Source organism: Bombina bombina, chromosome 7 (genome assembly GCF_027579735.1).
Source record: "Bombina bombina isolate aBomBom1 chromosome 7, aBomBom1.pri, whole genome shotgun sequence".
Taxonomy (NCBI): Eukaryota; Metazoa; Chordata; class Amphibia; order Anura; family Bombinatoridae; genus Bombina; species Bombina bombina.
In genome coordinates this window covers 427,733,135-427,794,082 of record NC_069505.1, presented here as the reverse complement: position 1 = coordinate 427,794,082, position 60,948 = coordinate 427,733,135, and the positions used below count along the sequence as shown (strand labels likewise).

General features: G+C 46.4%; 1 protein-coding gene across 3 annotated transcripts; it reads right to left on the bottom strand.

Moving 5' to 3' along the window:
* Positions 1 to 1,062: 1,062 nt before the first annotated feature.
* DNAL4 (dynein axonemal light chain 4) lies at positions 1,063 to 33,194 on the bottom strand. Of its 3 annotated transcripts, XM_053721305.1 has the most exons (5): positions 33,058 to 33,187; positions 17,478 to 17,644; positions 14,427 to 14,622; positions 14,192 to 14,275; positions 1,063 to 2,095 (listed from the first exon to the last, which is right to left on the bottom strand). In XM_053721305.1, exons 3-5 carry the CDS (start codon positions 14,496 to 14,498, stop codon positions 1,931 to 1,933), a joined length of 321 nt encoding a protein of 106 aa, XP_053577280.1. In that variant the 5' UTR covers positions 14,499 to 14,622; positions 17,478 to 17,644; positions 33,058 to 33,187; the 3' UTR covers positions 1,063 to 1,930. The 3 variants fall into 3 exon arrangements, with proteins under 3 accessions (XP_053577280.1, XP_053577281.1, XP_053577282.1); XM_053721306.1 differs by lacking the exon at positions 17,478 to 17,644 and having other exon boundaries at positions 33,058 to 33,194; XM_053721307.1 differs by lacking the exon at positions 17,478 to 17,644 and having other exon boundaries at positions 33,042 to 33,181.
* Between the last annotated feature and the right edge of the window lie 27,754 nt (positions 33,195 to 60,948).

Sequence of the window (60,948 nt, the reverse complement as noted above, 5' to 3'; positions counted from 1 at the left end):
GGTCAGCTCAGAAGTGTTATGGCTACTTGGAAGGAAACTGCTGTGAGTCAATCAGGATGGTTACAGCTCACATGCATGACTTTACCTATGTTTTTAACTCTTTGTGGGGGGGGGTAAAGCAATTATCTGGTGTCAGTAACACAAACATGACATGCTGTAACAATTTAGAGAATATTATTTTTTCTATTCTATTATTAACAAATTTACAGCAAAAAAAAAAAAAAAAAAAAAACTTTATTAACGGATTCTCATCCCATAGCACAACCCAAGGAAACAAAATATCTGCAGTACCGTTAGGAATTAAAATGCTTAAAAATCTCTGTATTAGCTGAGATCTCCTGGATCTCTGGAGCTCGCACAACCACACGAGGAAAATGTAAAATAGAATCTTTTTGTGTTTGGAATTTATGAAGTTAAATAATCTGGGCATCGTACCCAGGTCAGACTGACACCATCCCAGCGAGATGGGCAAACAAAAACTCCAAGATAAAAACGCTGTATGCAAACAGTAAGCTTCTACTGTGGTCAGCCTGACCAGAGCAGAGACTTTGTCACCAAATGTCACCCTCAAGAATGACAAGTGAACTGGTAGTTTCCTTTGTTGTATCATAAAGTGGGTAATTCAGATTTACACTTTCATGAATTAGACAGAACTGGGGCATTTTTAATGAATTGTGCGTTATATCTTTGTTGTAACTACTACTGCCATACAGAGCACAAAACGTGTGCACACTCCTGAACATACCTCAGTATACTTCCATGGAAACAGACAGAGAGAGAGGGGGAAATTATAACAGGTTAATTTTGACTTTGATGTCCTTTTTAACATATAATAGTTTTTGAATGAATAAGAAAATCTATACAAGAGCTATATATTTAATTCCATGTAATTTAATAAGTTGTCTTCCGTATGTTTTCTAGAATATTGAGTAGAATGTCTCTGTATATATCCTACAGCATGTGCTTGTGAGTTACTAACTTGCTGAAATCCTCACATTACGGATACAGGTGTACAGCGCCGATGAAAATTTCCCGTGTGTACAAGACAGAATAGCAAACAGATTTAAAGATAGTAAAAAACAAGGAAGTTTATTCATGACACAGCAAACTGTTCTATAATCAGTGAACATAAAAAACAGCATCCGTAATGTTCCAACAGAGTATAAAATCCTTCCAAGAAACATGGCTTCGCACCTCCCCCAGTGAGCTAGAAAGGGCCGGTAGCTGGCTGGCTGCTCTACGGTAATCTAAAAACCTGATCTATTATTTATGGCTTGTGGACTCTATGTCTACGTCAAGGAGAAAGACTGACAGGCAGATGACGGCTGTGTATGGGGAGAAAGGAAAGTAAGGAGCAAATAGTCTCTGATATAGGAAGACGCTGTTGCACTAACCAGGCACACAGCAGAGTGAGCTGTTATAAATAATAAAGACAGAAGTCAGGAGAGCAGAAATGTAAAAAAAACCACAAGCACAATGGGCCTGGTATAAAATATTATGAGAGAGACTAGGGACGGGCTGGTGTGATTGATGGACAGAGGTCAGAGTCAGAATGTGGGTGAACACAGATGTCTGTGGAGCTGCGGTACCAGCGGCCTATAATCCCTGTGCGTACCCGTTAGGTAACAAATACCTCTGAGAGTCAGGGACAGGAGAGGGAACTAGGGGCAAGTCCTACCCCCCTGTTTGAGGCTCTGTAACACGTGGTTACCAAGATCTGACGTGACTTCCCTTCTTCTGAAACAAACCCATTTATTGCCATAGAAGCCTGAACCGGTTCCTCGGACCTGTGTTGCAGGTTAAGTGGCCCATCCCAAGCACCCCTAAATAGAAATACAAAGCCGAGCCTGAGACTCTTTCCTGAGCGGGGCCTTGCAGCAGCACATCCTGAGTAAAGGGACAGAGGGGAGTGGGGTCCTGTATTGGGGTCTCAGGAACATTTCCAGACACAGATGGCCAAGCTGCCCCCAAAGAACATGTACAGCAGGTTCTTGACTTCGTGCGTGACCTCAAACCCAAAGCCTTCCCCGATCACCACGTGCCACGAGGACCCAAACTTTTTGTCCATTGTCTCTTTGATCATCTTTGCTGCACTCTGCGGGTGAGAGAGGGACAGAAAATCACATTTGTCACAGTGACACACTCTGGTGGCTCCGTTCCTAGACACTGACCCCATCTGTTATTATCGGATAATTAGCACCTGCAGCTTCCAGTCTGCCCCTTTCCCTAGGGTTTGTAAGACTCAATTTATCTTATCTCTGCAATTATTAAATAAGAGGTTTATCCTAAGTATTTGTTAAAGGGATATGAAACCTATTTTTTTTTCCTTTCATGACTCAGAGCAGCAATTTTAAGCACCTTTCTAATATACTCCTATAATACTTTTTTTTCATTATCTTGCTATCTTTATTTGAAAAGCAGAAATGTAAGCTTAGGAGCCCACCCATTTTTGGTTCAGCACCTAGGTAGCGCTTGCTGATTGGTAGCTAAATGTAGTGCTATCCAGCGTTCTGAACCAAAAATAGGCCGGATCTTAAGCTCACATTCCTGCTTTTTTAAATAAAGATACCAAGAGAACGAATAAAAATTGAGAAAAGGAGTGAATTAGAAAGTTGCTTAAAATCTGCTGCTCTATCTGAACCATGAAAAAAAAAAAGAAAATTTAGTTGCATGTCCCTTTAATATCCGATCAACACTTCAAGGTCCCTCAGTACTGTCACCTGAAATGTTATGCTCCTGCGTATTTACATTATAATATATAAATTATGCACAGTATGACTTCTTGTTATAGGATATGGTTCTCAGAAGCATTCTTCTCTTAAAGGGAAGGGCATTTCTCTTGTGTTGCTATGCAGATATGTAGTAGGGTTAACCTTGAGAAGGCAGCAGGTGCATTTCTAGCTCAGGGAATTCGAAAAGTCACAATTTTCAGAGCAAAATTACATGAAAAAGGGGGCAAAATAAAATAGAATTATATTGCAAAGTGGTTTTATTACACAAACATTTTATATTTATAACCATTTTATGGCGTTTAGCGCCCCTTTAAAAGGTTACTAAAGTGCTAACAGTATTTGCATATTTATATTATCATATCTTGTGTCTTCCTCTACCCCATGCAACATAGACAGAACTTCCTGTGCCCCGGCACACTGGGTAAAGATGGCTTTTAAAAGAAATAATGAACTTAATAACAGGTCGTTTACAGGACGTATTAGGCTGATACCTTGTCCGGCTCTACCTATTCTCATATTATTCCTATACGCTGCACTACAGCCGCTTTATTCTTATAGTATCAGTTATTAGTTAATAGAAGTGAATTGGAAAGTTGTTTAAAATTGCAGGTTCTGTCTGACTCATGAAAGAGAAAGTTTGGGTTTCAAGACCCTTTAATCTTATACCCCTATTACCAAATATATAAAGCATTATGCAATATGTGTATTGTATTCAGTTTGTTTGGTAAAGCAATATAAAAAAAAATCTATTACATTAAAGGAACATTAAACTCACAATGTTCATCCCCTAAAAAAAAGCTTAAATTATACAGAATCAAAACACAGTGCAATCTCATTTATTGTGCTGCTTTTCCTGTCATTTCCCACTCTTACAAAGGCTGCAGTGCATTCTGTGACATTCAGAGACGGACATTCCTACATCCTGCACATTGATTGGTCGCAGGAACTTGTTATCTATGCCCCAATAGGCCACAGCAAAGGAAGGAAGATATACAACGCTCAAGTGTTTTTCAATGGTGTATCCTGGGCCAGCTGTCTACTGTATACAATGTAAAGAATATTTTGATGCATTAAGATTTGAATGTCTGTATAAGTCGTAAAAACCCATTCAAAAATAGAATAAAACAATATTTGAATGTAATACGCAATATATAATAAAATAGTACATACATAAAACGATTACACAAAAGGCAAATGATCCCAGCTAATCCACACAAAGAAAACCTTTACTCATGTGTCCTAATAGATCAAAGGGACAGTCTAATCAAAAATAAACTCTCATGATTCAGATAGGGCAGTAATTTTAAACAACTTTCCAATTTACTTTTATCATCAAATTTGCTTTGTTCGCTTGCTATTCTATGTTGAAAGCTAAACCTAGGTAGGTCATATGCTAATTACTAAACCCTTGAAGGCTGCCTTTTATCTCAGTGCATTTTGACAGTTTTTCACATACAATGCTAGTTCATGTGTGTCATATTGATAATAATGTGCTCACTCCTGTGGAGCTATTTATGAGTCAGCACTGATTAGCTAAAATGCAAGTCTGTCAAAAGCACTGAGATAAGGGGGCAGTTTGCAGAGGCTTGGATACAAGGTAAATCACAGAGGTAAAAAGTATATTAATATAACTAAGATAAGGAGCAGTCTGCGAAGGCTTAGATACAAGGTAATCACAGAGGTAAAAAGTATATTAATATAACTGAGATAAGGGGCAGTCTGCAGAGGCTTAGATACAGGGTAATCACAGAGGTAAAAAGTATATTAATATAACTAAGATAAGGAGCAGTCTGCGAAGGCTTAGATACAAGGTAATCACAGAGGTAAAAAGTATATTAATATAACTGAGATAAGGGGCAGTCGGCAGAGGCTTAGATACAAGGTAATCACAGAGTTAAAAGGTATATTAATATAACTGAGATAAGGGGCAGTCTGCAGAGGCTTAGATACAAGGTAATCAGAGGCAAAAAGTATATTAATATAACTGAGATAAGGAGCAGTCTGCAGAGGCTTAGATACAAGGTAAATCACAGAGGTAAAAAGTATATTAATATAACGGAGATAAGGGGGCCATTCTGCAGAGGCTTAGATACAGGGTAATCACAGAGGTAAAAAGTATATTAATATAACTGAGATAAGGAGCAGTCTGCAGAGGCTTAGATACAAGGTAATCACAGAGGTAAAAAGTATATTAATAGAACTGAGATAAGGAGCAGTCTGCAGAGGCTTAGATACAAGGTAATCACAGAGGTAAAAAGTATATTAATATAACTGAGATAAGGAACAGTCTGCAGAGGCTTAGATACAAGGTAATCACAGAGGTAAAAAGTATATTAATATAACTGAGATAAGGGGCAGTCTGCAAAGGCTTAGATACAAGGTAATCAGAGGTAAAAAGTATATTAATATAACTGAGATAAGGAGCAGTCTGCAGAGGCTTAGATACAAGGTAATCACAGAGGTAAAAAGTATATTAATATAACTGAGATAAGGAGCAGCCTGCAGAGGCTTAGATACAGGGTAATCACAGAGGTAAAAAGTATATTAATATAACTGAGATAAGGGGGCAGTCTGCAGAGGCTTATATACAGGGTAATCACAGAGGTAAAAAGTATATTAATATAACTAAGATAAGGGGCAGTCTGCAGAGGCTTATATACAGGGTAATCACAGAAGTAAAAAGTATATTAATATAACTAAGATAAGGAGCAGTCTGCAGAGGCTTAGATACAAGGTAATCACAGAGGTAAAAAGTATATTAATATAACTGAGATAAGGGGCCATTCTGCAGAGGCTTAGATACAGGGTAATCACAGAGGTAAAAAGTATATTAATATAACTGAGATAAGGAGCAGTCTGCAGAGGCTTAGATACAAGGTAATCACAGAGGTAAAAAGTATATTAATATAACTGAGATAAGGAGCAGTCTGCAGAGGCTTAGATACAGGGTAATCACAGAGGTAAAAAGTATATTAATATAACAGTGCTGGTTCTGTAAAACTGGGGAATGGGTAATAAAGGGATTATCTATTTTGTTAAACAATAACACTTCTGATGTAGACTGTCCCTTTAACATAGCAACAGAGTCTGATCGTTATCAGAACATATTAACACCTTGTTTGCTGCAACTGTTTTTCAGTAGCCAAGCTCCACCCAGCACTTTGCTTATTTGGTATTGTGTTAATAAAATCTCTATGGTTTGGCTTCAGCAGAAATGATAAACTACAAATCAGGACAGATATGTGGCAGGGTTAGGCTGGTGAAGCAGCCGTGTGCTCTTTCAGTTTTCAGGAAACGGGGACAAAATAAATAATGAAAGTCTATTATTATACATTTTATATTACACTCTCCCAGTTCAGACCCCGTCACATATAAGCGCTTACTTTCAGTGGGCTTCAGATTAGCGGTTACATAAAACATAATTTATGTAAGAACTTACCTGATAAATTCATTTCTTTCATATTAGCAAGAGTCCATGAGCTAGTGACGTATGGGATATACATTCCTACCAGGAGGGGCAAAGTTTCCCAAACCTCAAAATGCCTATAAATACACCCCTCACCACACCCACAATTCAGTTTAACGAATAGCCAAGAAGTGGGGTGATAAAAAAGTGCGAAAGCATATAAAATAAGGAATTGGAATAATTGTGCTTTATACAAAAAAATCATAACCACCACAAAAAAGGGCGGGCCTCATGGACTCTTGCTAATATGAAAGAAATGAATTTATCAGGTAAGTTCTTACATAAATTATGTTTTCTTTCATGTAATTAGCAAGAGTCCATGAGCTAGTGACGTATGGGATAATGATTACCCAAGATGTGGATCTTTCCACACAAGAGTCACTAGAGAGGGAGGGATAAAATAAAGACAGCCAATTCCTGCTGAAAATAATCCACACCCAAAATAAAGTTTAATGAAAAACATAAGCAGAAGATTCAAACTGAAACCGCTGCCTGAAGTACTTTTCTACCAAAAACTGCTTCAGAAGAAGAAAATACATCAAAATGGTAGAATTTAGTAAAAGTATGCAAAGAGGACCAAGTTGCTGCTTTGCAAATCTGATCAACCGAAGCTTCATTCCTAAACGCCCAGGAAGTAGAAACTGACCTAGTAGAATGAGCTGTAATCCTCTGAGGCGGAGTTTTACCCGACTCAACATAGGCAAGATGAATTAAAGATTTCAACCAAAGCTTGTACAAAACAATGAATATCAGGAAGAATAGCAATCTTTCTGTGAAAAAGAACAGAAAGAGCAGAGATTTGTCCTTTCAAGGAACTTGCGGACAAACCCTTATCTAAACCATCCTGAAGAAACTGTAATATTCTCGGTATTCTAAAAGAATGCCAAGAAAAATGATGAGAAAGACACCAAGAAATATAAGTCTTCCAGACTCTATAATATATATCTCTCTAGATACAGATTTACGAGCCTGTAACATAGTATTAATCACAGAGTCAGAGAAACCTCTTTGACCAAGAATCAAGCGTTCAATCTCCATACCTTTAAATTTAAGGATTTCAGATCCTGATGGAAAAAAGGACCTTGAGACAGAAGGTCTGGTCTTAACGGAAGAGTCCACGGTTGGCAAGAGGCCATCCGGACAAGATCCGCATACCAAAACCTGTGAGGCCATGCCGGAGCTACCAGCAGAACAAACGAGCATTCCTTCAGAATCTTGGAGATTACTCTTGGAAGAAGAACTAGAGGCGGAAAAATATAGGCAGGATGATACTTCCAAGGAAGTGATAATGCATCCACTGCCTCCGCCTGAGGATCCCGGGATCTGGACAGATACCTGGGAAGTTTCTTGTTTAGATGAGACGCCATCAGATCTATTTCTGGAAGTTCCCACATTTGAACAATCTGAAGAAATACCTCTGGGTGAAGAGACCATTCGCCCGGATGCAACGTTTGGCGACTGAGATAATCCGCTTCCCAATTGTCTATACCTGGGATATGAACCGCAGAGATTAGACAGGAGCTGGATTCTGCCCAAACCAAAATTCGAGATACTTCTTTCATAGCCAGAGGACTGTGAGTCCCTCCTTGATGATTGATGTATGCCACAGTTGTGACATTGTCTGTCTGAAAACAAATTAACGATTCTCTCTTCAGAAGAGGCCAAAACTGAAGAGCTCTGAAAATTGCACGGAGTTCCAAAATATTGATCGGTAATCTCACCTCCTGAGATTCCCAAACTCCTTGTGCCGTCAGAGATCCCCACACAGCTCCCCAACCTGTGAGACTTGCATCTGTTGAAATTACAGTCCAGGTCGGAAGCACAAAAGAAGCCCCCTGAATTAAACGATGGTGATCTGTCCACCACGTTAGAGAGTGTCGAACAATCGGTTTTAAAGATATTAATTGAGATATCTTTGTGTAATCCTTGCACCATTGATTCAGCATACAGAGCTGAAGAGGTCGCATGTGAAAACGAGCAAAGGGGATCGCGTCCGATGCAGCAGTCATAAGACCTAGAATTTCCATGCATAAGGCTACCGAAGGGAATGATTGTGACTGAAGGTTTCGACACGCTGCAATCAATTTTAGACGTCTCTTGTCTGTTAAAGACAGAGTCATGGACACTGAATCTATCTGGAAACCCAGAAAGGTTACCCTTGTCTGAGGAATCAAAGAACTTTTTGGTAAATTGATCCTCCAACCATGATCTTGAAGAAACAACACAAGTCGATTCGTATGAGATTCTGCTAAATGTAAAGACTGAGCAAGTACCAAGATATCGTCCAAATAAGGAAATACCACAATACCCTGTTCTCTGATTACAGACAGAAGGGTACCGAGAACCTTTGAAAAAATTCTTGGAGCTGTAGCTAGGCCAAACGGTAGAGCCACAAACTGGTAATGCTTGTCCAGAAAAGAGAATCTCAGGAACTGATAATGATCTGGATGAATTGGAATATGCAGATATGCATCCTGTAAATCTATTGTGGACATATAATTCCCTTGCTGAACAAAAGGCAAGATAGTCCTTACAGTTACCATCTTGAACGTTGGTATCCTTACATAACGATTCAATATTTTTAGATCCAGAACTGGTCTGAAGGAATTCTCCTTCTTTGGTACAATGAAGAGATTTGAATAAAACCCCATCCCCTGTTCCGGAACTGGAACTGGCATAATTACTCCAGCCAACTCTAGATCTGAAACACAATTCAGAAATGCTTGAGCTTTCACTGGATTTACTGGGACACGGGAAAGAAAAAATCTCTTTGCAGGAGGTCTCATCTTGAAACCAATTCTGTACCCTTCTGAAACAATGTTCTGAATCCAAAGATTGTGAACAGAATTGATCCAAATTTCTTTGAAAAAACGTAACCTGCCCCCTACCAGCTGAGCTGGAATGAGGGCCGCACCTTCATGTGGACTTAGAAGCAGGCTTTGCCTTTCTAGCAGGCTTGGATTTATTCCAGACTGGAGATGGTTTCCAAACTGAAACTGCTCCTGAGGATGAAGGATCAGGCTTTTGTTCTTTGTTGAAACGAAAGGAACGAAAACGATTATTAGCCCTGTTTTTACCTTTAGATTTTTTATCCTGTGGTAAAAAAGTTCCTTTCCCACCAGTAACAGTTGAGATAATAGAATCCAACTGAGAACCAAATAATTTGTTACCCTGGAAAGAAATAGAAAGTAGAGTTGATTTAGAAGCCATATCAGCATTCCAAGTCTTAAGCCATAAAGCTCTTCTAGCTAAAATAGCTAGAGACATAAACCTGACATCAACTCTGATAAAAAATGGCATCACAGATAAAATTATTAGCATGCTGAAGAAGAATAATAATATCATGAGAATCATGATTTGTTACTTGTTGCGCTAAAGTTTCCAACCAAAAAGTTGAAGCTGCAGCAACATCAGCCAATGATATAGCAGGTCTAAGAAGATTACCTGAACACAGATAAGCTTTTCTTAGAAAGGATTCAATTTTCCTATCTAAAGGATCTTTAAACGAAGTACCATCTGACGTAGGAATGGTAGTACGTTTAGCAAGGGTAGAAATAGCCCCATCAACTTTAGGGATTTTGTCCCAAAATTCTAACCTGTCAGACGGTACAGGATATAATTGCCTAAAACGTTTAGAAGGAGTAAATGAATTACCCAATTTATCCCATTCTTTGGAAATTACTGCAGAAATAGCATTAGGAACAGGAAAAACTTCTGGAATAACCACAGGAGATTTAAATACCTTATCTAAACGTTTAGAATTAGTATCAAGAGGACCAGAACCTCTATTTCTAAAGCAATTAATACTTCTTTAAGTAAAGAACGAATAAATTCCATTTTAAATAAATATGAAGATTTATCAGCATCAATCTCTGAAACAGAATCCTCTGAACCAGAAGAGTCATCAGAATCAGAATGATGATGTTCATTTAAAAATTCATCTGTAGGGAGAGAAGTTTTAAAAGATTTTTTATGTTTACTAGAAGGAGAAATAACAGACATAGCCTTCTTGATGGATTCAGAAACAAAATCTCTTATGTTATCAGGAACATTCTGCACCTTAGATGTTGAAGGAACTGCAACAGACAATGGTACTTTACTAAAGGAAATATTATCTGCATTAACAAGTTTGTCATGACAATTAATACAAACAACAGCCGGAGGAATAGCTACCAAAAGTTTACAGCAGATACACTTAGCTTTGGTAGATCCAGCACTAGACAGCGATTTTCCTGTAGTATCTTCTGACTCAGATGCAACGTGAGACATCTTGCAATATGTAAGAGAAAAAACAACATATAAAGCAAAATTGATCAAATTCCTTAAATGACAGTTTCAGGAATGGGAAAAAATGCCAAAGAACAAGCTTCTAGCAACCAGAAGCAATGAAAAATAAGACTTAAATAATGTGGAGACAAAAGTGACGCCCATATTTTTTAGCGCCAAATAAGACGCCCACATTATTTGGCGCCTAAATGCTTTTGGCGCCAAAAATGACGCCACATCCGGAACGCCGACATTTTTGGCGCAAAATAACGTCAAAAAATGACGCAACTTCCGGCGACACGTATGACGCCGGAAACGGAAAAGAATTTTTGCGCCAAAAAAGTCAGCGCCAAGAATGACGCAATAAAATAAAGCATTTTCAGCCCCCGCGAGCCTAACAGCCCACAGGGAAAAAAAGAGTCAAATTTTTGAAGGTAAGAAAAAAATGAATAATTCAAATGCATAATCCCAAATATGAAACTGACTGTCTGAAATAAGGAATGTTGAACATCCTGAGTCAAGGCAAATAAATGTTTGAATACATATATTTAGAACTTTATAAATAAAGTGCCCAACCATAGCTTAGAGTGTCACAGAAAATAAGACTTACTTACCCCAGGACACTCATCTACATGTTTGTAGAAAGCCAAACCAGTACTGAAACGAGAATCAGCAGAGGTAATGGTAAATATAAGAGTATATCGTCGATCTGAAAAGGGAGGTAAGAGATGAATCTCTACGACCGATAACAGAGAACCTATGAAATAGACCCCGTAGAAGGAGATCACTGCATTCAATAGGCAATACTCTCCTCACATCCCTCTGACATTCACTGCACGCTGAGAGGAAAACCGGGCTCCAACCTGCTGCGGAGCGCATATCAACGTAGAATCTAGCACAAACTTACTTCACCACCTCCATAGGAGGCAAAGTTTGTAAAACTGATTTGTGGGTGTGGTGAGGGGTGTATTTATAGGCATTTTAAGGTTTGGGAAACTTTGCCCCTCCTGGTAGGAATGTATATCCCATACGTCACTAGCTCATGGACTCTTGCTAATTACATGAAAGAAATAGTTATTTCTTGTTGCTCTGCAGACTCTCCTGTAGTGAGTGGCGCTCACGTGCCTAGTACTACACCAGGAAGTACAGAAAGTTCTCAAGCGACTGCGCCTGAAACCTGAAGGCAGATGACTGGCACTATAGGCAGATGGCTGGCACTATGATGACTGGCACTATAGGCAGATGGCTGGCACTATGATGGCTGGCACTATAGGCAGATGGCTGGCACTATAGGCAGATGACTGGCACTATAGGCAGATGGCTGTCACTATAGGCAGATGGCTGTCACTATAGGCAGATGGCTGTCACTATAGGCAGATGGCTGTCACTATAGGCAGATGGCTGGCACTATGATGACTGGCACTATGGGCAGATGGCTGGCACTATGATGACTGGCACTATGGGCAGATGACTGGCACTATAGGCAGATGGCTGGCACTATAGGCACATTACTGGCACTATAGGCAGATGGCTGGCACTATGATGGCTGGCACTATAGGCAGATGACTGGCACTATAGGCAGATGGCTGGCACTATAGGCACATTACTGGCACTATAGGCAGATGGCTGGCACTATAGGCACATTACTGGCACTATAGGCAGATGGCTGGCACTATGATGGCTGGCACTATAGGCAGATGACTGGCACTATAGGCAGATGGCTGTCACTATAGGCACATTACTGGCACTATAGGCAGATGGCTGACACTATGATGGCTGTCACTATAGGCAGATGGCTGGCACTATGATGGCTGGCACTATAGGCAGATGGCTGACACTATGATGGCTGTCACTATAGGCAGATGGCTGACACTATGATGGCTGTCACTATAGGCAGATGGCTGGCACTATGATGGCTGTCACTATAGGCAGATGGCTGACACTATGATGGCTGTCACTATAGGCAGATGGCTGGCACTATGATGGCTGTCACTATAGGCAGATGGCTGGCACTATGATGGCTGTCACTATAGGCAGATGGCTGGCACTATGATGGCTGTCACTATAGGCAGATGGCTGGCACTATGATGGCTGGCACTATAGGCAGATGGCTGGCACTATGATGGCTGGCACTATAGGCAGATGGCTGGCACTATGATGGCTGGCACTATAGGCAGATGGCTGGCACTATGATGGCTGGCACTATAGGCAGATGGCTGGCACTATAGGCACATTACTGGCACTATAGGCAGATGGCTGGCACTATGATGGCTGGCACTATAGGCAGATGGCTGACACTATGATGGCTGTCACTATAGGCAGATGGCTGGCACTATGATGGCTGGCACTATAGGCAGATGGCTGGCACTATGATGGCTGTCACTATAGGCAGATGGCTGGCACTATGATGGCTGGCACTATAGGCAGATGGCTGGCACTATGATGGCTGGCACTATAGGCAGATGGCTGGCACTATGATGGCTGGCACTATAGGCAGATGGCTGGCACTATGATGGCTGGCACTATAGGCAGATGGCTGGCACTATGATGGCTGTCACTATAGGCAGATGGCTGGCACTATGATGGCTGTCACTATAGGCAGATGGCTGGCACTATGATGGCTGGCACTATAGGCAGATGGCTGGCACTATGATGGCTGTCACTATAGGCAGATGGCTGGCACTATGATGGCTGGCACTATAGGCAGATGGCTGGCACTATGATGGCTGGCACTATAGGCAGATGGCTGGCACTATGATGGCTGTCACTATAGGCAGATGGCTGGCACTATGATGGCTGTCACTATAGGCAGATGGCTGACACTATGATGGCTGTCACTATAGGCAGATGGCTGGCACTATGATGGCTGTCACTATAGGCAGATGGCTGGCACTATGATGGCTGTCACTATAGGCAGATGGCTGGCACTATGATGGCTGTCACTATAGGCAGATGGCTGACACTATGATGGCTGTCACTATAGGCAGATGGCTGGCACTATGATGGCTGTCACTATAGGCAGATGGCTGGCACTATGATGGCTGGCACTATAGGCAGATGGCTGGCACTATAGGCAGATGGCTGGCACTATAGGCAGATGGCTGGCACTATAGGCAGATGGCTGGCACTATGATGGCTGTCACTATAGGCAGATGGCTGACACTATGATGGCTGTCACTATAGGCAGATGGCTGGCACTATGATGGCTGGCACTATAGGCAGATGGCTGGCACTATAGGCACATTACTGGCACTATAGGCAGATGGCTGGCACTATGATGGCTGGCACTATAGGCAGATGGCTGGCACTATAGGCACATTACTGGCACTATAGGCAGATGGCTGGCACTATGATGGCTGGCACTATAGGCAGATGGCTGGCACTATAGGCACATTACTGGCACTATAGGCAGATGGCTGGCACTATGATGGCTGGCACTATAGGCAGATGGCTGGCACTATAGGCACATTACTGGCACTATAGGCACATTACTGGCACTATAGGCAGATGGCTGGCACTATGATGGCTGGCACTATAGGCAGATGGCTGGCACTATAGGCACATTACTGGCACTATAGGCAGATGGCTGGCACTATGATGGCTGTCACTATAGGCAGATGGCTGACACTATGGGCAGATTGCTGACACTATGGGCAGATTGCTGACACTATGGGCAGATTGCTGGTATCCTTGGGCATATCACGTCTGTGTAGAGCGATGCACTTACTTCGTTATTGCTGGCAAACCTCTCACAGGCTGTTACGCAGAGCTCCATGGTCTCTACGCGCATCTCTTCTGGCATGTCAGTGTGCTGCAAAGGAAACGCATGAAAGTCAGTGTCTTGTTTTATCAGAGAGGATGTGTTTTGTCCCTACTATACCCCCTAGACCACCAGAGGGACGTATTGCACCACACTGCTCTGCAGACCCTCGGTCCCCATAGATTGCCAAGGTGAGAATTACCCGTATCAATGGGAAACTGTGCACCCTCTTGTAATCTGCTTCCTCTTTTTTCCCTTCTCCAGGATCGGCCATGACAGCTACTATTTAAAAGCCAGAAGTTTGTAGGAAGTAAACTTTCCGTGTTGCAGAGAGCCGAGTATAAAGGTGGGGGAAGGTATCGCAGGTTAAGGGGAGGCAGCCAGTCCTGTTTAAGCTCCTACAGGGAAACAGGATGTTCAACAAAACACAATTAACACTCAGACAAATTTTGCGTTTGAACCTATGTAACATTATGTCTATTCTACTCTTACAAACCATCTGAATTAAATTACACAGCAGTATGAAAGCACAAAAGATGTTGTGCGTGAGGGCACTGAGTCACGGAGACAATGCAGCCTGCCGAACACAGCTCCGCTCAACGTGTGAACCTCAGCGACACCTCTCTGCGTTTAATTTATTTTTTGTTCCAAACAATAGAAGCTTAAATGTTAGAAAATGTAGCTCCAAGGAGAATCACCAGGGAAACCACCGGATAGGACTGGGCTCAAAACCAACTGTCATTAATAAATAAGAAAAAAATGACTTTGAACACAAATAAAACTCTTGCTGTCCCCTGATAGATTGTTCAGTCAGCCCCTAGCTAAGGCCAAATCTATTATTTTATCAATTTAGACTAATTCTGACCTCATAGACACATGGGAATGTACTGAAAGCTAGATTTCAACATGGCGGCATCCATGACTAAAGGGTTGCAGGGAATAACCTCAATGCTAGGCTTAGAAATGTATTTAGTGTTAAATGTCCCTTTAACTCAAAATGAATGAATGCTTATTGTAAATGGAGTGTGCCTGGCAGGTGAGTTTTAAAGGGACAGTATGCACAAATTTTCATATAACTGCGTGTAATAGACACCACTATAAAGAATAATATGCACAGATACTGATATAAAAATTCAGTATAAAACAGTTTAACAACTTACTTAGAAGCTCCCAGTTTAGCTCTGTTGAAAAGGTTAGCTGGAACACCCACTGCAAGTGGGAAATAGCAACAAAAAAAAGCAGACACCCCCCCCCTTCCTCTGCATATAAAAAGACCCTTTGCACAAACAGGAGCAAGCTGGAGTAGGTATACGTTGGTATTCTCCTAAAGCATAGGGCTTGGTCAGGAGTCTGAAAATCAGTGCAATGTTATTTAAAAATAAGCAAAACTATCCATTTAAAAAAAAAAAAAAAAAAAAAAAACCTGAATGGGCAATATAAATCGATCATCTACAAAACATTTATGCAAAGAAAAATCTAGTGTATAATGTCCCTTTAACTATGCGTTTAAACCCACTTGCATGCGTTTATCACAGTTTACAACACACATTTAATTTAACAATAAAGAGTGTAGTGAATTACAGAACGGTATTAGACTAAAATATTATTAGAATTATTATCAGGTAGAGCGCCAAAAGATTCTGCAGCGCTATAAACATAGGCGGTATACAGGGTAACATTTATAGGGGTCAAATGGGTACAGGGTCCTGCCAAGAGTCGCACTGCTGTAGTCGGCTCTTATGAAGGCTGGGCTCATAGGCTGACATTCTAAGGGCGTTCATCCCTTAATACGCTTCAGTTTACCCTACCCTGTACTATACTACACAGCAATGATCTAGATTTAAAGGGACATAAATCATAAACGAACTGTGCAGGGAATGTATTTTGGTTTTGAACACAATCATCTTCCAATAAAAAGCTTCTAGTAACAGCTATTCCTGTATCAGCGTGCACAATAAGAGCTGGCACTGAAACAGTTAAAGGGACAGTCTAGTCAAATTAAACTTTCATGATTCAGATAGGTCAGTCATTTTAAACAATTTTCTAATTTTAGTTTTATCATCAAATTTGCTTTGTTCTCTTGGTATTTGTTGTTGGAAGCTAAACCTAGTTAGGCTCATATGCTAATTTCTAAGCCCCTGAAGGCCGCCTCTTATTTCAGAACTACTTCATGTGTGTCAGATAATAATGTGCTCACTCCTGTGGAGTTTCTTGTGGGTCAGCACTGATGTAATGCTTAGGAGCCATTTTGGGAGCACTATATGGCAGCAGTTTTGCTAAAATGTTATCTATTTACAAGAGCACTAGAGGGCAGCACTATTTCCTGTCATGTAGTGCTCCAGATGCTACCTAGGCATCTCTTCAACAAAGAATATCATGGGAACAAAGCAAATCTCATAGAAGTAAATTGAAAACTTTTTTAAATTGCCCCGTTTGAATCACAAAAGAACATTTTTGGGTTTCATATCCCTTTAAATTAGGTGTTTAAAGAAGCTTCCTGTGCATGGGAAACGCTTCAATTCAAAACCAAAGTGCTCTCTAACTTTTGCCTATTATGTCCTTTAAAGGGACAGTCTAGACCCAATACTTATTCTTTATTGTTACACACCAGACAAGCATCTTGCAACAGATTCCACATCTATAAGCTTGTAAGGAGTACATGACACGTTTAAATAACTGTTTGTTAGCGGCTGAAAATGGCCGCCAAGCTCCGCCCACAGCTTTCTTCTAGTCCTGTGAGCTGTTTTCTTGAATGACAGTTTAGCAGCGCACATTTAATCATTTTCAGTTAGCTATTTCAAATTGCACGTGCACAAATCAGCATGTGAGAGAAAGAAAAAAACGTATTTAAGAGTCGATCATGATTGGAGAAACAACTTAGCAAAATCAATGTACAATAGGTGGGTGGAGCTTGGCGGCCATTTTTTGGCTCCTAACAAACAATGAATATATAAATGTTTAATGTACTCCTTACCAGCTTATATATGTGGGACCAGTTTCTTACCCTGCGATTGGATGAAAATAAGACAGGCTTATGCACAGATGTACACACAGTGAAACAGAGGCTTGTAGACTCAGTATTGCTAATGGCTGGCTAATGTGTCTGACTTCATCATTAAAGGGATATTATTGTAAGAAAAAATGACATGCTCTAATTCGTTAGATAGTGTAATAAGACATGCAGCCCTGCAACTCTATGTGTTTAATAAAACCCCCACAAAGGGTCTGGGTCGTGCAACTGGTGCTGCGTTACCTTTGCTATATAAAATAGATAAGTGCAGCTTAATTGTGCCAGGATCTGTGCTGCAGAGGTTAATTGGTGTTAATTTCCGTTGTCATGGTTAAACACAGAGGTGCAGGGTCGCTGTTTCGTTCTTACAAGAGTATTTCATTTTTCTCTTTAATACCAACTTGTGACGTCTGCAAATTAACATTTTTTTTATATAAATTTTAGAATCTCCAGTTTTGCACATATTTAAACAGATGAGCAAGCAATTTACTCAAAAACATTACTTACAAATCTAACGGCATAAAACATTATAACTAATTAAGATACGTGAAAAACAAAGATACATAAACAGCTGAAACGGCTAAATGCATAGAAAACACTGAAACCCATCAATAATACTAACGGTAAATCTGATTAAATAGAACTCTAACTTGCTCATTTACCCTCCTTAACCTGCCTAGATCTCACTACATGTATCCCCCTCTCCCTGCCTAGATCTCACTACATGTATCCCCCTCTCCCTGCCTAGATCTCACTACATGTATCCCCCTCTCCCTGCCTAGATCTCACTACATGTATCCCCCTCTCCCTGCCTAGATCTCACTACATGTATCCCCCTCTCCCTGCCTAGATCTCACTACATGTATCCCCCTCTCCCTGCCTAGCTCTCACTACATGTATCCCCCTCTCCCTGCCTAGATCTCACTACATGTATCCCCCTCTCCCTGCCTAGATCTCACTACATGTATCCCCCTCTCCCTGCCTAGATCTCACTACATGTATCCCCCTCTCCCTGCCTAGATCTCACGACATGCATCCCCCTCTCCCTGCCTAGATCGCACTACATGTATCCCCCTCTCCCTGCCTAGATCGCACTACATGTATCCCCCTCTCCCTGCCTAGATCTCACTACATGTATCCCCCTCTCCCTGCCTAGCTCTCTCTGCATGTATTCCCCTCTCCCTGCATGTATCCCCTGTCTCTCCCTAGATCTCACTGCATGTATCCCCTGTCCCTGCCTAGATCTCACTAAATGTATCCCCCTCTCCCTGCCTAGCACTCACTACATGTATCCCCTCTCCCTGCCTAGACCTCACTACATGTATCCCCCCTCTCTTTGCCTAGATCTCACTACATGTATCCCCCTCTCCCTGCCTAGATCTCACTACATGTATCCCCCTCTCCCTGCCGAGATCTCACTACATGTATCCCCCTCTCCCTGCCGAGATCTCACTACATGTATCCCCCTCTCCCTGCCGAGATCTCACTACATGTATCCCCCTCTCCCTGCCTAGCTCTCACTACATGTATCCCCTCTCCCTGCATGTATCCCCTCTCCCTGCCTAGCTCTCACTGCATGTATCCCCTGTCCCTGCCTAGCTCTCACTGCATGTATCCCCTATCCCTGCCTAGATCTCGCTAAATATATCCCCTGTTCCTGCCTAGCTCTCTCTGCATGTATCCCCTGTCCCTGCCTAGATCTCACTAAATATATCCCCTCTCCCAGCCTAGATCTCACTAAATGTATCCCCTCTCCCTGCCTAGCTCTCTCTGCATGTATCCCCCTGTCCCTGCCTAGCTCTCTCTGCATGTATCACACTCTTCCTGCCTAGCTCTCTCTGCATGTATCCCCCTGTCCCTGCTTAGCTCTCTCTGCATGTATCCACTCTCCCTGCATGTATCCCCCATCCCTGCCTATCTCTCTCTGCATGTATCCCCCGTTCGCTGCCTAGCTCTCACTGCATGTATCCCCTGTCCCTGCCTAGCTCTCTCTGCATGTATCCCCCTGTCCCTGCCTAGCTCTCACTGCATGTATCCCCCTGTCCCTGCCTAGCTCTCGCTGCATGTATCCCCCTGTCCCTGCCTAGCTCTCATTGCATGTATCCCCTCTCCCTGCATGTATCCCCCTGTCCCTGCCTAGCTCTCTCTGCATGTATCCCACTATTCCTGCCTAGCTCTCTCTGCATGTATCCCCCTGTCCCTGCCTAGCTCTCTCTGCATGTATCCCCCTGTCCCTGCATTTATCCCCTCTCCCTGCATGTATCCCCCTCTCCCTGCCTAGCTCTCACTGCATGTATCCCCTGTCCCTGCCTTGCTCTCTCTGCATGTATCCCCTGTCTAGCTCTCTCTGCATGCATCCGTCCCTGCCTAGCTCTCTCTGCATGCATCTCCTCTCCCTGCCTAGCTCTCTCTGCATGTATCCCCTGTCCCTGCCTAGCTCTCTCTGCATGTATCCCCCTTTCCCTGCCTAGCTCTCACTGCATGTATCCCCTCTCCCTGCATGTATCCCCCTCTCCCTGCCTAGCTCTCTCTGCATTTATCCCCTCTCCCTGCCTAGCTTTCTCTGCATGTATCCCCTCTCCCTGCCTAGCACTCCCTGCACGTATCCCCCTCTCCCTGCCTAGCTCTCTCTGCATGTATCCCCCTGTCCCTGCCTAGCTCTCTCTGCATGCCTAGCTCTCCCTGCTTAGCTCTCTCTGCATGTATCCCCTCTCTCTGCATGTATCCCCCTGTCCTGGCCTAGCTCTCTCTGCATGTATCCCCGTCCCTGCCTAGCTCTCTCTGCATGTATCCCCTCTCCCTGCATGTATCCCCCTGTCCGGGCCTAGCTCTCTCTGCATGTATCCCCCGTTTGCTGCATGTATCCCCCTCTCCCTGCCTAGCTCTCACTGCATGTATCCCCTGTCCCTGCCTAGCTCTCTCTGCATGTATCCCCTCATCCTGCATGTGTCCCCATGTCCCTGCCTAGCTCTCACTGCATGTATCTCCCTGTCCCTGCCTAGCTCTCACTGCATGTATCTCCCTGTCCCTGCCTAGCTCTCTCTGCATGTATCCCCTGTCCCTGCCTAGCTCTCTCTGCATGTATCCCCTGTCCCTGCCTAGCTCTCTCTGCATGTATCCCCTGTCCCTGCATGTATCCCCTCTCCCTACCTAGCTCTCTCTGCATGTATCCCCTCTCCCTGCCTAGCTCTCTCTGCATGTATCCCCTGTCCCTGCCTAGCTCTCTCTGCATGTATCCCCTGTCCCTGCCTAGCTCTCTCTGCATGTATCCCCTGTCCCTGCCTAGCTCTCTCTGCATGTATCCCCTGTCCCTGCCTAGCTCTCTCTGCATGTATCCCCTGTCCCTGCCTAGCTCTCTCTGCATGTATCCCCTGTCCCTGCCTAGCTCTCTCTGCATGTATCCCCTGTCCCTGCCTAGCTCTCTCTGCATGTATCCCCTGTCCCTGCCTAGCTCTCTCTGCATGTATCCCCTGTCCCTGCCTAGCTCTCTCTGCATGTATCCCCTGTCCCTGCCTAGCTCTCTCTGCATGTATCCCCTGTCCCTGCCTAGCTCTCTCTGCATGTATCCCCTGTCCCTGCCTAGCTTTCTCTGCATGTATCCCCTGTCCCTGCCTATCTCTCTCTGCATGTATCCCCCGTTCGCTGCCTAGCTCTCACTGCATGTATCCCCTGTCCCTGCCTAGCTCTCTCTGCATGTATCCCCTCTCCCTGCATGTATCCCCCTGTCCCTGCCTAGCTCTCACTGCATGTATCCCCCTGTCCCTGCCTAGCTCTCGCTGCATGTATCCCCCGTTCGCTGCCTAGCTCTCACTGCATGTATCCCCTCTCCCTGCATGTATCCCCCTGTCCCTGCCTAGCTCTCTGCATGTATCCCACTATTCCTGCCTAGCTCTCTTTGCATGTATCCCCCTGTCCCTGCATTTATCCCCTCTCCCTGCATGTATCCCCCTGTCCCTGCCTAGCTCTCTCTGCATGTATCCCCCTGTCCCTGCATTTATCCCCTCTCCCTGCATGTATCCCCCTCTCCCTGCCTAGCTCTCACTGCATGTATCCCCTGTCCCTGCCTTGCTCTCTCTGCATGCATCCGTCCCTGCCTAGCTCTCTCTGCATGCATCTCCTCTCCCTGCCTAGCTCTCTCTGCATGTATCCCCTGTCCCTGCCTAGCTCTCTCTGCATGTATCCCCCTTTCCCTGCCTAGCTCTCACTGCATGTATCCCCTCTCCCTGCCTAGCTTTCTCTGCATGTATCCCCCTCTCCCTGCCTAGCTCTCTCTGCATTTATCCCCTCTCCCTGCCTAGCTTTCTCTGCATGTATCCCCTCTCCCTGCCTAGCACTCCCTGCATGTATCCCCCTCTCCCTGCCTAGCTCTCTCTGCATGTATCCCCCTGTCCCTGCCTAGCTCTCTCTGCATGCCTAGCTCTCTCTGCATGCACCCCCCTCTCCCTGCTTAGCTCTCTCTGCATGTATCCCCTCTCTCTGCATGTATCCCCCTGTCCTGGCCTAGCTCTCTCTGCATGTATCCCCCTGTCCCTGCCTAGCTCTCTCTGCATGTATCCCCTCTCCCTGCATGTATCCCCCTGTCCGGGCCTAGCTCTCTCTGCATGTATCCCCCTCTCCCTGCATGTATCCCCTGTCCCTGCCTAGCTCTCACTGCATGTATCCCCTCATCCTGCATGTGTCCCCATGTCCCTGCCTAGCTCTCACTGCATGTATCTCCTCTCCCTGCATGTATCCCCCTGTCCCTGCCTAGCTCTCTCTGCAAGTATCCCCTGTCCCTGCCTAGCTCTCTCTGCATGTATCCCCTGTCCCTGCCTAGCTCTCTCTGCATGTATCCCCTGTCCCTGCCTAGCTCTCTCTGCATGTATCCCCTGTCCCTGCCTAGCTCTCTCTGCATGTATCCCCTGTCCCTGCCTAGCTCTCTCTGCATGTATCCCCTGTCCCTGCCTAGCTCTCTCTGCATGTATCCCCTGTCCCTGCCTAGCTCTCTCTGCACGTATCCCCTGTCCCTGCCTAGCTCTCTCTGCACGTATCCCCTGTCCCTGCCTAGCTCTCTCTGCACGTATCCCCTGTCCCTGCCTAGCTCTCTCTGCATGTATCCCCTGTCCCTGCCTAGCTCTCTCTGCATGTATCCCCTGTCCCTGCATGTATCCCCTGTCCCTGCCTAGCTCTCTCTGCATGTATCCCCTGTCCCTGCCTAGCTCTCTCTGCATGTATCCCCTGTCCCTGCCTAGCTCTCTCTGCATGTATCCCCTGTCCCTGCCTAGCTCTCTCTGCATGTATCCCCTGTCCCTGCCTAGCTCTCTCTGCATGTATCCCCTGTCCCTGCCTAGCTCTCTCTGCATGTATCCCCTGTCCCTGCCTAGCTCTCTCTGCATGTATCCCCTGTCCCTGCCTAGCTCTCTCTGCATGTATCCCCTGTCCCTGCCTAGCTCTCTCTGCATGTATCCCCTGTCCCTGCATGTATCCCCTCTCCCTGCATGTATCCCCTCTCCCTACCTACCTCTCTCTGCATGTATCCCCTCTCCCTGTCTAGCTCTCTCTGCATGTATCCCCTTCTCCCTGCCTAGCTCTCTCTGCATGTATCCCCCTCTCCCTGCCTAGCTCTCTCTGCATGTATCCCCATCTCCCTGTCTAGCTCTCTCTGCATGTATCCCCCTCTCCCTGCCTAGCTCTCTCTGCATGTATCCCCCTCTCCCTGCCTAGCTCTCTGCTTGTATCCCCCTCTCCCTGCCTAGCTCTCTCTGCTTGTATCCCCCTCTCCCTGTCTAGCTCTCTCTGCATGCATCAGTCCCTGCCTAGCTCTCTCTGCATGCATCTCCTCTCCCTGCCTAGCTCTCTTTGCATGTATCCCCTGTCCCTGCCTAGCTCTCTCTGCATGTATCCCCCTTTCCCTGCCTAGCTCTCACTGCATATATCCCCTCTCCCTGCCTAGCTTTCTCTGCATGTAACCCCCTCTCCCTGCCTAGCTCTCTCTGCATTTATCCCCTCTCCCTGCCTAGCTTTCTTTGCATGTATCCCCTCTCCCTGCATGTATCCCCCTCTCCCTGCCTAGCTCTCTCTGCATGTATCCCCTTGTCCCTGCCTAGCTTTCTCTGCATGCCTATCTCTCTCTGCATGCACCTCCCTCTCCCTGCTTAGCTCTCTCTGCATGTATCCCCTCTCTCTGCATGTGTCCCCTCTCCCTGCATGTATCCCCCTGTCCCTGCCTAGCTCTCTCTGCATGTATCCCCCTGTCCCTGCCTAGCTCTCTGCATGTATCCCCCTGTCCCTGCCTAGCTCTCTCTGCATGTATCCCCCTGTCCCTGCCTAGCTCTCTCTGCATGTATCCCCCTGTCCCTGCCTAGCTCTCTCTGCATGTATCCCCCTGTCCCTGCCTAGCTCTCTCTGCATGTATCCCCCTGTCCCTGCCTAGCTCTCTCTGCATGTATCCCCCATTCGCTGCCTAGTTCTCACTGCATGTATCCCCTGTCCCTGCCTAGCTCTCTCTGCATGTATCCCCTCATCACTGCATGTATCTCCTCTCCCTGCATGTATCCCCTAGCTCTCTCTTCATGCACCTCCCTCTCCCTGCTTAGCTCTCTCTGCATGTATCCCCTCTCCCTGCATGTATCCCCCTGTCCCTGCCTAGCTCTCTCTGCATGTATCCCCCTGTCCCTGCCTAGCTCTCTCTGCATGTATCCCCCTGTCCCTGCCTAGCTCTCTCTGCATGTATCCCCCTGTCCCTGCCTAGCTCTCTCTGCATGTATCCCCCTGTCCCTGCCTAGCTCTCTCTGCATGTATCCCCTGTCCCTGCCTAGCTCTCTCTGCATATATCCCCTGTCCCTGCCTAGCTCTCTGCATGTATCCCCTGTCCCTGCCTAGCTCTCTCTGCATGTATCCCCTGTCCCTGCCTAGCTCTCTCTGCATGTATCCCCTGTCCCTGCCTAGCTCTCTCTGCATGTATCCCCTGTCCCTGCATGTATCCCCTCTCCCTACCTAGCTCTCTCTGCATGTATCCCCTCTCCCTACCTAGCTCTCTCTGCATGTATCCCCTCTCCCTGCCTAGCTCTCTCTGCATGTAACCCCTTCTCCCTGCCTAGCTCTCTCTGCATGTAACCCCTTCTCCCTGCCTAGCTCTCTCTGCATGTATCCCCTCTCCCTGCCTAGCTCTCTCTTCATGTATCCCCCTCTCCCTGCCTAGCTCTCTCTGCATGTATCCCCCTCTCCCTGCCTAGCTCTCTCTGCATGTATCCCCCTCTCCTTGCCTAGCTCTCTCTGCATGTATCCCCCTCTCCTTGCCTAGCTCTCTCTGCATGTATCCCCCTCTCCTTGCCTAGCTCTCTCTGCATGTATCCCCCTCTCCCTGCCTAGCTCTCTGCATGTATCCCCCTCTCCCTGCCTAGCTCTCTCTGCATGTATCCCCCTCTCCCTGCCTAGCTCTCTGCATGTATCCCCCTCTCCCTGCCTAGCTCTCTCTGCATGTATCCCCCTCTCCCTGCCGAGCTCTCTGCATGTATCCCCCTCTCCCTGCCGGGCTCTCTCTGCATGTATCCCCCTCTCCCTGCCTAGCTCTCTCTGCATGTATCCCCCTCTCCCTGCCGGGCTCTCTCTGCATGTATCCCCCTCTCCCTGCCTAGCTCTCTCTGCATGTATCCCCCTCTCCCTGCATGTATCCCCCTCTCCCTGCCTAGCTATCTCTGCATGTATCCCCCTCTCCCTGCCTAGCTCTCCCTGCATGTATCCCCCTCTCCCTGCCTAGCTCTCCCTGCATGTATCCCCCTCTCCCTGCCTAGCTCTCCCTGCATGTATCCCCATCCCCTGCCTAGCTCTCTCTGCATGTACCCTCGTCCCTGCCTAGCTCTCTCTGCATGTATCCCCCTCTCCCTGCATGTATCCCCCTCTCCCTGCATGTATCCCCCTCTCCCTGCATGTATCCCCCTCTCCCTGCATGTATCCCCCGTTCGCTGCCTAGCTCTCACTGCATGTATCCCCTGTACCTGCCTAGCTCTCTCTGCATTTATCCCCTCTCCCTGCATGTATCCCCCTGTCACTGCCTAGCTCTCTCTGCATGTATCCCCTCTCCCTGCATGTATCCCCCTGTCCCTGCCTAGCTCTCACTGCATGTATCCCCTCTCCCTGCATGTATCCCCCTGTCACTGCCTAGCTCTCTCTGCATGTATCCCCCTGTCCCTGCCTAGCTCTCACTGCATGTATCTCCTCTCCCTGCATGTATCCCCCTGTCCCTGCCTAGCTCTCTCTGCGTGTATCCAATCTCCCTGCCTAGCTCCCTCTGCATGTATCCCCTCTCCCTGCCTAGCTCTCTCTGCATGTATCCCCCTCTCCCTGCCTAGCTCTCTCTGCATGTATCCCCCTCTCCCTGCCTAGCTCTCTCTGCATGTATCCCCCTCTCCCTGCCTAGCTCTCTCTGCATGTATCCCCCTCTCCCTGCCTAGCTCTCTCTGCATGTATCCCCCTCTACCTGCCTAGCTCTCTCTGTATGTATCCCCCTCTCCCTGCCTAGCTCTCTCTGCATGCCTAGCTCTCTATGCATGTACCCCCCCCCCTGCCCCTGCCTAGCTCTCTCGGCATGTATCCCCTCTCCCTGCATGTATCCCACTCTCCATGCCTACCTCTCTCTGCATGTATCCCCTCTCCCTGTCTAGCTCTCTCTGCATGTATCCCCTTCTCCCTGCCTAGCTCTCTCTGCATGTATCCCCCTCTCCCTGCCTAGCTCTCTCTGCATGTATCCCCATCTCCCTGTCTAGCTCTCTCTGCATGTATCCCCCTCTCCCTGCCTAGCTCTCTCTGCATGTATCCCCCTCTCCCTGCCTAGCTCTCTGCTTGTATCCCCCTCTCCCTGCCTAGCTCTCTCTGCTTGTATCCCCCTCTCCCTGTCTAGCTCTCTCTGCATGCATCAGTCCCTGCCTAGCTCTCTCTGCATGCATCTCCTCTCCCTGCCTAGCTCTCTTTGCATGTATCCCCTGTCCCTGCCTAGCTCTCTCTGCATGTATCCCCCTTTCCCTGCCTAGCTCTCACTGCATATATCCCCTCTCCCTGCCTAGCTTTCTCTGCATGTAACCCCCTCTCCCTGCCTAGCTCTCTCTGCATTTATCCCCTCTCCCTGCCTAGCTTTCTTTGCATGTATCCCCTCTCCCTGCCGAGCTCTCCCTGCATGTATCCCCCTCTCCCTGCCTAGCTCTCTCTGCATGTATCCCCTTGTCCCTGCCTAGCTTTCTCTGCATGCCTATCTCTCTCTGCATGCACCTCCCTCTCCCTGCTTAGCTCTCTCTGCATGTATCCCCTCTCTCTGCATGTGTCCCCTCTCCCTGCATGTATCCCCCTGTCCCTGCCTAGCTCTCTCTGCATGTATCCCCCTGTCCCTGCCTAGCTCTCTGCATGTATCCCCCTGTCCCTGCCTAGCTCTCTCTGCATGTATCCCCCTGTCCCTGCCTAGCTCTCTCTGCATGTATCCCCCTGTCCCTGCCTAGCTCTCTCTGCATGTATCCCCCTGTCCCTGCCTAGCTCTCTCTGCATGTATCCCCCTGTCCCTGCCTAGCTCTCTCTGCATGTATCCCCCATTCGCTGCCTAGTTCTCACTGCATGTATCCCCTGTCCCTGCCTAGCTCTCTCTGCATGTATCCCCTCATCACTGCATGTATCTCCTCTCCCTGCATGTATCCCCTAGCTCTCTCTTCATGCACCTCCCTCTCCCTGCTTAGCTCTCTCTGCATGTATCCCCTCTCCCTGCATGTATCCCCCTGTCCCTGCCTAGCTCTCTCTGCATGTATCCCCCTGTCCCTGCCTAGCTCTCTCTGCATGTATCCCCCTGTCCCTGCCTAGCTCTCTCTGCATGTATCCCCCTCTCCCTGCCTAGCTCTCTCTGCATGTATCCCCCTGTCCCTGCCTAGCTCTCTCTGCATGTATCCCCCTGTCCCTGCCTAGCTCTCTCTGCATGTATCCCCTGTCCCTGCCTAGCTCTCTCTGCATATATCCCCTGTCCCTGCCTAGCTCTCTGCATGTATCCCCTGTCCCTGCCTAGCTCTCTCTGCATGTATCCCCTGTCCCTGCCTAGCTCTCTCTGCATGTATCCCCTGTCCCTGCCTAGCTCTCTCTGCATGTATCCCCTGTCCCTGCATGTATCCCCTCTCCCTACCTAGCTCTCTCTGCATGTATCCCCTCTCCCTACCTAGCTCTCTCTGCATGTATCCCCTCTCCCTGCCTAGCTCTCTCTGCATGTAACCCCTTCTCCCTGCCTAGCTCTCTCTGCATGTAACCCCTTCTCCCTGCCTAGCTCTCTCTGCATGTATCCCCTCTCCCTGCCTAGCTCTCTCTTCATGTATCCCCCTCTCCCTGCCTAGCTCTCTCTGCATGTATCCCCCTCTCCCTGCCTAGCTCTCTCTGCATGTATCCCCCTCTCCTTGCCTAGCTCTCTCTGCATGTATCCCCCTCTCCTTGCCTAGCTCTCTCTGCATGTATCCCCCTCTCCTTGCCTAGCTCTCTCTGCATGTATCCCCCTCTCCTTGCCTAGCTCTCTCTGCATGTATCCCCCTCTCCCTGCCTAGCTCTCTCTGCATGTATCCCCCTCTCCCTGCCTAGCTCTCTGCATGTATCCCCCTCTCCCTGCCTAGCTCTCTCTGCATGTATCCCCCTCTCCCTGCCGGGCTCTCTCTGCATGTATCCCCCTCTCCCTGCCGGGCTCTCTCTGCATGTATCCCCCTCTCCCTGCCTAGCTCTCTCTGCATGTATCCCCCTCTCCCTGCCGGGCTCTCTCTGCATGTATCCCCCTCTCCCTGCCTAGCTCTCTCTGCATGTATCCCCCTCTCCCTGCCGGGCTCTCTCTGCATGTATCCCCCTCTCCCTGCCTAGCTCTCTCTGCATGTATCCCCCTCTCCCTGCCGGGCTCTCTCTGCATGTATCCCCCTCTCCCTGCCTAGCTCTCTCTGCATGTATCCCCCTCTCCCTGCATGTATCCCCCTCTCCCTGCCTAGCTCTCTCTGCATGTATCCCCCTCTCCCTGCCTAGCTCTCCCTGCATGTATCCCCCTCTCCCTGCCTAGCTCTCCCTGCATGTATCCCCCTCTCCCTGCCTAGCTCTCCCTGCATGTATCCCCATCCCCTGCCTAGCTCTCTCTGCATGTACCCTCGTCCCTGCCTAGCTCTCTCTGCATGTATCCCCCTCTCCCTGCATGTATCCCCCTCTCCCTGCATGTATCCCCCTCTCCCTGCATGTATCCCCCTCTCCCTGCATGTATCCCCCTCTCCCTGCATGTATCCCCCGTTCGCTGCCTAGCTCTCACTGCATGTATCCCCTGTACCTGCCTAGCTCTCTCTGCATTTATCCCCTCTCCCTGCATGTATCCCCCTGTCACTGCCTAGCTCTCTCTGCATGTATCCCCTCTCCCTGCATGTATCCCCCTGTCCCTGCCTAGCTCTCACTGCATGTATCCCCTCTCCCTGCATGTATCCCCCTGTCACTGCCTAGCTCTCTCTGCATGTATCCCCCTGTCCCTGCCTAGCTCTCACTGCATGTATCTCCTCTCCCTGCATGTATCCCCCTGTCCCTGCCTAGCTCTCTCTGCGTGTATCCAATCTCCCTGCCTAGCTCCCTCTGCATGTATCCCCTCTCCCTGCCTAGCTCTCTCTGCATGTATCCCCCTCTCCCTGCCTAGCTCTCTCTGCATGTATCCCCCTCTCCCTGCATGTATCCCCCTCTCCCTGCCTAGCTCTCTCTGCATGTATCCCCCTCTCCCTGCCTAGCTCTCTCTGCATGTATCCCCCTCTACCTGCCTAGCTCTCTCTGCATGTATCCCCCTCTCCCTGCCTAGCTCTCTCTGCATGCCTAGCTCTCTATGCATGTACCCCCCCCCCTGCCCCTGCCTAGCTCTCTCGGCATGTATCCCCTCTCCCTGCATGTATCCCACTCTCCATGCCTAGCTCTCTCTGCATGTATCCCCCTCTCCCCGCCTAGCTCTCTCTGCATGTATCCCCCTCTCCCCGCCTAGCTCTCTCTGCATGTATCCCCCTCTCCCCGCCTAGCTCTCTCTGCATGTATCCCCACTCCCTGCCTAGCTCTCCCTGCATGTATCCCCACTCCCTGCCTAGCTCTCCCTGCATGTATCCCCACTCCCTGCCTAGCTCTCCCTGCATGTTTCCACCTCTCCCTGCATGTACCCCCTCTCCCTACCTAGCTCTCACTCTATGTATCCTTTACAGACTCTATATCCCTCTCTTGAACAGACTCTCTCTTGAACAGACTCTCTCTACCCCTCTCTTGTACAGAATCTCTCTCTCTCTATCCCTCTCTTGTACAGAATCTCACTTTCTCTCTATCCCTCTCTTGTACAGAATCTCTCTCTCTATCCCTCTCTTGTACAGAATCTCTCTTGAACAGACTCTCTCTACCCCTCTCTTGTACAGAATCTCTCTCTCTATCCCTCTCTTGTACAGAATCTCTCTCTCTCTATCCCTCTCTTGTACAGAATCTCTCTCTCTCTCTATCCCTCTCTTGTACAGAATCTCTCTCTCTCTCTATCCCTCTCTTGTACAGAATCTCTCTCTATCCCTCTCTTGTACAGAATCTCTCTCTCTATCCCTCTCTTGTACAGAATCTCTCTCTCTACCCCTCTCTTGTGCAGAATCTCTCTCTCTACCCCTCTCTTGTGCAGAATCTCTCTCTCTACCCCTCTCTTGTGCAGAATCTCTCTCTCTACCCCTCTCTTGTGCAGAATCTCTCTCTCTACCCCTCTCTTGTGCAGAATCTCTCTCTCTACCCCTCTCTTGTGCAGACTCTCTCTCTCTCTACCCCTCTCTTGTGCAGACTCTCTCTCTCTCTACCCCTCTCTTGTGCAGACTCTCTCTCTCTCTACCCCTCTCTGGTACAGACTCTCTCTCTCTCTACCCCTCTCTGGTACAGACTCTCTCTCTCTCTACCCCTCTCTGGTACAGACTCTCTCTCTCTACCCCTCTCTGGTACAGACTCTCTCTCTCTACCCCTCTCTGGTACAGACTCTCTCTCTCTACCCCTCTCTGGTACAGACTCTCTCTCTCTACCCCTCTCTGGTACAGACTCTCTCTCTCTACCCCTCTCTGGTACAGACTCTCTCTCTCTACCCCTCTCTGGTACAGACTCTCTCTCTCTACCCCTCTCTGGTACAGACTCTCTCTCTCTACCCCTCTCTGGTACAGACTCTCTCTCTCTACCCCTCTCTGGTACAGACTCTCTCTCTCTACCCCTCTCTGGTACAGACTCTCTCTCTCTACCCCTCTCTGGTACAGACTCTCTCTCTCTACCCCTCTCTGGTACAGACTCTCTCTCTCTACCCCTCTCTGGTACAGACTCTCTCTCTCTACCCCTCTCTGGTACAGACTCTCTCTCTCTACCCCTCTCTGGTACAGACTCTCTCTCTCTACCCCTCTCTGGTACAGACTCTCTCTCTCTACCCCTCTCTGGTACAGACTCTCTCTCTCTACCCCTCTCTGGTACAGACTCTCTCTCTCTACCCCTCTCTGGTACAGACTCTCTCTCTCTACCCCTCTCTGGTACAGACTCTCTCTCTCTACCCCTCTCTGGTACAGACTCTCTCTCTCTACCCCTCTCTGGTACAGACTCTCTCTCTCTACCCCTCTCTGGTACAGACTCTCTCTCTCTACCCCTCTCTGGTACAGACTCTCTCTCTCTACCCCTCTCTGGTACAGACTCTCTCTCTCTACCCCTCTCTGGTACAGACTCTCTCTCTCTACCCCTCTCTGGTACAGACTCTCTCTCTCTACCCCTCTCTGGTACAGACTCTCTCTCTCTACCCCTCTCTGGTACAGACTCTCTCTCTCTACCCCTCTCTGGTACAGACTCTCTCTCTCTACCCCTCTCTGGTACAGACTCTCTCTCTCTACCCCTCTCTGGTACAGACTCTCTCTCTCTACCCCTCTCTGGTACAGACTCTCTCTCTCTACCCCTCTCTGGTACAGACTCTCTCTCTCTACCCCTCTCTGGTACAGACTCTCTCTCTCTACCCCTCTCTGGTACAGACTCTCTCTCTCTACCCCTCTCTGGTACAGACTCTCTCTCTCTACCCCTCTCTGGTACAGACTCTCTCTCTCTACCCCTCTCTGGTACAGACTCTCTCTCTCTACCCCTCTCTGGTACAGACTCTCTCTCTCTACCCCTCTCTGGTACAGACTCTCTCTCTCTACCCCTCTCTGGTACAGACTCTCTCTCTCTACCCCTCTCTGGTACAGACTCTCTCTCTCTCTACCCCTCTCTGGTACAGACTCTCTCTCTCTACCCCTCTCTGGTACAGACTCTCTCTCTCTACCCCTCTCTGGTACAGACTCTCTCTCTCTACCCCTCTCTGGTACAGACTCTCTCTCTCTACCCCTCTCTGGTACAGACTCTCTCTCTCTACCCCTCTCTTGTACAGACTCTCTCTCTCTACCCCTCTCTGGTACAGACTCTCTCTCTCTACCCCTCTCTGGTACAGACTCTCTCTCTCTACCCCTCTCTGGTACAGACTCTCTCTCTCTCTACCCCTCTCTGGTACAGACTCTCTCTCTCTCTACCCCTCTCTGGTACAGACTCTCTCTCTCTCTACCCCTCTCTGGTACAGACTCTCTCTCTCTCTACCCCTCTCTGGTACAGACTCTCTCTCTCTCTACCCCTCTCTGTTACAGACTCTCTCTCTCTCTACCCCTCTCTGGTACAGACTCTCTCTCTCTCTACCCCTCTCTGGTACAGACTCTCTCTCTCTCTACCCCTCTCTGGTACAGACTCTCTCTCTCTACCCCTCTCTGGTACAGACTCTCTCTCTCTACCCCTCTCTGGTACAGACTCTCTCTCTCTACCCCTCTCTGGTACAGACTCTCTCTCTCTACCCCTCTCTGGTACAGACTCTCTCTCTCTACCCCTCTCTGGTACAGACTCTCTCTACCCCTCTCTGGTACAGACTCTCTCTCTACCCCTCTCTGGTACAGACTCTCTCTCTCTACCCCTCTCTGGTACAGACTCTCTCTCTCTACCCCTCTCTGGTACAGACTCTCTCTCTCTACCCCTCTCTGGTACAGACTCTCTCTCTCTACCCCTCTCTGGTACAGACTCTCTCTCTCTACCCCTCTCTGGTACAGACTCTCTCTCTCTACCCCTCTCTGGTACAGACTCTCTCTCTCTACCCCTCTCTGGTACAGACTCTCTCTCTCTACCCCTCTCTGGTACAGACTCTCTCTCTCTACCCCTCTCTGGTACAGACTCTCTCTCTCTACCCCTCTCTGGTACAGACTCTCTCTCTCTACCCCTCTCTGGTACAGACTCTCTCTCTCTACCCCTCTCTGGTACAGACTCTCTCTCTCTACCCCTCTCTGGTACAGACTCTCTCTCTCTACCCCTCTCTGGTACAGACTCTCTCTCTCTACCCCTCTCTGGTACAGACTCTCTCAATCTACCCCTCTCTGGTACAGACTCTCTCTCTCTACCCCTCTCTGGTACAGACTCTCTCTCTCTACCCCTCTCTGGTACAGACTCTCTCTCTCTACCCCTCTCTGGTACAGACTCTCTCTCTCTACCCCTCTCTGGTACAGACTCTCTCTCTCTACCCCTCTCTGGTACAGACTCTCCCTCTCTACCCCTCTCTGGTACAGACTCTCTCTCTCTACCCCTCTCTTGTACAGACTCTCTCTCTACCCATCTCTTGTACAGACTCTCTCTATCCCTCTCTTGTACAGACTCTCTATAACCCGCTCAGCACTACTCTCTTCCTGTTACCACCTGTGTGTTTACCTAGTCTCTGGGTCACTCTCTATTCTACCTGCCTTGCTGCACCTGCCCTGGGTTAGTGTATACCTCCCTTCGCTGTTACCAGAGTTCCGTGCCGCTCTCATGTCGCTCTCCCCAGGACTGGCGTCCCTATGCTTCCCGTTGCTATGCAGCGGCCCAGGCCTCCCCTGGCAACCGAGCCCAAACCCGGAAGCAGAGGCACCGAACCGCAAGTCACGCCCCTAGCACAACCTCTACCTTGATTGGTGCTTTCAGAGGGACCTTCCTTAACACGCTCTCGGGGGCGGGGCCTCGTGCCTTTGTTACCTAGGAGACTGGAATGCGGTAGGTGGCTACTGTATTGCCTGTTCTTCGTGAAATAAAGTGCACCCCCAACAGCACGCGCGTTATATATTGTGCACGTGTGTGCGCGCTCACACGCTATATGTCATTACTCCAAGGTCCTAGCGGTCTGGTCTAATACCCGACAATCCGCAGCCCCTGATGTTAGTGACGGGTTTGCGGAGTGAGCGGTTAATTGTGCCAGGATCTGTGCTGCAGAGGTTAATTGGTGTTAATTTCCGTTGCCATGTGCTGCAGGGGTTAATTGTGACGTGGTCATGTGCTGCAGAGGTTAATTGGTGTTAATTTCCGTTGTCATGTGCTGCAGTGGTTAAATGTTGTGTGTTGTATTTGCGGGGTTTATTCTGCTGGAGCAGTGTACTGCACTAGCTATTTGCAGGGGGGGGGGGGGTAGGCTTCGGTGGTGATAAACTCAGTGCTGAGTTTGGGGTTAATTTTGGAGGGTGTGGTGGAGCTTCAAGGATTAATTGCAGACTTGCAGTGGTTGATATATAATATGCCCCTGTCAGTTATATGCACACATTAAACCCCATATCCGACCACAGTCCCTGCAGCCCCTGTCAGTTATACCCCCACATCATACATCTGCAGCCCCAGTCAGTTATACCCCCACATCAGATCTCTGCAGCCCCTGTCAGTTATATGCACACATTAGACCCCATATCCGACCACAGTCCCTGCAGTCCCTGTCAGTTATACCCCCACATCAGACCTCTGCAGCCCCTGTCAGTTATATGCACACATCAGACCTCTGCAGCCCCTGTCAGTTATACGCACACATCAGATCTCTGCAGCCCCTGTCGGTTATATGCACACATCAGACCTATGCAGCCCCTGTCAGTTATATGCACACATCAGACCTCTGCAGCCCCTGTCAGTTATACCCCCACATCAGACCTCTGCAGCCCTTGTCAGTTTTATGCACACATCAGACCTCTGCAGCCCCTGTCAGTTATACCCCCACATCAGACCTCTGCAGCCCCTGTCGGTTATACCCCCACATCAGACCTCTGCAGCCCCTGTCAGTTATATGCACACATCAGACCTCTGCAGCCCCTGTCAGTTATACGCACACATCAGACGTCTGCAGCCCCTGTCAGTTATATGCACACATCAGACCTCTGCAGTGCCTGTCAGTTATATGCACACATCAGACCCCAGATGGCACCCCTGCAGCCCCTGTCAGTTATACGCACACATCAGACTTCTGCAGTCCCTGTCAGTTATACGCACACATCAGACTTCTGCAGTCCCTGTCAGTTACACGCACACATCAGACTTCTGCAGTCCCTGTCAGTTACATGCACACAACAGACCGCAAATGGCAACCCTGCAGCCCCTGTCAGTTATATGCACACATCAGGCCCCAGATGACACCACTGCCCCTACAGCCCCTGTCAGTTATATGCACACATCAGACCCCAGAGCCGACCACAGTCCCTGCAGCCCCTGTCAGTTATATGCACACATCAGACTCCAAATCACACCACAGTCCCTGCAGCCCCTGTCAGTTATATGCACACATCAGACTCCAGATCACACCACAGTCCCTGCAGCCCCTGTCAGTTGTATGCTCACATCAGACCCCAGATCACACCACAGTCCCTGCATTCCCTGTCAGTTATATGCTCACAACAGACCCCAGATCACACCACAGTCCCTGCAGCCCCTCTCAGTTATATGCCCACATCAGACCCCAGATCACACCACAGTCCTGCCAGTTATATGCTCACATCAGACCCCAGATCAAACCCATGACTCTGCAACTGAGTCTGCTATATGCTCACATCAGACTTCATTGGCTACAGCCGTGGCATAAATACATTTTTTTGAAATTGGTTTGTGCCCAAATGTTGGAACATCTGCCCTTCCAAAGTTACAATACTGAATAGCCAATGAACCAATCGAGGTTTAAAGGGACATTAAACTGCTGGGTACAACTACAGTGACATGGTTACTACTCACAATGCACTTGGTTTTCCTCCTGTGTCTGCAGCTGTCTTTAAAGTCATTCCTTTATTTTAACCCCTTACAATTATCAGTTAAAGGGATAATAAACCAAACATTTTTTTTTCTTGATTCAGATATAGCATGTACTTTTAAGCATCTTTGTAATTTACTCCTATTATCAATTGTTCTTCGTTCTCTTAGTATTTTTTATTTGAAAAAGCAGGAGTGAAAGCTTAGGAGACAATTCATTTTTGGTTCAGAATCCTGACAGCAAATGGGTTAATATAAGCCCATAAAGAATCGCATTACACTTCCTGTTGCTCAGCGCCTTGCGTCCTTCCCCCGGAGAGTCATGTTTCCAGGGCAGACTGGTCATTGACTGGCAGTTAAATACAAAATTCAATTTATATTTAATCTCTTAGTGTGAAGCCAGATTTTCACTCTCAGGCCAACTGGTTTTCCAATAAACTACTGTAGGAGGATGACTGTCTTAAATAAGTATTAGTCTTATCAAATTCATTATAAAATGTTAGACTATGGAGAAAAAAAAATGCACTAACGTCATGCTTTATTTATTCCCCTTTCCTACAATTTACAACAGAAAATTGTGTTTTTTGCTTTTCACTTTCCCCACAGTGGCTGGAGGGCATCCTGACCAAACAACATGGTACACAGCGATAGCTTGATCAGTGTAGGCGCTTATTTATATACAGTATGTCTCTTAATGGTCTGAACATGAAATATATACTGTGACAGGGTCATAGACCAGTTATTTCCAGTGTTCTTAGCTAGTGCAATTAGCTAAAGCCTGTCCCTTAGCTGCCTGTATGTCAGTCTACCTGTCTGCCTTAATGCCCACCTGTCTGTTAGTCTGCCAGCCTGCTTGTCTGTCTGTCTGCCTGCATGCCCGCCTGTCTGTTAGTTTGCCTGCCTGCCTGCTTGTCTGTCTGTCTGCCTTCATGCCCACCTGTCTGTTTGTCTGCCTGCTGGTCTGTCTGCCTTCATGCCCACTTGTCTGTCAGTCTACCTGTCTGCCTTCATGCCCACCTGTCTGTTAGTCTGCCAGCCTGCTTGTCTGTCTGCCTTCATGCCCACCTGTCTGTTAGTCTTCCTGCCTACTTGTCTGTCTGTCTGCCTTCATGCCCACCTGTCTGTCAGTCTATCTGTCTGCCTTCATGCCCACCTGTCTGTTAGTCTGCCAGCCTGCTTGTCTGTCTGCCTTCATGCCCACCTGTCTGTCAGTCTACCTGTCTGTCTTCATGCCCACTTGTTTGTCTGTCTGCCTGCATGCCCGTCTGTCTGTTAGTCTGCCTGCCTGCTTGTCTGTCTGTCTGCCTTCATGCCCACCTGTCTGTTAGTCTGCCTGCCTGTCTGCCTGCTTGTCTGTCTGTCTGCCTTCATGCCCACCTGTCTGTCAGTCTACCTGTCTGCCTTCATGCCCACCTGTCTGTTAGTCTGCCAGCCTGCTTGTCTGTCTGTCTGCCTGCATGCCCACCTGTCTGTTAGTCTGCCAGCCTGCATGTCTGCCTGCATGCCCGCCTGTCTGTTAGTCTGCCTGCCTGCATGAATACAAAGATAGGTCTTCAGCACTTTAACAAAAGTTTATTGACACTTAGGAATAGCGACATTTCGGGGTCACAGCCCCTTACTCATGCTTGATCCTGGCTGTGACCCCGAAACGTCGCTATTCCTATAAGTGTCAATAAATTTTTGTTAAAGTGCTGAAGACCTATCTTTGTATTTATACGTTCTCCTGGACTTGGCAGCGTCCAGTGGTCATTCATGCACTCATTCTGGAGTGTGTGCTGTTCCTACCTGAATCTTTTGTTGATTGTCTGCCTGCATGCCCGCCTGTCTGTAAGTCTGCCTGCCTGCTTGTCTGTCTGTCTGCCTGCATGCCCGCCTGTCTGTTAGTCTGCCTGCCTGCTTGTCTGTCTGCCTGCATGCCCGCCTGTCTGTTAGTCTGCCTGCCTGCTTGTCTGTCTGCCTGCATGCCCGCCTGTCTGTTAGTCTGCCTGCTTGCATGCCCGCCTGTCTGTTAGTTTGCCTGCCTGCTTGTCTGTCTGCCTGCATGCCCGCCTGTCTGTTAGTCTGCCTTCCTGCTTGTCTGCCTGCATGCCCGCCTGTCTGTTAGTCTGCCTGCCTGCTTGTCTGTCTGTCGGCCTGCATTCCCGCCTGTCTGTTAGTTTGCCTGCCTGCTTGTCTGTCTGTCTGCATGCCCACCTGTCTGTTAGTTTGCCTGCCTGCTTGTCTGTCTGTCTGCCTGTTTGCCCGCCTGTCTGTTAGTTTGCCTGCCTGCTTGTCTGTCTGCCTGCATGCCCGCCTGTCTGTTAGTCTGCCTGCCTGCTTGTCTGTCTGCCTGCCTGCTTGTCTGTCTGCCTGCATGCCCACCTGTCTGTTAACCTGCCTGCCTGCTTGTCTGCCTGCATGCCCGCCTGTCTATTAGTTTGCCTGCCTGCTTGTCTGTCTGCCTGCATACCCGCCTGTCTGTTAGTCTGCCTGCCTGCTTGTCTGTCTGTCTGCCTTCATGCCCACCTGTCTGTTAGTCTGCCTGCCTGTCTGCCTGCTTGTCTGTCTGTCTGCCTTCATGCCCACCTGTCTGTCAGTCTACCTGTCTGCCTTCATGCCCACCTGTCTGTTAGTCTGCCAGCCTGCTTGTCTGTCTGTCTGCCTGCATGCCCACCTGTCTGTTAGTCTGCCAGCCTGCATGTCTGCCTGCATGCCCGCCTGTCTGTTAGTCTGCCTGCCTGCATGAATACAAAGATAGGTCTTCAGCACTTTAACAAAAGTTTATTGACACTTAGGAATAGCGACATTTCGGGGTCACAGACCCTTACTCATGCTTGATCCTGGCTGTGACCCCGAAACGTCGCTATTCCTATAAGTGTCAATAAATTTTTGTTAAAGTGCTGAAGACCTATCTTTGTATTTATACGTTCTCCTGGACTTGGCAGCGTCCAGTGGTCATTCATGCACTCATTCTGGAGTGTGTGCTGTTCCTACCTGAATCTTTTGTTGATTGTCTGCCTGCATGCCCGCCTGTCTGTAAGTCTGCCTGCCTGCTTGTCTGTCTGTCTGCCTGCATGCCCGCCTGTCTGTTAGTCTGCCTGCCTGTCTGTCTGCCTGCATGCCCGCCTGTCTGTTAGTCTGCCTGCCTGCTTGTCTGTCTGCCTGCATGCCCGCCTGTCTGTTAGTCTGCCTGCTTGCATGCCCGCCTGTCTGTTAGTTTGCCTGCCTGCTTGTCTGTCTGCCTGCATGCCCGCCTGTCTGTTAGTCTGCCTGCATGCCCGCCTGTCTGTTAGTCTGCCTGCCTGCTTGTCTGTCTGTCGGCCTGCATTCCCGCCTGTCTGTTAGTTTGCCTGCCTGCTTGTCTGTCTGTCTGCCTGCATGCCCACCTGTCTGTTAGTTTGCCTGCCTGCTTGTCTGTCTGTCTGCCTGTTTGCCCGCCTGTCTGTTAGTTTGCCTGCCTGCTTGTCTGTCTGCCTGCATGCCCGCCTGTCTGTTAGTCTGCCTGCCTGCTTGTCTGTCTGCCTGCCTGCTTGTCTGTCTGCCTGCATGCCCACCTGTCTGTTAACCTGCCTGCCTGCTTGTCTGCCTGCATGCCCGCCTGTCTATTAGTTTGCCTGCCTGCTTGTCTGTCTGCCTGCATACCCGCCTGTCTGTTAGTCTGCCTGCCTGCTTGTCTGTCTGTCTGTCTGCCTGCCTGCCTGCTTGTCTGTCTGTTAGTTTGCCTGCCTGCTTGTCTGTCTGCCTACATGCCCGCCTGTCTGTTAGTCTGCCTGCCTGCTTGTCTGTCTGTCAGCCTGCATTCCCGCCTGTCTGTTAGTTTGTCTGCCTGCTTGTCTGTCTGCATGCCCGCCTGTCTGTTAGTTTGCCTGCCTGCTTATCTGTCTGTCTGCCTACATGCCCGCCTGTCTTTTTCTGTCTGACTCCCTGTCTGTCTCTGAGAAACACAGGGGGAGACAAAGCAGGTATTTTAAAACTATTGTTTTCTTTAAAGTAATTGTTTGCTGGGAACAGCTTAACTTCTCCAGTAAGGTAGAGAGGCATTCAGTTTAGATAACCTCCTGAGTTGGGAGAAGGTGTTTGTTTTAGTTTATATGTTTGCAAAACAATTATGTGAACCCTGCTTAAGGCCAAAAGCTCAGCCACCTTGTCACAATACTTTATGTGCACACCATTACGAATTACTGAGTGAAGGTGTTTCAGTCACACCCATTACTAACAGGTGCATAAAATCTAGCACAACCATGAAATCTCTATAGACAAACACTGACAGGAAAACAGGTCGCACTAAAGAACTCTAAACATCGCACTGATGTTTGGGTGATCAGATACCTTTGGCCATACATTGTGTTTGTATGTGTAATATACAGTATATATATATAATTACACTTATTGAGATAGCGCTATGGGCTAGATACATGAATGTTTGCTAGGCTGCTAGAAGATCCTCATCACTATGACAAGATTCATTCTGGCTCATTTAATTTAGCTCTGATACGACACAGTGAGCTGAACAGACTCACGGCATTATAGACAACCTACGCAACAGTCAAATACAGGACTTGCTGGGACCCCCTGACATAAACCTTATTGACTGCACCTCAGTGACTTTGATAGTCTTTAACTGAACTGTTTTATACAATGAATAGCATCTTTTATCAACAGATTGGAAAAAACAGTCTGTAAAGATTGTAGAAAATAAAAGAACTGCATTTGTAAAGCAGCTGCTTGCTCTATAACAAGTAATACGGAGGACCTCACCTACTCATACAGAGACCTGTATACTACACTATAGTCTAGATTACAGGTCCAGTGTAACAGATAACACATGACACGTTATTTTGCAATCAGCCGCCCTCAAACAATAATGCTTAATCAGGTATTAGAAAATGTTGAATAAAATACATTTTAATCCATGCAAAATGTTTAAACAAATAATTTTAACGCAGCGGCTGAAAAAAATAACGCATCCTATACTTTTAATAGGAAGCAATAGTAGCTCGCTCACTGTGCTCGTACTTGGCTAAGCACACAATCCGAAATGCTGCTTTCACATTTAGCACTTTACAAAACCATGTAGTAACTATTAGCGCTTGGTATTGTGCATCTGAAAAAATACGGTGTAGAGCACAGAACTTAACAAAAACTCCACTGCTTGGAGAACAATGTTGTGCTTCATTTGCTTAGTGCTTAAGAGTTATCGAAAAATAATTCTACTGCAGGCCCTCATAGAAACAACCCACCTGTGCTATCCGGCATGAGTACTGTAGTGTGCACAATACATCCAACAATAATTCTACTGCAGGCCCTCATAGAAACAACCCACCTGTGCTATCCGACATGAGTACTGTAGTGTGCACAATACATCCAACAATAATTCTATTGCAGGCCCTCATAGAAACTACACACCTGTGCTATCCGACATGAGTACTGTAGTGTGCACAATACATCCAACAAGAATTCTACTGCAGGCCCTCATAGAAACGACACACTTGTATTATCCGACATGAGTACTGTAGTGCGCACAATACATCCAACAATAATTCTACTGCAGGCCCTCATAGAAACGATTCACCTGTGCTATCCGACATGAGTACTGTAGTGTGCACAATACATCCAACAATAATTCTACTGCAGGCCCTCATAGAAATGGCACACTTGTATTATCTAACATGAGTACTGTAGTGCACACAATACATCCAACAATAATTCTACTGCAGGCCCTCATAGAAACGACACAACTGTGCTATCCGACATGAGTACTGTAGTGTGCACAATACATCCAACAATAATTCTATTGCAGGCCCTCATAGAAACTACACACCTGTGCTATCCGACATGAGTACTGTAGTGTGCACAATACATCCAACAATAATTCTACTGCAGGTCCTCATAGAAACGACACACCTGTGCTATCCGACATGAGTACTGTAGTGCGCACAATACATCCAACAATAATTCTACTGCAGACCCTCATAGAAATGACACACCTGTGCTATCCGACATGAGTACTGTAGTGCGCACAATACACCCAACAAGAATTCTACTGCAGGCCCTCATAGAAATGACACACCTGTGCTATCCGACATGAGTACTGTAGTGTGCGCACAATACATCCAACAATAATTCTACTGTAGGCCCTCATACAAACAACCCACCTGTGCTATCCGACATGAGTACTGTAATGCGCACAATACATCCAACAATAATTCTACTGCAGGCCCTCATAGAAATGACACACTTGTATTATCCGACATGAGTACTGTAGTGCGCACAATACATCCAACAATAATTCTACTGCAGGCCCTCATAGAAATGACACACTTGTATTATCCGACATGAGTACTGTAGTGAGCACAATATATCCAACAAGAATTCTACTGCAGGCCCTCATAGAAACGACCCACCTGTGCTATCCGACATGAGTACTGTAGTGCGCACAATACATCTAACAATAATTCTACTGCAGGCCCTCATAGAAACGACACACTTGTATTAACCGACATGAGTACTGTAGTGCGCACAATATATCCAACAAGAATTCTACTGCAGGCCCTCATAGAAATGACACACTTCTATTATCCGACATGAGTACTGTAGTGCGCACAATACATCCAACAATAATTCTACTGCAGGCACTCATAGAAACGACACGCCTGTGCTATCCGACATTTGTACTGTAGTGCGCACAATACACCCAACAAGAATTCTACTGCAGGCCCTCATAGAAAGGACACACTTGTATTATCCGACATGAGTACTGTAGTGCGCACAATACATCCAACAAGAATTCTACTGCAGGCCCTCATAGAAACAACACACCTGTGCTATCCGACATGAGTACTGTAGTGCGCACAATACATGTAACAAGAATTCTACTGCAGGCCCTCATAGAAACGACACACCTGTGCTATCCGACATGAGTACTGTAGTGCGCACAATACATCCAACAAGAATTCTACTGCAGGCCCTCATAGAAACGACACACTTGTATTATCCGACATGAGTACTGTAGTGCGCACAATACATCCAACAAGAATTCTACTGCAGGCCCTCATAGAAATGACACACTGTGCTATCCGACATGAGTACTGTAGTGCGCACAATACATCCAACAATAATTCTACTGCAGACCCTCATAGAAACGACACACCTGTGCTATCCGACATGAGTACTGTAGTGCGCACAATACATCCAACAAGAATTCTACTGCAGGCCCTCATGGTACTGTAGAGCGCACAATACATCCCAGAAATGATTTCTACTGCAGGCCCCCCTCATAGAAATGACACACCTGTGTATTATCCGACATGGAGTACTGTAGTGCGCACAATACATCCAACAAGAAATCTACTGCAGGCCCTCATAGAAAGACACACTTGTATTATCCGACATGAGTACGTAGTGCGCACATACATCCAAGCAAGCATTCACTGCAGGCCCTCATAGAAACACACACCTCCGTGCTATCCCGACAGGGAGTACTGTAGTGCGCACAATACATGCAACAAGACAAATTCTACTGCAGGCCCTCATAGAAACGACACACCCTGTGCTATCCGACATGAGTACTGTACTGTTGCACAATACATCCAACAAGAATTCTACTTGCAGGCCCTAATAGAAATGACACACTGATGCTATCGACTATGTAGTTACTGTAGTGCGCACAATACATCCAACAAGAATTCTACTGCAGGCCCTCATAGAAATGACACACCTGTGCTATCTGACATGAGTACTGTAGTGCGCACAATACATCCAGCAATAATTGTACTGCAGGCCCTCATAGAAATGACACACCTGTGCTATCCGACATGAGTACTGTAGTGCGCACAATACATCCAACAATAATTCTACTGCAGGCCCTCATAGAAATGACACACCTGTGCTATCCGACATGAGTACTGTAGTGCGCACAATACATCCAACAAGAATTCTACTGCAGGCCCTCATAGAAATGACACACCTGTGCTATCCGACATGAGTACTGTACTGCGCACAATACATCCAACAATAATTCTACTGCAGGCACCCAAAGAAACGACACACTTGTATTATCCGACATGAGTACTGTAGTGCGCACAATACATCCAACAAGAATTCTACTGCAGGCCCTCATAGAAACTACACACCTGTGCTATCCGACATGAGTACTGTAGTGCGCACAATACATGCAACAAGAATTCTACTGCAGGCCCTCATAGAAACGACATACTTGTATTATCTGACATGAGTACTGTAGTGCGCACAATACATCCAACAAGAATTCTACTGCAGGCACCCAAAGAAACAAAACACCTGTGCTATCCGACATGAGTACTGTAGTGCGCACAATACATCCAACAATAATTCTACTGCAGGCCCTCATAGAAATGACACACTTGTATTATCCGACATGAGTACTGTAGTGAGCACAATATATCCAACAAGAATTCTACTGCAGGCCCTCATAGAAACGACCCACCTGTGCTATACGACATGAGTACTGTAGTGCGCACATTACATCCAACAAGAATTCTACTGCAGGCCCTCATAGAAACAACACACTTGCATTATCTGGCATGAGTACTGCATTGTGCACAATACATCCAACAAGAATTCTACTGCAGGCCCTCATAGAAACAACACACTTGTATTATCCGACATGAGTACTGCAGTGTGCGCAATACATCCAACAAGAATTCTACTGCAGGCCCTCATAGAAATGACACACCTGTGCTATCCGACATGAGTACTGTAGTGCGCACAATACATCCAACAATAATTCTACTGCAGGCCCTCATAGAAATGACACACCTGTGCTATCCGACATGAGTACTGTAGTGCGCACAATACATCCAACAATAATTCTACTGCAGGCCCTCATAGAAATGACACACCTGTGCTATCCGACATGAGTACTGTAGTGCGCACAATACATCCAACAAGGATTCTACTGCAGGCCCTCATAGAAATGACACACCTGTGCTATCCGACATGAGTACTGTACTGCGCACAATACATCCAACAATAATTCTTCTGCAGGCACCCAAAGAAATGACACACCTGTGCTATCCGACATGAGTACTGTAGTGCGCACAATACATCCAACAATAATTCTACTGCAGGCCCTCATAGAAATAACACACTTGTGCTATCCGACATGAGTACAGTAGTGCGCACAGTACATCCAACAAGAATTCTACTGCAGGTCCTCATAGAAACGACACACTTGTGCTATCCGACATGAGTACTGTAGTGCGCACAATATATCCAACAAGAATTCTACTGCAGGCCCTCATAGAAAGGACACACTTGAATTATCTGACATGAGTACTGTAGTGCGCACAATACATCCAACAATAATTCTACTGCAGGCCCTCATAGAAACGACACACCTGTGCTATCCGACATGAGTACTGTTTGGCGCACAATACATCCAATAATAATTCTACTGCAGGCCCTCATAGAAACGACACACTTGTATTATCCGACATGAGTACTGTACTGCGCACAATACATCCAACAATAATTCTACTGCAGGCCCTCATAGAAACGACACACTTGTGCTATCCGACATGAGTACTGTAGTGCGCACAATACATCCAACAATAATTCTACTGCAGGCCCTCATAGAAACGACGCACTTGTATTATACGACATGAGTACTGTAGTGCGCACAATACATCCAACAAGAATTCTATTGCAGGCCCTCATAGAAACTACACACCTGTGCTATCCGACATGAGTACTGTATTGCGCACAATACATCCAACAAGAATTCTATTGCAGGCCCTCATAGAAACGACGCACTTGTATTATACGACATGAGTACTGTAGTGCGCACAATACATCCAACAATAATTCTACTGCAGGCCCTCATAGAAACGACGCACTTGTATTATACGACATGAGTACTGTAGTGCGCACAATACATCCAACAAGAATTCTATTGCAGGCCCTCATAGAAACTACACACCTGTGCTATCCGACATGAGTACTGTAGTGCACACAATACATCCAACAATAATTCTACTGCAGGCCCTCATAGAAACGACACACTTGTATTATCCGACATGAGTACTGTAGTGAGCACAATACATCCAACAATAATTCTACTGCAGGCCCTCATAGAAACGACACACTTGTATTATCTAACATGAGTACTGTAGTACGCACAATACATCCAAGAAAAATTCTACTGCAGGCCCTCATAGAAACAACACACCTGTGCTATCCGACATTAGTACTGTAGTGTGCACAATACATCCAACAAGAATTCTACTGCAGGCCCTCATAGAAACAACACACTTGTATTATCCGACATGAGTACTGTAGTGCGCACAATATATCCAACAAGAATTCTATTGCAGGCCCTCATAGAAACGACACGCCTGTGCTATCCAACATGCGTACTGTAGTGCGCACAATACACCCAACAAGAATTCTACGGCAGGCCCTCATAGAAATTACACACTTGTATTATCCAACATGAGTACTGTAGTGCGCACAATACATCCAACAAGCATTCTACTGCAGGCCCTCATAGAAACGACCCACCTGTGCTATACGACATGAGTACTGTAGTGCGCACATTACATCCAACAAGAATTCTACTGCAGGCCCTCATAGAAACAACACACTTGTATTATCTGGCATGAGTACTGCAGTGTGCGCAATACATCCAACAAGAATTCTACTGCAGGCCCTCATAGAAATGACACACCTGTGCTATCCGACATGAGTACTGTAGTGCGCACAATACATCCAACAATAATTCTACTGCAGGTCCTCATAGAAATGACACACCTGTGCTATCCGACATGAGTACTGTAGTGCGCACAATACATCCAACAATAATTCTACTGCAGGCCCTCATAGAAATGACACACCTGTGCTATCCGACATGAGTACTGTAGTGCGCACAATACATCCAACAAGGATTCTACTGCAGGCCCTCATAGAAATGACACACCTGTGCTATCCGACATGAGTACTGTACTGCGCACAATACATCCAACAATAATTCTTCTGCAGGCACCCAAAGAAATGACACACCTGTGCTATCCGACATGAGTACTGTAGTGCGCACAATACATCCAACAATAATTCTACTGCAGGCCCTCATAGAAATAACACACTTGTGCTATCCGACATGAGTACAGTAGTGCGCACAGTACATCCAACAAGAATTCTACTGCAGGTCCTCATAGAAACGACACACTTGTGCTATCCGACATGAGTACTGTAGTGCGCACAATATATCCAACAAGAATTCTACTGCAGGCCCTCATAGAAAGGACACACTTGTATTATCCGACATGAGTACTGTAGTGCGCACAATACATCCAACAATAATTCTACTGCAGGCCCTCATAGAAACGACACACCTGTGCTATCCGACATGAGTACTGTATGGCGCACAATACATCCAACAATAATTCTACTGCAGGCCCTCATAGAAACGACACACTTGTATTATCCGACATGAGTACTGTACTGCGCACAATACATCCAACAATAATTCTACTGCAGGCCCTCATAGAAACGACACACTTGTGCTATCCGACATGAGTACTGTAGTGCGCACAATATATCCAACAATAATTCTACTGCAGGCCCTCATAGAAACGACGCACTTGTATTATACGACATGAGTACTGTAGTGCGCACAATACATCCAACAAGAATTCTATTGCAGGCCCTCATAGAAACTACACACCTGTGCTATCCGACATGAGTACTGTAGTGCACACAATACATCCAACAATAATTCTACTGCAGGCCCTCATAGAAACGACACACTTGTGCTATCCGACATGAGTACTGTAGTGCGCACAATACATCCAACAATAATTCTACTGCAGGCCCTCATAGAAACGACACACTTGTATTATCTAACATGAGTACTGTAGTACGCACAATACATCCAAGAAAAATTCTACTGCAGGCCCTCATAGAAACAACACACCTGTGCTATCCAACATTAGTACTGTAGTGCGCACAATACATCCAACAAGAATTCTACTGCAGGCCCTCATAGAAACGACACACTTGTATTATCCGACATGAGTACTGTAGTGCGCACAATATATCCAACAAGAATTCTATTGCAGGCCCTCATAGAAACGACACGCCTGTGCTATCCGACATGCGTACTGTAGTGCGCACAATACACCCAACAAGAATTCTACGGCAGGCCCTCATAGAAATTACACACTTGTATTATCCGACATGAGTACTGTAGTGCGCACAATACATCCAACAAGCATTCTACTGCAGGCCCTCATAGAAACGACACACCTGTGCTATCCGACATGAGTACTGTGATGCGCACAATACATCCAACAAGAATTCTACTGCAGGCCCTCATAGAAATGACACACCTGTGCTATCCGACATGAGTACTGTAGTGCGCACAATACATCCAACAATAATTCTACTGCAGACCCTCATAGAAATGGCACACTTGTATTATCCGACATGAATACTGTAGTGCGCACAATACATCCAACAATAATTCTACTGCAGGCCCTCATAGAAACGACACACCTGTGCTATCCGACATGAGTACTGTAGTGCGCACAATACATCCAACAAGAATTCTACTGCAGGGCCTCATAGAAACGACACACTTGTATTATCCGACATGAGTACTGTAGTACGCACAACACATCCAACAATAATTCTGCAGGCCCTCATAGAAACGACACACTTGTATTATCTAACATGAGTACTGTAGTGCTCACAATACATCCAACATGAATTCTACTGCAGGCCCTCATAGAAACGACACACCTGTGCTATCCGACATGAGTACTGTAGTGCGCACAATACATCCAACAAGAATTCTACTGCAGGCCCTCATAGAAATGACACACCTGTGCTATCCGACCTGAGTACTGTAGTGCGCACAATACATCCAACAAGAATTCTACTGCAGGCCCTCATAGAAACGACACACTTGTATTATCCGACATGAGTACTGTAGTGCGCACAATACATCCAGCAAGAATTCTACTGCAGGCCCTCATAGAAACAACACGCCTGTGCTATCCGACATGAGTATGGTAGTGCGCACAATACATGCAACAAGAATTCTACTGCAGGCCCTCATAGAAACGACACACTTGTATTATCCGACATTAGTACTGTAGTGCGCACAATACATCCAACAAGAATTCTACTGCAGGCCCTCATAGAAAAGACACACCTTTGCTATCCGACATGAGTACTGTAGTGCGCACAATACATCCAACAATAATTCTACTGCAGACCCTCATAGAAACGACACACCTGTGCTATCCGACATGACTACTGTAGTGCGCACAATACATCCAACAAGAATTCTACTGCAGGCCCTCATAGAAACGACACACCTGTGCTATCCGACATGAGTACTGTAGTGCGCACAATACATCCAACAATAATTCTACTGCAGACCCTCATAGAAACGACACACTTGTATTATCCGACATGAGTACTGTAGTGCGCACAATACATCCAACAAGAATTCTACTGCAGGCCCAAATAGAAACAACACACCTGTGCTATCCGACATGAGTACTGTGATGCGCACAATACATCCAACAAGAATTCTACTGCAGGCCCTCATAGAAACTACACACTTGTATTATCCGACATGAGTACTGTAGTGCGCACAATACATCCAACAATAATTCTACTGCAGGCCCTCATAGAAACGACACACTTGTATTATCTAACATGAGTACTGTAGTACGCACAATACATCCAAGAAAAATTCTACTGCAGGCCCTCATAGAAACAACACACCTGTGCTATCCGACATTAGTACTGTAGTGCGCACAATACATCCAACAAGAATTCTACTGCAGGCCCTCATAGAAACGACACACTTGTATTATCCGACATGAGTACTGTAGTGCGCACAATATATCCAACAAGAATTCTATTGCAGGCCCTCATAGAAACGACACGCCTGTGCTATCCGACATGCGTACTGTAGTGCGCACAATACACCCAACAAGAATTCTACTGCAGGCCCTCATAGAAATTACACACTTGTATTATCCGACATGAGTACTGTAGTGCGCACAATACATCCAACAAGCATTCTACTGCAGGCCCTCATAGAAACGACACACCTGTGCTATCCGACATGAGTACTGTGATGCGCACAATACATCCAACAAGAATTCTACTGCAGGCCCTCATAGAAATGACACACCTGTGCTATCCGACATGAGTACTGTAGTGCGCACAATACATCCAACAATAATTCTACTGCAGACCCTCATAGAAATGGCACACTTGTATTATCCGACATGAATACTGTAGTGCGCACAATACATCCAACAATAATTCTACTGCAGGCCCTCATAGAAACGACACACCTGTGCTATCCGACATGAGTACTGTAGTGCGCACAATACATCCAACAAGAATTCTACTGCAGGGCCTCATAGAAACGACACACTTGTATTATCCGACATGAGTACTGTAGTACGCACAACACATCCAACAATAATTCTGCAGGCCCTCATAGAAACGACACACTTGTATTATCTAACATGAGTACTGTAGTGCTCACAATACATCCAACATGAATTCTACTGCAGGCCCTCATAGAAACGACACACCTGTGCTATCCGACATGAGTACTGTAGTGCGCACAATACATCCAACAAGAATTCTACTGCAGGCCCTCATAGAAATGACACACCTGTGCTATCCGACATGAGTACTGTAGTGCGCACAATACATCCAACAAGAATTCTACTGCAGGCCCTCATAGAAACGACACACTTGTATTATCCGACATGAGTACTGTAGTGCGCACAATACATCCAGCAAGAATTCTACTGCAGGCCCTCATAGAAACAACACGCCTGTGCTATCCGACATGAGTATGGTAGTGCGCACAATACATGCAACAAGAATTCTAATGCAGGCCCTCATAGAAACGACACACTTGTATTATCCGACATTAGTACTGTAGTGCGCACAATACATCCAACAAGAATTCTACTGCAGGCCCTCATAGAAAAGACACACCTTTGCTATCCGACATGAGTACTGTAGTGCGCACAATACATCCAACAATAATTCTACTGCAGACCCTCATAGAAACGACACACCTGTGCTATCCGACATGACTTTTGTAGTGCGCACAATACATCCAACAAGAATTCTACTGCAGGCCCTCATAGAAACGACACACCTGTGCTATCCGACATGAGTACTGTAGTGCGCACAATACATCCAACAATAATTCTACTGCAGGCCCTCATAGAAACGACACACTTGTATTATCCGACATGAGTACTGTAGTGCGCACAATACATCCAACAAGAATTCTACTGCAGGCCCAAATAGAAACAACACACCTGTGCTATCCGACATGAGTACTGTGATGCGCACAATACATCCAACAAGAATTCTACTGCAGGCCCTCATAGAAACTACACACTTGTATTATCCGACATGAGTACTGTAGTGCGCACAATACATCCAACAATAATTTTACTGCAGGCACCCAAAGAAACGACACACCTGTGCTATCCGACATGAGTACTGTAGTGCGCACAATACATCCAACAAGAATTCTACTGCAGGCCCTCATAGAAATGACACACCTGTGCTATCCGACATGAGTACTGTAGTGCGCACAATACATCCAACAAGAATTCTACTGCAGGCCCTCATAGAAACGACACACCTGTGCTATCCGACATGAGTACTGTAGTGCGCACAATACATCCAACAAGAATTCTACTGCAGGCCCAAATAGAAACAACACACCTGTGCTATCCGACATGAGTACTGTAGTGCGCACAATACATGCAACAAGAATTCTACTGCAGGCCCTCATAGAAACTACACACTTGTATTATCCGACATGAGTACTGTAGTGCGCACAATACATCCAACAATAATTCTACTGCAGGCACCCAAAGAAACGACACACCTGTGCTATCCGACATGAGTACTGTAGTGCGCACAATACATCCAACAAGAATTCTACTGCAGGCCCTCATAGAAACTACACACTTGTATTATCCGACATGAGTACTGTAGTGCGCACAATACATCCAACAATAATTCTACTGCAGGCACCCAAAGAAACGACACACCTGTGCTATCCGACATGAGTACTGTAGTGCGCACAATACATCCAACAATAATTCTACTGCAGGCACCCAAAGAAACGACACACCTGTGATATCCGACATGAGTACTGTAGTGCGCACAATACATCCAACAATAATTCTACTGCAGACCCTCATAGAAACGACACACCTGTGCTATCCGACATCAGTACTGTAGTGCGCACAATACACCCAACAAGAATTCTACTTTAGGCCCTCATAGAAACTACACACTTGTGCTATCCGACATGAGTACTGTATGGCGCACAATACATCCAACAATAATTCTACTGCAGGCCCTCATAGAAACGACACACTTGTATTATCCGACATGAGTACTGTAGTGCGCACAATACATCCAACAAGAATTCTACTTTAGGCCCTCATAGAAACTACACACTTGTGCTATCCGACATGAGTACTGTATGGCGCACAATACATCCAACAATAATTCTACTGCAGGCCCTCATAGAAACGACACACTTGTATTATCCGACATGAGTACTGTAGTGCGCACAATACATCCAACAAGAATTCTACTGCAGGCCCTCATAGAAACTACACACCTGTGCTATCCGACATGAGTACTGTAGTGCACACAATACATGTAACAATAATTCTACTGCAGGCCCTCATAGAAACGACACACTTGTATTATCCGACATGAGTACTGTAGTGCGCACAATACATCCAACAATAATTCTACTGCAGGCCCTCATAGAAACGACACACTTGTATTATCCGACATGAGTACTGTAGTGCGCACAATACATCCAACAATAATTCTACTGCAGGCCCTCATAGAAACGACACACTTGTATTATCTAACATGAGTACTGTAGTGCGCACAATACATCCAAGAAGAATTCTACTGCAGGCCCTTATAGAAACGACACAACTGTGCTATCCGACATGAGTACTGTAGTGAGCACAATACATCCAACAAGAATTCTACTGCAGGCCCTCATAGAAATGACACACTTGTATTATCCGACATGAGTACTGTATTGCGCACAATACATCCAACAAGCATTCTACTGCAGACCCTCATAGAAATGACACACCTGTGCTATCCGACATGAGTACTGTATTGCGCACAATACACCCAACAAGAATTCTACTGCAGGCCCTCACAGAAACGACACACTTGTATTTTCCGACATGTGTACTGTAGTGCGCACAATACATCCAGCAAGAATTCTACTGCAGGCCTTCATAGAAACAACACACCTGTGCTATCCGACATGAGTATTGTAGTGCGCACAATACATGTAACAAGAATTCTACTGCAGGCCCTCATAGAAATGACACACTTCTATTATCCGACATGAGTACTGTAGTGCGCACAATACATCCAACAAGAATTCTACTGCAGGCCCTCATAGAAATGACACACCTGTGCTATCCGACATGAGTACTGTAGTGCGCACAATACATCCAACAAGAATTCTACTGCAGGCCCTCATAGAAACGACACACTTGTATTATCCGACATGAGTACTGTAGTGCGCACAATACATCCAGCAAGAATTCTACTGCAGGCCCTCATAGAAACAACACGCCTGTGCTATCCGACATGAGTATGGTAGTGCGCACAATACATGCAACAAGAATTCTAATGCAGGCCCTCATAGAAACGACACACTTGTATTATCCGACATTAGTACTGTAGTGCGCACAATACATCCAACAAGAATTCTACTGCAGGCCCTCATAGAAAAGACACACCTTTGCTATCCGACATGAGTACTGTAGTGCGCACAATACATCCAACAATAATTCTACTGCAGACCCTCATAGAAACGACACACCTGTGCTATCCGACATGAGTACTGTAGTGCGCACAATACATCCAACAAGAATTCTACTGCAGGCCCTCATAGAAACGACACACCTGTGCTATCCGACATGAGTACTGTAGTGCGCACAATACATCCAACAATAATTCTACTGCAGGCCCTCATAGAAACGACACACTTGTATTATCCGACATGAGTACTGTAGTGCGCACAATACATCCAACAAGAATTCTACTGCAGGCCCAAATAGAAACAACACACCTGTGCTATCCGACATGAGTACTGTGATGCGCACAATACATCCAACAAGAATTCTACTGCAGGCCCTCATAGAAACTACACACCTGTGCTATTCGACATGAGTACTGTAGTGCGCACAATACATCCAACAATAATTCTACTGCAGGCACCCAAAGAAACGACACACCTGTGCTATCCGACATGAGTACTGTAGTGCGCACAATACATCCAACAAGAATTCTACTGCAGGCCCTCATAGAAATGACACACCTGTGCTATCCGACATGAGTACTGTAGTGCGCACAATACATCCAACAAGAATTCTACTGCAGGCCCTCATAGAAACGACACACCTGTGCTATCCGACATGAGTACTGTAGTGCGCACAATACATCCAACAAGAATTCTACTGCAGGCCCAAATAGAAACAACACACCTGTGCTATCCGACATGAGTACTGTAGTGCGCACAATACATGCAACAAGAATTCTACTGCAGGCCCTCATAGAAACTACACACTTGTATTATCCGACATGAGTACTGTAGTGCGCACAATACATCCAACAATAATTTTACTGCAGGCACCCAAAGAAACGACACACCTGTGCTATCCGACATGAGTACTGTAGTGCGCACAATACATCCAACAAGAATTTTACTGCAGGCACCCAAAGAAACGACACACCTGTGCTATGCGACATGAGTACTGTAGTGCGCACAATACATCCAACAATAATTCTACTGCAGACCCTCATAGAAACGACACACCTGTGCTATCCGACATCAGTACTGTAGTGCGCACAATACACCCAACAAGAATTCTACTTTAGGCCCTCATAGAAACTACACACTTGTGCTATCCGACATGAGTACTGTATGGCGCACAATACATCCAACAATAATTCTACTGCAGGCCCTCATAGAAACGACACACTTGTATTATCCGACATGAGTACTGTAGTGCGCACAATACATCCAACAAGAATTCTACTTTAGGCCCTCATAGAAACTACACACTTGTGCTATCCGACATGAGTACTGTATGGCGCACAATACATCCAACAATAATTCTACTGCAGGCCCTCATAGAAACGACACACTTGTATTATCCGACATGAGTACTGTAGTGCGCACAATACATCCAACAAGAATTCTACTGCAGGCCCTCATAGAAACTACACACCTGTGCTATCCGACATGAGTACTGTAGTGCACACAATACATGTAACAATAATTCTACTGCAGGCCCTCATAGAAACGACACACTTGTATTATCCGACATGAGTACTGTAGTGCGCACAATACATCCAACAATAATTCTACTGCAGGCCCTCATAGAAACGACACACTTGTATTATCCGACATGAGTACTGTAGTGCGCACAATACATCCAACAATAATTCTACTGCAGGCCCTCATAGAAACGACACACTTGTATTATCTAACATGAGTACTGTAGTGCGCACAATACATCCAAGAAGAATTCTACTGCAGGCCCTTATAGAAACGACACAACTGTGCTATCCGACATGAGTACTGTAGTGAGCACAATACATCCAACAAGAATTCTACTGCAGGCCCTCATAGAAATGACACACTTGTATTATCCGACATGAGTACTGTATTGCGCACAATACATCCAACAAGCATTCTACTGCAGACCCTCATAGAAATGACACACCTGTGCTATCCGACATGAGTACTGTATTGCGCACAATACACCCAACAAGAATTCTACTGCAGGCCCTCACAGAAACGACACACTTGTATTATCCGACATGTGTACTGTAGTGCGCACAATACATCCAGCAAGAATTCTACTGCAGGCCTTCATAGAAACAACACACCTGTGCTATCCGACATGAGTATTGTAGTGCGCACAATACATGTAACAAGAATTCTACTGCAGGCCCTCATAGAAATGACACACTTCTATTATCCGACATGAGTACTGTAGTGCGCACAATACATCCAACAAGAATTCTACTGCAGGCCCTCATAGAAATGACACACCTGTGCTATCCGACATGAGTACTGTAGTGCGCACAATACATCCAACAAGAATTCTACTGCAGGCCCTCATAGAAACGACACACTTGTATTATCCGACATGAGTACTGTAGTGCGCACAATACATCCAACAAGAATTCTACTGTAGGCCCTCATAGAAACAACACGCCTGTGCTATCCGACATGAGTATGGTAGTGCGCACAATACATGCAACAAGAATTCTAATGCAGGCCCTCATAGAAACGACACACTTGTATTATCCGACATTAGTACTGTAGTGCCCACAATACATCCAACAAGAATTCTACTGCAGGCCCTCATAGAAAAGACACACCTTTGCTATCCGACATGAGTACTGTAGTGCGCACAATACATCCAACAATAATTCTACTGCAGACCCTCATAGAAACGACACACCTGTGCTATCCGACATGACTACTGTAGTGCGCACAATACATCCAACAAGAATTCTACTGCAGGCCCTCATAGAAACGACACACCTGTGCTATCCGACATGAGTACTGTAGTGCGCACAATACATCCAACAATAATTCTACTGCAGACCCTCATAGAAACAACACACTTGTATTATCCGACATGAGTACTGTAGTGCGCACAATACATCCAACAAGAATTCTACTGCAGGCCCAAATAGAAACAACACACCTGTGCTATCCGACATGAGTACTGTGATGCGCACAATACATCCAACAAGAATTCTACTGCAGGCCCTCATAGAAACTACACACTTGTATTATCCGACATGAGTACTGTAGTGCGCACAATACATCCAACAATAATTTTACTGCAGGCACCCAAAGAAACGACACACCTGTGCTATCCGACATGAGTACTGTAGTGCGCACAATACATCCAACAAGAATTCTACTGCAGGCCCTCATAGAAATGACACACCTGTGCTATCCGACATGAGTACTGTAGTGCGCACAATACATCCAACAAGAATTCTACTGCAGGCCCTCATAGAAACGACACACCTGTGCTATCCGACATGAGTACTGTAGTGCGCACAATACATACAACAAGAATTCTACTGCAGGCCCAAATAGAAACAACACACCTGTGCTATCCGACATGAGTACTGTAGTGCGCACAATACATGCAACAAGAATTCTACTGCAGGCCCTCATAGAAACTACACACTTGTATTATCCGACATGAGTACTGTAGTGCGCACAATACATCCAACAATAATTTTACTGCAGGCACCCAAAGAAACGACACACCTGTGCTATCCGACATGAGTACTGTAGTGCGCACAATACATCCAACAAGAATTCTACTGCAGGCCCTCATAGAAACTACACACTTGTATTATCCGACATGAGTACTGTAGTGCGCACAATACATCCAACAATAATTTTACTGCAGGCACCCAAAGAAACGACACACCTGTGCTATCCGACATGAGTACTGTAGTGCGCACAATACATCCAACAATAATTTTACTGCAGGCACCCAAAGAAACGACACACCTGTGCTATGCGACATGAGTACTGTAGTGCGCACAATACATCCAACAATAATTCTACTGCAGACCCTCATAGAAACGACACACCTGTGCTATCCGACATCAGTACTGTAGTGCGCACAATACACCCAACAAGAATTCTACTTTAGGCCCTCATAGAAACTACACACTTGTGCTATCCGACATGAGTACTGTATGGCGCACAATACATCCAACAATAATTCTACTGCAGGCCCTCATAGAAACGACACACTTGTATTATCCGACATGAGTACTGTAGTGCGCACAATACATCCAACAAGAATTCTACTTTAGGCCCTCATAGAAACTACACACTTGTGCTATCCGACATGAGTACTGTATGGCGTACAATACATCCAACAATAATTCTACTGCAGGCCCTCATAGAAACTACACACTTGTATTATCCGACATGAGTACTGTAGTGCGCACAATACATCCAACAAGAATTCTACTGCAGGCCCTCATAGAAACTACACACCTGTGCTATCCGACATGAGTACTGTAGTGCGCACAATACATGTAACAATAATTCAACTGCAGGCCCTCATAGAAACGACACACTTGTATTATCCGACATGAGTACTGTAGTGCGCACAATACATCCAACAATAATTCTACTGCAGGCCCTCATAGAAACGACACACTTGTATTATCCGACATGAGTACTGTAGTGCGCACAATACATCCAACAATAATTCTACTGCAGGCCCTCATAGAAACAACACACTTGTATTATCTAACATGAGTACTGTATTGCGCACAATACACCCAACAAGAATTCTACTGCAGGCCCTCATAGAAATGACACACCTGTGCTATCCGACATGAGTACTGTAGTGCGCACAATACATCCAACAATAATTCTACTGCAGGCCCTCATAGAAACAACCCACCTGTGCTATCCGACATGAGTACTGTAGTGAGCACAATACATCCAACAAGAATTCTACTGCAGGCCCTCATACAAACGACACACTTGTATTATCCGACATGAGTACTGTAGTGCGCACAATATATCCAACAAGAATTCTACTGCAGGCCCTCATAGAAATGACACACTTCTATTATCCGACATGAGTACTGTCGTGCGCACAATACATCCAACAATAATTCTACTGCAGGCCCTCATAGAAACGACACACCTGTGCTATCCGAGATGAGTACTGTAGTGCGCACAATGGGGGGTAGTTATAAAGCCGTCTACTTTTCTGCCTTCGCCGGCCCAATACGCCTGCCTAAGCTCGCCTACCTTCGCCGCCGCGGACCTTGAATACGTTCGCCTAAGTTATCAAGTAAAGCTGTCAAAAAGCCGCGGGGCGATGAGCAGCAGACTGTGAGAGTTATCACTCATCTGATCTCGCTGCTCTTCGTCTGTTTGACAGCTTTCTTGCTAGCCTGTCACTAAGCACCCACACTAAACTGCACTGTTCTACCCCCTATACCGGCGCCCCCGGAGCCCCCCGCAACTAAATAAAGTTACTAACCCCTAAACCGCCGCTCCTAGACCCTGCCGCAACTCTTATAAATGTATTAACCCCTAAACCGCTGCTCCCGGACAACGCTGCCACCTACATTATACCTAGTAACCCCTATCCTGCCCCCCCTATACCTTCGCCCTCTATAATAAAATTATTAACCCCTATCCTGCTGATCCCGCACCTCGCCGCAACTAAATAAATAGTTTAACCCCTAAACCGCCGCTCCCTGAACCCGCCGCAACCTATATTAAACCTATTAACCCCTATCCTGCCCCCCTACACCGTCGTCACCTATAATACATTTATTAACCCCTATCCTGCCCCCCACTACACCGCCGCCACTGTAATAAAATTATTAACCCCTAAACCTAAGTCTAACACTAACCCTAACGCCCCCCTAACTTAAATATTAATTAAATAAATCTAAATCATATTTCTATTATTAACTAAATTAATCCTATTTAAAACTAAATACTTACCTGTAAAATAAACCCTAAGATATCTACAATGTAATTAATAATTATATTGTAGCTATCTTAGGATTTATATTTATTTTACAGGTAACTTTGTATTTATTTTAGCTAGTTAGAATAGTTATTAAATAGTTATTAACTATTTAATAACTACCTAGCTAAAAGAAATACAAAATTACCTGTAAAATAAATCCTAACCTAAGTTACAATTAAACCTAATACTACACTATCATTAAATTAATTAAATAAACTACCTACAAATAACTACAATTAAATACAATTACATAAACTAACTAAAGTACAAAAAATAAAAAAATAAGTTACAAACATTTTAAAAATATTACAACAATTTTAAGGTACTTACACCTAATCTAAGCCCCCTAATAAAATAACAAACCCCCCCAAAATAAAAAATGCCCTACCCTATTCTAAATTAAATAAAGTTCAAAGCTCTTTTACCTTACCAGCCCTTAAAAGGGCCATTTGTGGGGGCATGCCCCAAAAAGTTCAGCTCTTTTGCCTGTAAAAGAAAAATACAATCCCCCCCCAACATTAAAACCCACCACCCACATACCCCTAATCTAACCCAAACCCCCCTTACAAAAACCTAACACTAATCCCCTGATGATCATCCTACCTTGAGTCGTCTTCACTCAGCCGAGCAGCGATGGAACCGAAGTGGACATCCGGAGCGGAAGAAGTTAATCCTCCAAGCGGCGCTGAAGAAATCTTCCATCCGATGAAGTCATCATCCAGGCGGCGCTGAAGAAGTCTTCGATCCGGGCGATGTCATCTTCCAAGAGGCGCTGAAGAGGTCTTCTATCCTTGCAATGTCATCTTCCAAGCCGGGTCTTGAATCTTCCTCCCGCCGACGCGGAACCTCCTTCTTCACCGACGGACTACGACGAATGAAGGCTCCTTTAAGGGACGTCATCCAAGATGGCGTCCCCTCAATTCGATTGGCTGATAGGATTCTATCAGCCAATCGGAATTAAGATAGGAAAAATCTGATTGGCTGATGGAATCAGCCAATCAGATTGAGCTCGCATTCTATTGGCTGTTCCGATCAGCCAATAGAATGCGAGTGAAGACGACTCAAGGTAGGATGATCTTCAGGGGATTAGTGTTAGGTTTTTGTAAGGGGGGTTTGGGTTAGATTAGGGGTATGTGGGTGGTGGGTTTTAACGTTGGGGGGTTGTATTTTTCTTTTACAGGCAAAAGAGCTGAACTTTTTGGGGCATGCCCCCACAAATGGCCCTTTTAAGGGCTGTTAAGGTAAAAGAGCTTTGAACTTTATTTAATTTAGAATAGGGTAGGGCATTTTTTTATTTTGGGGGGGTTTGTTATTTTATTAGGGGGCTTAGATTAGGTGTAAGTACCTTAAAATTGTTGTAATATTTTTAAAATGTTTGTAACTTATTTTTTTATTTTTTGTACTTTAGTTAGTTTATGTAATTGTATTTAATTGTAGTTATTTGTAGGTAGTTTATTTAATTAATTTAATGATAGTGTAGTATTAGGTTTAATTGTAACTTAGGTTAGGATTTATTTTACAACAAATAAAAAAAAAGCCGCGGGACGATGAGCAGCAGACTGTGAGAGTTATCACTCATCTGATCTCGCTGCTCTTCGTCTGTTTGACAGCTTTCTTGCTAGCCTGTCACTAAGCACCCACACTAAACTGCACTGTTCTACCCCCTATACCGGCGCCCCCGGAGCCCCCCGCAACTAAATAAAGTTACTAACCCCTAAACCGCCGCTCCTAGACCCTGCCGCAACTCTTATAAATGTATTAACCCCTAAACCGCTGCTCCCGGACAACGCTGCCACCTACATTATACCTAGTAACCCCTATCCTGCCCCCCCTATACCTTCGCCCTCTATAATAAAATTATTAACCCCTATCCTGCTGATCCCGCACCTCGCCGCAACTAAATAAATAGTTTAACCCCTAAACCGCCGCTCCCTGAACCCGCCGCAACCTATATTAAACCTATTAACCCCTATCCTGCCCCCCTACACCGTCGTCACCTATAATACATTTAT

Coding starts and splice junctions, on each gene's coding strand:
- DNAL4 (XM_053721306.1), bottom strand. CDS start 14,498: ATGGCCGATCCTGGAGAAGGGAAAAAAGAGGAAGCAGATTACAAGAGG. Junction 14,276..14,426: donor ACAGTTTCCCATTGATACGG/GTAATTCTCACC, acceptor TTTCCTTTGCAG/CACACTGACATGCCAGAAGA. Junction 2,096..14,191: donor GGTTTGCCAGCAATAACGAA/GTAAGTGCATCG, acceptor TCTCACCCGCAG/AGTGCAGCAAAGATGATCAA.